General features: G+C 39.1%; 1 pseudogene; it reads right to left on the reverse strand.

The window, feature by feature from the left end:
* Positions 1-2,262: 2,262 nt before the first annotated feature.
* LOC140312459 (piggyBac transposable element-derived protein 4-like) lies at positions 2,263-43,742 on the reverse strand (annotated as a pseudogene).
* Positions 43,743-72,089: the final 28,347 nt, after the last annotated feature.

The following is a 72,089-nucleotide window of genomic DNA, read 5'->3' on the forward strand; positions in this document are numbered from 1 at the left end:
AAGCAAGCTGGTCAGGAGGGCCAGCTCTATGATGGACTGTTCCCTGGACTCCACTGAGGAGGTAGATGAGAGGAGGTTGTTGGCCAAGCTGACATCTACTATAGACAACCCCTCTCAGCCCCTGCACCACACTGTGAGGTTTTTAAGCAACTATTTCAGCAACAGACTGCTGCTTCCACAGTGCAGGAGTTAAGGCTTCCACAGATCTTTCATCCCATCAGCCATCAGGGTTTTCAACAACCACTTCTGACGCAACACCATTTTTCTCTGTGCAATACAAAATGTGCAATATGGTCATGACTAGGTCCTAAAAATGTGAAATCTGTTGTTTATTCCTTAACTTACTTTGTTTTGTAATATAGCTTAAATTGAATATCGTTACTGTTTTTAGATATTCTGCCAAGAAAATGTTCTTTATTTGATGTTATTCTATTTTTTTTTTTTTTACTTCTTACATTTTTTCAGATATATCCATCCATCCATTTTCTATATCGTCAATCCGTCGGTCGGGTAGCGGGTGGGCTGGAGCCTATCCCAGCTGTCATCGGGCGAAAGGCGGGGTACACCCTGGACAGGTCGCCAGTTTTTCAGATATAATTATAGCTAAATGATCTTTAGTGATCTTTTTTCCAGTCGCTCTCGATCTTGTATCCTGCTGCTGCTGTGACAAAGAAATTTCCCCACTGTGCAATGAATAAAGTTCTATCTTATTATATGTATGCATATGCCTTTGACAATGGCATATACATATAAAAAACAGTTGACTCTCTTTTGATAAGAGCTTGAAAAGTAATGTATTCTTCAGGGCCTGACACACAATACTGGTGTCAAGAACCAGCAGCTGGGAACAAGGTTGCACTTGATGAAAACATCACAAAGATGATGCTAATAAGAGAACATGGTGCATGAGGGGACAGAAGTCTACACACACATAAAATAAACCTCAAGACCACATAGATAAAAACAACTAAGCTTAAGTATACTTCAGTCAATACTTGATTTTGCTTGCTTGTATGTATACATAAAAACAGTGGTCCAGTTCAAAGGCCCAGTCGTGTTGTTACTGTAGAAACTAAAAATTCTGCAGTGAGCGTGACAATGTGCGTGAGCTCTTTTTCCCAATGTGTACCTGGATGAAAAGCTAATACTAGTCATTACAACGTTTTGGTGGCTCACATTTGCAATTGTAGCACTAGAACCAGAGACGGCGAAGGTGGCTGCTGTACTGGATGTATTTGGGAGTGGAAACAATGTGAGTGGCCCCACAGGGCATTTACTCAGGTTGGTACAGGGGAAGAATTTCCCTCTTTATATTACAAGCCTACATTTTTAAGAGATTGGCAGTGCTTCAAGTTGTGACCGGGAAATTACAATTAGTCATAGCAATAGTTAGCCTCTATATATCTAAGGTGAGTTGCAGCATTATTGGAGAAGCTGTAGCTCTGAGAGTCTCAGTCCCTCTAACTGGGAGTTTAGGCAAACACACACATATGAACACAACTAAATTAATTGTGTTAACTTGTCACACGATAAACAGTAAGTCTAACAAAACACTGTGCCAGTTCTCAGGATTGTGTTATTAGTTTCGTCTCTTTCTTTTTTTCTGTGCTCTGCTGCTGTTCCCTACAGTGCAATTTATTCTCATCAGATAAAAGTAAATAAAGTAAAGCCAGTACTTCAGTTATCAAGCAGTGAAATGAAGCATACATAAGAATGTGCACAAGTATTCCTTCACCAATGTTTTTTTGTTGAATGTTTAATTGTGGGTATGTCCAGTTAAAATTGAAATTATGAACAGGACAGAACATTTTGGAATGGTGCACAATGGTCCAGATCAAAGTTTATGTTTTTGTTACATTGCCCTGTCGCTGTTCTAATGAAAGACTTAATTTTGCTGCCTCTGTAATAATTTTATTGTCTCTTTAATACTATAAATGCCAGCTAAAGCACAATATTCGACGTTTGTTTTAATTTGCCAAATTAATGTCAACATCAAATGAGACCATTACTACTACAGACAACCAAGAAAGTCTAGACTGTGAGATGTTTAACAGGTCTTGGAAACTGTGTCCCAGAATTCATACATACTTGTATATGCTTATATATATAACTGTATATATTAGAGTTACTCCAATTCCATCTACACTCTACTCATGTGTTAGCAAAGTATGATTCATGGAACCCTCCCTTATCGTCTTCAGCCTTTGACCCCAGAGCTGGCATTTAAGGCAGATTCTCTTGTGCTTGCTGACCTTTCTTCATTCATAGGCTCTGATGTTCCCAAAGGCTGAGCCTCCCAAAGAGCATCACACGGTCTTGTACCCATGCTTGTTTGGTCTGCTCTGTCAAAGCTGCAATGAGTTGGTTCATAATAGCTGAGGTTCCACTTCCCTGGCTGACGTCATGATGACCACCAACTAGCATGTAACGATCTGAAAACAAAAGAGAGAAAAACTGAAGTTGTTAATTTTCCTTTGTGGGACTGCAGCTGATTTTGCTATCCAGTGTTGGGAAGTGTCTGAGTTTTGGTGTCCAGTTGAAATTTGAATCACATTAAGGTACAGAAAGCACATATCATTTTGTCTGACAAAGTGAAATTAAACCGCAGAATTCCTAAACCTATCCAAAAATAGATTTTCTGCTGGAGACTCATTCATGGCCTAACTGCTGTTTAAATAAAAATGTATGTTGTGCTAATCATTTTGATTGGTGAGTATACAGTACTTGTTAAAAGTTTTTGCACACTTCTCTTACGCAGGTTTATTTCTTTATGTTATTGAAGAAAAACACTGGAAACATTCTACAAGATTCTCTAAATGCCAAGAGAAGATGCTTCAGTGTTTCCTTTATTATCTCCTCGAGCATATGAAAAACTGGAGCAAGAAAACATATAGTGCATTAGACAGAATACCAAACGTGCTCCTCCGTGTAGGATTAAATATGTGGACAGTTGTAGTTTCTCTAGTGCAAACACACATAACAACCTAGTGTAAGTGTGCTTGGAGCTTCTTTTCATCACAGTTCTAATAAGTCCAAACAAACTGCACATAATTTCTTGATCTTATGACAAGCTTTCACTGAGGTTAAGGGATAGTCTACTGTAACAGACAGAGATGCATTTAAACACACACAGATATGGGGCGACTGCACCCACTCAATATTTTTATTGATCCTCCCACATGAGGATTTTCACTCATTTGCACACTTCTTACAAGGTCACTCAGTGTTTCAACAACCCAGTGATACATACCTGGTTTTACTAATAAAGTTGAACAAAGGTCTCCAGCAACACACACACACAAAATAATAATGTTGGAGAAATGAAAAGTGAGGAAGTTGCGTTTATATTTATTTTACAGAGGACACCATCTGTTTGTCATTTCAATTTCATCATCCTTTTGGCTTTATTTTCCTCTTCTCAGAATATATTTTACATTTTTATTGCACTTTTCTAGTCTTGCTGACCACTCAAAGTACTCACATCCTCCCACACATCAACCCAGCCTTCTCATTAAAAGTAAAATAAGCTCAAAACAAATATCAGTGTGTCAACTTTTGACTTTGAAAGTTATAACACTCATTGTGATTTTCAAAGTCATGTCTCTTAGAGTGCAGGCTCTTTTTGTTTGCGTCTGTTGCAGATGGGGTAGAGCTCAGAAAACTAGAAATAACTCTAACAAATCAACATTTTAATACCCAAACCTAACCATTGAGATTTGAAGCCCAAAAAGTAAACACATTATTTTCATCTCCTAAAACACACCATATTGTGCTTTATCCCTAACCCTAACCAAGTGAAGTGCATTCTGGCAGCTCATAATGAAAGAAAGGGGTTACAGGGGAGCATCTGTCTCTAGTTCACAGGGAACTCCCAACTAGTCACATACTAACGCTTGGTCAGGAGCCCACCTCATCTGTTTTAAACTTAGAGGATACCCCAAAGGTATCAAATTTGAACTACAGAGTTTTTCAAGCTGGCAATGTGACAGTCGTGGGACGTGTCACTATGACAATGTGGAAAATATTGGTAAAGTTTTTCCAGTGAATTGTACTCAAATGTGTATGTTAATGCCTAACCATGATGTTTCCTCACCTTTAATAGTACTCTTATTATACAGTAGAAAAGTAAGAAAAGTCTAAATGAAGACCGAAAGTCAAATAAAGACAAATGCCTTACATGAAAAACACTGACTTTGACATACAGATGTTTCATACAACCATCTGCTTCATATCTGTTTTTTTAGATACTATTGTCAGGTTCTTCATGCTATTTCTACACCAACCATTGTAATATCTGAATACTCTGCTTTGGCTTAGTACAGTCAACCATCAGACTCACTAGACTTGCAATCATATTAAAAATGTTTCATGTAACCTGTCCATTTGGATTTAGCTGTTACTTTTCCAGGCATACAGAAGTTTGTTCTGATTAAGAAACGAGTAAGCAAATGGATTTGTTTGGTGATTACTTCAGAAAATACACTGATGGAGATCCCTATGTTGTTTGAAAAAAAATCCATTCCAGGTTGCTAAGTTTTGTGTTGAAATTTTCAGACGAGCTAAAAACTAAAGTTGCAAATCTAACAGGTTCTTAGAATAATCTCAGGTGACAGATTTCTAATCATAACTAATTGTGTCATTACTTATCTCTGCTGTTATTGCTTTAATACGCACGTGGACAAAATTGTTGGTACCCCTCAGTTAAAGAAGGAAAAACCCACAATTCTCACTGAAAGCACTTGAAACCTACAAAAGTAACAATAAATAAAAATTAATTGAAAATTAAATAATCAAAATCAGCCATTACTTTTGAATTGTTGATTAACATAATTGTTGAAAAAAAACTAATGAAATAGGGCTGTATATAGAGATGTCTCAATGTTTGACTACACCAAAAACTATCAACAGTATGAACAAAGGAGTTGTAAGCAACATCCAGGCCAGCTGAAAAGAGTATCAATCAACAACCTTTAGCACGCATACTTGCTACGCAGGAATTTTCCAGATAACTTCCTGCAGTAATCAAACACTGCCTTATTTTGAAATTTTAGGAAACTCTAAGCTGTCAGGGTAGACAAGATAGGTGTGTTTAGTGCAAATCTTTGCACTCTGACATGTAGCCGTGTCTCCTTGATTTTTGGAGCAACATAGGAGAGCTATCAATATTGGTGCACACAGTAGCTTTCTGTAGGCAAAGAGAAGAACAGAAAAAACATCTGTTCTGTAGGACATAGGGACTTATAGAAACCTGCCACCTTAGCCAAAGAATGTAGATGCACATCACGCTACTTAGTGCTTTTGGGGTAAATTCTTTAAACAGTGATTACTGCAAAGTACGTAGAATTAAATTACTTGTAAAACTGCAATTTACTTTATCATTTAAGTGAATATCTTGTGTTTACGGGGATGCGTATTAAGCAGAATGGATTAAAACACACAAAGGTTTATTGTGTATAAGAAACACTAATGGCTGAAAAAGTCAAGTCATGTTTTGTTGTCCTTAGACTGGGAGAAATTAACACTTCAGCAGGCACCAGTTGTGGTTTAATGCAGTCATTGGTGGAGAATTTTCTTTTGCATCATTCTATTCAGTCAGCCATTGACCAGTGGTTTTATTATGTCCTTACAGTTGGAAGGTAGTTTGTAAGAATACTTCTCTGGTTAGTTACCAACTGTTGTTATATTTTAGGCTAACGGCAAGGAACTTTCCAACTGTAGCAATACAGCATCATTTTACAATATACTTTTCATCTTATAGGTTTCTGTTATCATTTCAGTGGGAAACTTTTTGTTATTTCAAACTTTTAGCACATAGAGACTCTTTCAGCTATTTATTCTTGCCTCCATTCTACAGTAGAAGTATGAGATGGCTAAACAAACAGGAACGCTCATTGATATAAGTAGAGAATAAAAATAACCTCTTTTTTTCTAAGAGGTATCTTACTTAAAATAAGACATCCCAGAGGAATGGCATGTAATTAAGCAATATTACCCTCGAGGGTGTGCTTTAATGTCATTTGAGCACGACAGTGATGCGGTCAAGTGCCTCGATCCGCAAGCATCCTTGAAGTGCTCAAATGACGTTAAAGCACACCCTTGAGGGTAATATTGCGATTATACAACTAATGCCAACAAAAATAAAATGTATAATCAAAATATATCCCTGCTGATGGACAGTTTGCACTCAAATTTGAATTTTTTTTGCGAGTGCGCGTCGCATTGCCTTGGAAACATATGTGGTCTGACTAATAACTGAAACAAAATCGGTCACACAAGTAGACTCCTATGTGTAATGGAGCATAGTTTACCACTGCAGCAAATAATCCGAGTAGTATTTTAGGTGATGAGTCAGGCGTGCTGTCATGCTGATTTGAGCACGTTCGAAATTTCTTCTAGACCAATCAGATTGCTTGGTCGGAACTACTTGTTGTATAATGAAAATTACAAAAGTGCAAAGACTCTTGTGGTGTTGCCTATATACAAAAGTCAACACAAGAAGTTGTGAGTAACCTAAAAAGGAAAAAAAAGCTAGGAAGAGAGAGCTACACATATACCTGACCAAATACATGACAAATACTTTTTGAACTTGTTCAGATCTGCTGCATGTGTACTGGGTGATCTGATCACAAGTACAGGAAGGAACTCACACTGTGACCACAGGTTGTGGTCATATTCTTGGAAATCTGAAAGAGAATGTGTCCTTTGGGACATTGAAGGACCACCTACTGACCAGACCATGACTTGATGCAAGTTGTCTTGTTCTATATTTTCTTGCACTTCTGATTAAACTTAGATATTTCCTGCCAGTCCTGGAAGATGCCTTTTAACAGATCTTGGCTACAATTTTGGCTTTGAGTCGAGCTGTGCATTTTTCTGCCCCTAAAAACTGGTAGAAGTTAACTGTGTTAAATGTGTTGTTGGGCATTTAAAGACGTATGAGGGGGCTGTGTTATTGTGCATATAAGCTAACAGTATTACCAGATTTATTGTTACGTTGCTTCTGTATTAATCAATGTCCAGCAATAAAGTAAAAAAGCAGGGTAGATAAGACATGCATGAATATTAATTCTGTTCAGGTTTAAGTGTAGAACATGCATATGATCAAATGCCAACAACCAGGTAAAGTGTTGCTACTTCCAGAGAACTTCCAGAGATTTGTGACTCATATTATCTGCTTTAGTGGCCCATTATGTCTGCTTAATATCACACAGTAAATCAGAAAGGTAATTTTCCACCAGTCAGTGGGCAGGACGGGTACAGTGGCATCACGCTGCTGTGAGAACAGAGGAGGAGGGTGTGTAAAGAGGAAAGCTGTGGAGGAGAGGCAAGGACAAGATGAAGGGCCTCCTCTACAGAGAGACAATTAAAAAAGGACAAGGGCAGCAACTGCTAAAGAGCCAGAATTATCCCCAAGGAGTTTCAGGAGTGTAGAATTGAGAAGAAAGGCAACGAGACAACTGACTGCATTCATAATTTAAGATGAAAAAAACATGAATGCAGCACATTAAAGCTCATGCTTGTGTGTGTTTTTGAAAACACATTATCAAGAGCTGTTGAAATGGACTGTTCTTGCGCTTTGTACAAACTATGAAGTCCATAATATGTCAATTATTGTTTTAATTAGTCAAACCAAAACAATGAAATTAATGAAAAACTGACCTTGTAAAATGTCAGAAAACTCTAAAGCTCATCAAAATTTCCCAGAGTATGGTGATAATTACTTACTATAAGATTCAAAGCCAAAGCAAATTCACTTTTGTGTGTTGTGAATAAAACATACAATTAATAATCAAAAGTCTAAATTGTTACTAGTCCCTGCATAAACAGTGCATCCAGAATGGGAAGTAACAAGTTGGAGAGAAAATGTTTTTTTTTCACCTCTGCAAATTTTACCGGATCAATGATCTTCTAATTTCAGATCACAGACGCATGGTCCATACAGCTGCAATGCTTTGTTTTTTATTTGCCCCGTTACTTATTTATTCTACTAAAGGGCTGAGGTCGTGTCCTCCGTATTTTTATTTTTTATTTTTTGCTTAAATTGTGGTGATTTTATATTTGAAAAGCCAAGAGTAGCGCGATTGTTTAATAAAACAGTGGCTCAGTTTGGGCATACGTGCTGCGCGTCATCAACAACAAGCACTGTCGCTATGGTAACTACCGCACACAAGTCGGACTTTGATGTTGTTACCATTAGTGAGTCAGTCAGTCACACCAGTCACTGGAAGAGGAGCACATCAAGCTAAAAATGTCAGTGGAGAGCAGTTTAAGTGGTAGATGAAATGAGAAAAAAATGCATTTTAATGTGGAGATATTTTTATTACAGCCCAGCGTACGACTCAGATAGCAAGGAAACATGACTTTAAGTTTAATCTTGGTTAACTCCGTCAGTACCGGTCGTCAATAAATTTCTACCGATTGAGTCAACATTCATTTTACGATTGAAATGTCAGCGATGACTTCGATTGAAAATTAAACATTTATTCAGTGTTGATTTCTTAATATTGGATGCTGAACCTGTTATATATTTCTGTCGGATACCGGAGCACAATGCAGCAACGCCGCAAAAAGCAGATCGTGCGGGACAGGAAGTCGTGCGCAGAAACAAAATTAAACACCCGGTTAATTTTCAAAATAACAATAATAAATCATTTTCTGTGGTAACTTGCCCTTACTTCATGAGTCATAATGGTCCTTCAAAAAGCCTCAGAATGCCCCATTTTTACCTCAAATTTAAAAAGCTCCGCACCGACCTCAAGGTTTTTTAAGATTTCTGACACGTCTGAAAACATGATGTTGAAATGGAGTATTGTTTTAATTTCAATCAGTTTAGTATTTGACTGTGTTTATAGATTCAAGATTCAAGAGTTTTATTAGTCAAATACATAATCATACATAGTACAATTTGCAGTTTTTTACCTGCTACCAAGAATTAAGGATAAAAATTTAAATATTAATATGTCAAATAAAAAAAACCTTGGCACAATAATTCCACACAAAATAAGAAAAACTCTTCAGTTAAAAAGTGTCGAGTGTAGAGTAATAAAATATAAGTGTAAAAATCTACAATATTAACAATATTATTGACGTTAGCATTAAGGTGCTGGTGAGTGAGATAGTTTTTTATATTCTTCACTAAAGGGAAAATAGGATAGGGAGGAAAAGGCTGAGCCAAACCAAGCTCATCTTTGGTCCAAGCAGCAAGAAGAGGAGCAGTGATAGAGGGAGAGCAGGTACTATGAAAGGAAGCGAATATGCTAGAACTGTATACGTTTTAAAAGTCAGATGTATAATGCATGATAATTTAAGTATTGTGTAAGATTATAATAGAATTGTGTTCAAAAGAGTGAACAGATTAGTCATTATCATAAACATGATAGTGTAATAAGGCTTGGGTGTCTATTTTAAATACTGAAGGAAATATGAAGCATTTGTATATATTATCCCTCTGTCCCAGGACAGTTCATTCCTTTTTATTCTTAATCCATGACTTGATGACATTTATTCTCCAGTTTTACATTGTAACTCATTTGCAAATCATTTAGGATGAGGCTGATGTTCTCTGATAACAAACAAACAAATAAGCCTAAAAGTCATTATGATGTTGTTTTTGTTCCTTTAAGACTCTGACAATGGCCAGATTTAAATAACGGAATTAAAAACATTTCCAGGGGAGCATGCCCCTGAACCCGACTAGAAGTTCTAACTCATGACCTCAGTATTTTTTGGGCCCTGCGTACGGCCCTGGCTGACGTGATTATTCACCCCAGGTTACGATGCCAGTTCAATGGCTCTGCTTACTATTGTGTGTTGTATCAGACTGAGATATAGATACAGTTTAAACCGTGTTCATTGCAGGGTTTGTAAAAAAAAAAAAAAACATAACCACATATTGCAGCTAAGTGTTCAAAATGTAAAATTCTCTTTAAGGACACTTGTACACTTACATATCCTGAATTTGAGGTGATATTTTATTCTAATACAAATTATATCACAGGAGCACCAAAGCACAGCGCAGCCAGGAATTACTATTCACGCTGTTCCTCTTAAACTATTGTAAATCAAACTTTTACCTTCCAATGCGTTTCCAGTCTCCCTTTGGATCCTGCCTGCTTACCAGCCCAAAAAATCAGGCACTCATAGGTATAAAGCTATTAAATTTTTTAAATAACATGTGTCAGCAGAAAAAACAATGAAGCAGCAGCCCTTACTGGTATGCATACTTGCATAGTTCATGTAAAAGCACAAAACAGACAAGCAGATCCCCCATTTATGACATTTGTGATAAATAAGCACTCAGCACATTGGGGAGTTGTATCGATTACCTTAACTGTCCGCAAATACAATTTATACATATATGATGCATACATATTTCAAAGTGTTACCTTTTGGCTTTATTCTTTTCTGCCATTTCCCCTTTTTGAGACAACAAGCAGAAATCGGAGAAATAACGGAATTTTTACAAACCTGGGTACTGCTTTTCTTTCAGGTATCCCACAACATTGTAAATTTTCTTGTAGGAGAACTGCTTTCCAACAGTCAGTTATCTTCGCTCTAAGGTAAAGAAAAAAATACACGAGTCCAAAAGTCCAAAAATTACAGTGGGCAAGAAACAAAAAATAAATTTCATAAAATAGGCTTCAAAATGGCCCTAAATTTGACCAGTCTGGGCCAATCTGATATTTGTTTCCAGAGTGATGAATGCTGAACTATTAGCATGTTGACATCCTGAAAAAAAAAAAACAAACATATATGTATGTTTATGTTTATGCATTTAGCAGACGCTTTTATCCAAAGCGACTTACAAATGAGGATATAACATTACAGGTAACATCAAAGCTAACAATAAGCCACATAGAAGTAAACCACTAGTCAGACTCTGTCAGAGGTCACAGGGGTGACAGTGTAGAGATAAAGTGCAGTAGAGGGGATAGGGAAGTACAGAGTAAGTGCTAGGATAGGAGATGCTCTCTGAAGAGCTGGGTCTTCAGGAGTTTCTTGAAGTTAGACAGGGTTCTTGTAGCACTTGGTGGGTGATTCCACCATCGTGGAATGACACATGAAAAGAGTTTGGATTGTCTTAGGCGTGGTGTAGGCACTGCTAGACGACAATCCTTTGACGACTGGAGTGACCGAGTTGTGACATAAGCCTTTGCAAGAGCATTCAAGTAGACGGGAGCCGTTCTATTAAGCACTTTATAGGCTAACATCAGTGACTTGAATTTGATGCGGGCGGCTAAGGGTAGCCAGTTGAGTTCAATGAACAGAGGGGTGACGTGTGTTCTTTAAGGCTGATCGAAGACCAGACGCGCCGCCTTGTTCTGGACCATCTGCAGAGGTTTCACAGCACAGGCTGGGAGACCAGTTAGGAGAGCATTGCAGTAGTCAAGCCGGAAGATGACCATAGACTGCACCAGGAGCTGGGTGGCATGTTTGGTTAGGCATGGCCTGTTATTTCTTATGTTAAGCAATGTGAAGCGGCACGATCGAGCAACAGAGGTTACATGATCTTTAAAGGTTAGTTGGTCATCAATCATGACATCCAAGTTTCTAGCTACCTTGATGGATCAAAATATAGGGATTCAGTTTTCAGGGATGCAGATGCTGTGGTGTGTGGTTGGTTTGGCTGGGAAGACAAGCAGTTCAGTTTTAAAGTTTTAGTTGGAGGTGATGGGCTGTCATCCATTTTCATAGGTCAGGGAGACAGTCTGAGATTTGTGGTGAGACCGTGTGGTTGTTAGGTGGGAATGACAGATAGAGGTGGGTATCGTCAGCATTGCATCGGTATGAGAAGCCATGTGATCGGATGATCTGGCCCAGTGAGGTGGTGTATATGGCAAAGAGAAGAGGTCCCAGTACTGAATCTTGGGGGAAAACATGCATGGTTTAATATACATCACAGCAAACTTTCATGGATGTATTATTGAAATTTGCATGCAGTTGCTCTCACAACAACACCACGTCTCAAATTCTTCAAATATAATTTATGGTTGTTTTGGCGTGCACACCAAAGACAACCTATTTGTACCTACTTGTGAGGAGGACAGTCAGTCGTGGGATATTCTTAATTTTTGACACCGTCTTTCTATATTTAGGCATAATTTTTCATGAATAAATTGCAATATGTTATGTGGTGTTTAACCTAATCTTAAGACCTGGTTAGGACCAAATGACTTTCTAAAATGTCCTGGTATCTAATAAGGGTCTGACTTACATAACTGTACTTCTTGTAGTTGGTAATGCACTTGGAGGTGGACGTCAGGAGATATAAAACTCAATGCCAGTCAGTCTGCATTGATGGAAGGGAGATAGAGACTGTTCAGACCTGCAAATACCTGGGGGTGGTGCGGGATAATAAACTGGAGTGGTCTATCAACATAGAAGCAATGTATAGGAGGGGCCTGAGACAGCTCATGGGGGGGCTATCTATTCTATTATATATATATATATATATAAAAAGAACGTATTCAAATGCATTCAAAAGATAGTTTAAACATGACATGACGTGTTTCGTAATAAATGCTGAGAACTAACGTCTCATCTTTAAATGACCTAATCAATACAGAAAGAACATTCGTGTGTAGGTGTATAATTCCGGTGGGCGCTCTCAAAGAAAAATAACATAATACTCAAATATACACACACAGGGTGCCACCTGATGCATGCATCACTGGACATTGTGTCAGCTAGCTCTGCTGCCTTGCTGGATGGCTGTGAGCTCAAGAGGGGCTGATGGCGGGATATCTGAGGGAAATACATATAAAACGCCAGTAAAGATGTAAAGCAGAGGCTCAAACTGTATGTGACAGAGGTCTCCTGCCCAAAGCACAGCACTACACCATGACAGGCCACTTTTCCAGCTTCTTTCCTGTCTGCCGTCCCTCCTAGCCTGCCTGTCTGCTTGCCCTCTTGCTCCTGTTTAATGCATTATAAAAATTCACTGCCTTCTCTTATCGGTGCCACATAACCCATTTATCACTTTTGACAATGGCACAAATGACTATGGCTAAAGAGGAGGGATGGAACATGTGGCCCTTTTGTGTATTCAGTCTGCAGACTTGCGTGAGGAGAGAGAGATTTGTCAGAGTAATTCTCCTTCATGATGAATGGGTTTACAGATAGAACTGCTTCTACAGGTAAGAGCTGACTCAGACTTGTGTTTTGAAATTTGATTAAATTGTTTAAAGGGATTACAGGGCCTCTCTCTCTTGTTTTCCCAAAATAAATTAAGTATATTGAAATAATTCACAGGCAACAAATTTAACAGGTAATAGGAACTGGTAGAATGATCCCTAATTTCAAAACATATCAAATTTGGAGCTTTTTCTGCAGGTGAATTTCAAGATACGCCAAAAAATACCCTTTTTTACACTAAGCTAATCATGTTTAGATACTGTGTTCTTAATACCAGTGCCAGCTAACACAAGTGATTGAAAGGCAATAGCATAATTACCTCAGTAAGCTGAGGACCATGCATATACATCATACTAGAACTTAAGTTGTGTCTAGCAACTACTATTTTCTCCCCAAGCACGCTCATTAAGGCTAGTACAACATGAACGGATAGCATTTTTTGTCGGTATCCACCAGGCGTTTGTGGATCACAATTGTTAATAAGCACCTATTTTTTCTGTGACTGATGAAAATGGATCCATCACTTTTCTTTTTATCCAGGGGTTGAGAATGTCAGTTTCAGAGTCTCCACATAAGAAGCAAACAGCCCACATTCAAGTGTAAATAATAATAATAAAAAAGGGAGTTATAGCCTAAGTACAGTAGCCTGCAAAAGAATGGATGGATCTGGGTGTTACGGTTGATCCAATTTGAGCCTATACATATCTCTAACTACTGCAAAAGTAATTCAATGGACTTAGTGGTAATTTAACCCAAATGTTAATTTCATTGCTGTACTGACTTAGTGGTGGATGGAAATGTGTGAGGGAATCAGATGAAGAAACAAAAGAAACATTTAAAACATACAACAGAGAACAAACAAAAGCAGCAAAAACTCCAACAGAACTGGTGGATACATAAAAAAAAACTGGTGTCGATTACAAGGTATCTGACATAACTCTACATGAAGAGATTAACTCGATTATAGCTATAGTTGGGTTCTGCTCCTTATCTGAGTAATGGTAATTATCCTTGGATATATGGCAGTGAATGAATCAAATCACTGGCACAAAGCATGTCATACCCCAGTACGATAGGTAACGCTAGACCCATTTCAACTATCGCTAATAGAGCCACTTCCTGTTGACTTCTTCACCACCAACAACAACAAAACTAAGGCATTCAAGAAAGATGGCAAAAAAAGAGCAAGATGAAGTCTGGTTATGGCACAAACGTGGTGCACAACGGCGCATTCCCCTTCACGTTGTTCTTCACGTCTTTCTGACAGTGGTAACAACAATAGTAATATCGTCTCCTTCGACTTCCGGGTGACGATCGCGGGAAAAAATCTTGAGCATGCGCAGAACGCTCGATCCGATCCAATGTCGTCTACATGGACGTTCAGTGGGCATTTGGATCGAGTTATCTCAGGGTTTTAATTCGATCGCAAGTAACCCGATCCAATTCAATTTCTTGTCAGATTAACGTGTCTACATGAGCTGAATAACTCAATCTTATTGTAATTTAGCCCTTAATCCAATCTGATGGCACACATGTAACTGCACTGACTGAGTAAATATCCACAGGGTGATGACTAACTTAATACAGATAAGATAATACAGGACACAAGTATGAAACAAAGCAAACACAGGGAGCAAAAAAAGCTAACAGAACAAAGGGAAAAACTTTGTTAATGACAGAGGATACAAGAATAACATTTCAAAACATTATGAAAATCCAATGGACAGCAGTGTTAGAAAGGCTGCTTCATGAAGACAAATGTTATCTCCCTTCACAGCCTTTCTGTAAAATAGTCTCTTAAACAAAATGCTTAATGTCTACCTGCTTAAAGAAACGCCTCCCATAACAGGTGATGAAAATAAGCTGAAAAAGAATCAAGTGTCAGTCTTGATGGTTCTACAAAATCATTAAAGTTGTGTTTGTCATGCCTTTTGTCATTCAGTTGAGGGTGGTTCGTCCAATAACCGGAAGATTGGCGGTTCGATTCCCACTCTCTCCACTCAAACAAAGATTGGTGAAACTGACAGCTGGAGGGGTGTCAGTCCACCTCTTTGTCACGGCCGAGGTGCCTTGAGCAAGGCACTGTACCCCGATGCTTCCCAGGCACTGTGAATGTCTGCCCAGCGGTTCAGTGTATGGCATCTGTCTCCATGAGTGTGTGACCCTATGCATTTGCATGTGTGTGTCAACAGGTGCCAACTTTCATGGGTTAAAAGCAGAGGACAAATTTTGTGTGTATGCATGACAATAATTCTGATCTTAATCTTAATCTGAGTTCAGCATCTTGTATGACACCTAGAAGGAGAGAAGATTGAACTACCAGCCTTTCATAGGATGATCACTCTAGCACCTAAACAATGTTGTGTGTAGATTAGGTATAGATTAGGAATGAAGTCATACTGGTCTCCATTTGGTGTTATTTTCAAATTGCTACACAGGGACAAATCCAGCCAGCTTCTGTCTAAAGTATAAAAACATGACCACCAACAACAAAATGGTTACCTGAAAGTACCTGGAAAACACCCTGGAATTACAAGGTTCCATGTGCGCCCAGAACAGTTTTGAGATAATCTATTTCTTGGTTTTTCAGATTTCAAATATCAGGAATAAATGTCGAACAAGTCTCTTTCATACATACGATTAAAAACACTTAAATTTAATCTAAGTGTTCTTGAGATCTCTGTATTTTCCTCATGCAAAACTACAGTATGTACCTTCTCATGCTCTGTATGTAACTCAAAGACGTCATATTGGCTATATTTATTAAGCTTAAATTAGCCAAACTGAATGACTATTACATTACCTATTTTTATTCTTATCACCCATTGATTTAAACTAAAATTGTCATTTAATGACGCTGATTTATTCTCATGGAGAAGCATCTCAGTTTCATTATCTGCATGGTATTTGATGCAGATTTGAGAAGAGAGAGCAGTAAGTGAAAGTGGGAAACCTGCACATCGCCATCAATATGTGTGTAACTGAAGGGCCTAGGAGGCCTTTTTATAAAGCCATTTCAAGTTGTTCTGCTTCGCTTGCCTCTCCCTGTGCGGCAATGCAGTGTAATTGCTACGGAAATTTGGTACACTTTTGGCATTTGTTCAGAGGGTGAGAAAGAGGGGAAAAAAGACCAGCAGGGGAGAAAGAACTGCATCCTTTAAAGAGTTTAGAGAGCAGAAACTCTAAGAAAAAATTCAGCTGAATTGCTGAAATCATATTTAGCAGCTACGATGTTTTTGACACCATTGACAGGCTTAAGATGACTGTGTGTTACTAAATTCTTGTTTTTCTATATTTGCTGGGTCCAAATATACTTATGGAATACAACTAACTTAAAAGGTTTTTTGACAGTGATAACTGTGGTGACAATGATTATATGAGTGAATATATTCATGTTTTAAATTGAGCAAAAATATATCATAAAACATATAATTTCCAGAAATTTTGAAAAATGTTCCAAAATACAATAAAAACTTTGTCAATTGTTTATGGATTTAAATCTTTATCTAACAGACACTAGTCTAAATAACTCATTGTAGTGTCTTCACTGACCAACAACAGTGGTCACACAAAGTTGGGAGGCAAAGCAAAACAGAAAAGCTTACAGAATCAACAACTAACAGTGGTCTGGATGATTCCACAATTAGCAGATCAACAGGTGAGGGTCTAGGTATGAAAGGAGCATCTACCAAAAGATCAGTCAATCCAAGCAAGGATGAATTGAGGCAAACTCGGTCAATGAATTATCAAAAGCTTTAAAAAACCCTTTGGGTTAGGTCTTTTGACAGCAACAGTGCATGATACCCTCAGGAAGTGTGTGGCAATTTCAGTGCATAAAACAAGACAACAAGAACCACAGTTGGAGGCAGGTGACCTCCAAGATCTCAGGTGGCATGGTTTGAGAAACCATCTTACGTGTGTGATCAATATAGCCACATGGGCTCGGGACAAAAGAGTGGTCTGTGGTCTGATGAGTCTATGTGTCAGCTGCTTTTGAGAAGAAAAAACTGTCTAGTTCTACGTGTCGCAGATGAAAAAGACCGTCCGGGCTGCTGTCAGAGAAAGACGCAAAAGCCAGTGTGATGGTATGGGGGTGCATCAGTGTCCATGGTATGCAGGACTTTAAGATGTGTGAAGCTACCACTGATGCAGATTTTTTAGAAATGCATGCTAATCTCAAGTCTTCTCTTGGGTGGTAAGTGTTTATTTTAGCAGGATAATGCCTCATTCTGCATTGTTACACCAGCTTGACTTCACAAATACAGAGTTTGTGTGCTTGACTTGCCCGCCTGCAGTCCAGATCCATTTCTAGACTATTAAAAAAGTCAAGTGTATTTTGAGGAGAAAAATCAGACAAGAACAATCACAGACTGTTGAACAACTGAACACTTGTATTTAGCAAGAATGGACAACGATTCATCTTGTAAAACCGCAACAATTTGTGTCTTTTGTTCCCAAATAAAAAATAAATGTTGATGTGGGTATACATAAGTATCAAAATTAATCTAAGAATAACATATATACATGTATTTTGTAGTTTAGTGATTTTCAAAACACAAATTGTGGTGTTATCTGCATTTTTTCCAGGCACGGGGGCCAAGAAAAGGGTCCTAGGAAAAAGAAAAGTAATAATCTGAAATACTCTAACTCCACGATACACACAATTTTACATGTAGTACAGACCAACAGTCATAACACCATTGACAATGGCTTTGTTCACACATTATATCATGCAGACAACATGCCTCTTTCATGTTTCTTTCATGATGCAACTGAACCCAAAACCTCAAGACTAGAACTTAACTACCCAGACACTCACAAACTCACCAAGAAAGAACAAACACACTAAATAATCAAAAACAACAAAAAGACTAAAAAGAAAAAGCAAAGAAGAACCTTGATCTAATAATTTATTATTTGAAGTGACATTGTTATCAGAATACAAAGGTGGGAGATAAAAAGCAGCAAGTGAATGTGGGAGACTTTGCTTGAAAAATTGCCTCGGGCACAGTTATATACGTGGAAAACTAATACCAAAAAAAAAAAAAAATGGAATTACAGTGTGTGCTTGTTTGTTGCACAGCAGGGACAGATTGCAATATTTAAAGCTGTTTAACTCAAACAACTAAAGCTAGGGTCTTTTAAAAGATTTAGTATTCACATTAGAGGTTGGCCGACAGTGAAATGGCTAATATAAAGAATAATAATAGTTTGGAGCAGGAAAAAGTCAATAGCTGATTAATCTACCATACCCTTCAACCCTTGCACCACTATTGGAAATAAAATCTTAGACTTCATTAGAAAACAGCTTTCAGCAAAACAGCAGTTATCCTCTGCCAAATGCATTAATAATTCCATATTGCAAACAAGAGGTGCTCATAATTTAAGAATGAAGGAGTCTCAGCTGACATTCACTTTCACATGTATTATCTCAGGTACACAATGGCAAGTAGAAAACACATAAGGAGGTCAGTGCCACAGTACATCATGCTGCCATATCTTCTCTTAGTAAATATGACACATGTGCACGGTTTTCCACATGATGTAAAAGAATAGGTGATTTGGCAGATCAAGGCACCTTCATCTACTGCTCCAATGCTCATGCTCTCTTGCCATTTCTGGTTTACAGGGGTTTGAAAAAGTCTTAACAGAGAAGCCTCAACCTAACCAAAAAAATGTGTTTTTACAAGTGAAATAGTAAGTAAACCAAGTTCCTTGTTTCATAGGCTATTTCATAGGCTATGAAAAAAACTGCAAGTAAAAAAGCTAATAAATGAGAGCAAGGAACTTGCCCCACCACCTCTTCTCCAGATACTGCATGACAACATTGTTGCACCCTCAGAAGTAAACACTTCAGAAGTAGATTCGCAACGTTGGCTCTCAGTATTTAATATGACCAGGGTTGGTGTTTCAGTGACCAACAACAAAAGACACATTTGTCTAGCCCACGAATGCCAGGAGCTTTGACCTAACACCAGTATTTTAAGGCCTATGACTGATACTGGGTTGGATACTCTGTAGAATTGGACCAGATGGGCTAGCCTTCACGTCCCATTATCAAGAAACCTTGTAAGTTTATGGCCATGTTGTTTGTTAAGCGCTTGTACTTTGTTAGACCACCTTATCGATATCACATTAAATATGAGCTGGAAGCATTGCTCACAACTTGATATGAAAAGATAAATAAATACATACGTACCAACAAAGCCAATCAAGTGCCTTTTTATGATTTGACGGCTGATTGAAATAACTACGTCTGACAGTAACTCTTTGATTTTATTCTGTTTTTATCAAACATAAACACTACACAAAGCTGGGAGATGGGGAAAAAAGTGTACATATTTGGTGTGCCAGCATTCAACAGCTTTTATGTGTGCACAGTCAGTCAAGCCTTGCCAGGGTAAACAGGGGCCTGCAACACCCCATTCGAGATAGTGATGGACAAGCTTGGTAATTGTCTGCTCAATAGACAGACACTCCGATAGAATCAGAGCCAAAGCACTGGGGCCTGATGGGACAGGGGGTGTTCAGTGAAATCTTCAAGGACTGAAGGCATGAAAGAAGTGGACATCTTCTGTAAAAAAAAAAAAACACACCGACACTTTTAATCATACATAGATACAAGACCACATATAAAAGGAGACAACAAAAAAGTTGTGAAGTAAACATGAAGAAAACTGAGGAAAGGGGAAAAAAGGGGGAAGTCAAGAATGATATGTGACAGATGCATTGGTAAAATCTCCCTTTCACAGTGGTAGTTCATGTGTCACCATACTGTAGCAGATGAAACAAAATGAACTGACTTTCAAAAGACACGAAGAGAGAGATGAGACAAACATTTCAACATTTCAATAAAAATTTGTCATTTTGGTTTTGTTTAGTTGCGAAATAAAATTCATAACTTTTCCCAACATTTTAGGTCCTCACTAGTCTGTCAGGACTTCATCATATAACTTTATTTTTACAATCATGATTGAGGATGTCATGCCAATTTAAAAGATCATACTTGATTTTTCAAACCCTATAATCCCAGCAATCAGTAGGGCTCCTCTTAACCACTGTCTAGCACTCTGAAAATGAAAAATTATTTATGCAAACAAAGCAGAAGGCAAATGTGTGTGTGGCCATTTTGTTAGTTCATCGTGTAATTCAGACATGGCGGTTAAAAGGAACGGTGGAGGTCAGTTTGAAGCTGGGAAGTCTTGCTTAGAGAATTGCTTGTTCGACAGCAAGAAAGTCTGCAAATTACAATTTTCAACTGACCACAAAACATCTTTAATAGATTTAGTAGACACTGGTGTTATATTCTACAGTAGCAAACAGCAAGCAAAAACAAGTAAAAAGCAATTAAAGTTTGGACTGTTGAGAATGACAGAAGATAGCCTCGAAGACAGAATTTAATAGATGAAGACCTCTATGACTGTTAACTGACTGCAAGCTGTCTCTGCAGTTGATGTCGCTGTGATCACATTATTGTTTAAGTGTAATTCATGCAAGTTTGAGCCATATGCACCTGCTGTGCTGCCAGGTTCATACCTTGAATTCTTGTATTGACGCCTAACAAGGGCTTCCACTGAAAAAGCATGCTGTTACCCAACAATATTTTAGCCCCAATAATGATCTTTTCTAAATCCTAGCTTGTTAGTTTTGATTCCTAACCCTACTCAAGTTGTTACACTGCTTAAACTTAACCTGTAAACTACGCTCCCTCATCTAGTTAAAGCGAGTAAGTGTATCCCTGTTGTTAATTCTGATTTTTCTTTTATATCATCATTGTGTAATGTAATTAGATTAGCTTGAAGTCAAAATGAAGATCTGAATGAATGAATTATAATAATATGACTATAAAGTCTAGCACAAAATGTGCATTGCACAATAAGAGGACATAACAACATAAATTTAATGAATAATGTTACCAGACTTACAAAACCCTTCACAACTGAACAGGACTGTATATGCTGTATGTGCACAGGGAGATTCACAGAGAGGAATACATATAGACAATGTGAGGTTGACCAAGTCATCTTGTTAAGGTCTGCTGATCTCCACAGAGGGCCCCTAAGCAATTAACCAGTTCCCAACAATACAGTCAGCCTTAATTGAATGGGAATTAAAAGAGAAAAAAAAATAGAAAAAGAATTAGAAAGAAAAAATGGAAAGAGGCAGGCAGATGGAAACAAATGATACAGGGATCCCAAGTGTGGTCATAAGTGCAGCCAATCGATTGGAGACAAATTACATCTCCCTCACTCTCTGTCATGCCTTTTGTCTCTCTCCCTCTCTTGGCCTCTTCCCTCCCTTTTTCAGACAGACACAGGTGGACATTAAAACTGTCCAATCGAAACCCTGTAGTACCTCTGCCACAAAAGCCAAATTAAAAGTATCTCATGAACCTTTATAATGAAGGGTATCAGCCACGATACTAAAAACCAATACTTGTACTACATGTCAAAAACACTCAAATGGGCTAAAAGCTTACAAGGAAAAACGGAACACCAAAATGATAAAGGTGGTACATACATGCCGATTCAGCCACCCTGCACCACAGAATCAATAATGGGTGGGGTGGGGGCAGGTGGGCGACGGTGGTTTGGGAATCATGGATTGTCTGTGTAACACAGTCAGACTGCACTTGTTCATAACAGTAAAAAAACTTTTTGAGTATGTTTGTGCTTGTGTGACATTTATCTGACCAACATTGGAAAAACACAGAATGCTGTTTTCTTGTCACTGACCAGCTGTTTGGGGTGGAAATGGGAACGGACAGACCGCACAGGTGCAATGGAGAAACATGCTGGCAACAACAGATGACCACTGAGAGGAGGCTTTAGTGTAAGACAAAGGAGTCAGAACAAGGGAGAGACAAAGCTGAGGGCTGCACTGTGGCAAAGAACTGCAGCGACGATGCTGAGATAGATATAATCTGATTCCTGTGCAAATCTGCCACATCAATCAGTTCCAGGGATAAAATTCCACTGCAATTTACAGAGCACATTAACCCAAAACCAGAAGTTCTGTACTGTGATAAGTCTTTAGTGAATCAGTCCATGCTTGGCAAGAGTGGGACTGCACCTTGAGATACATAAAGTCTGATTGAGATATTGTCTGGACCACAGGGATGGAAAGAGGTTTCGATGTACTGTAACATACTATCTCTTGTTATTGTTGGATACCAAACTTCAAATTTTTCCTATTTGTAGCTTCTTTTTTCTTTTTCTTAATTTAGTCATTCTATTTTTCACATTTATTTTTGTATGCCATGTCATGTGATTTCTGTACCAAGAGGACTCTTAGTTTTGATTATATCAATTATATAACATAAATTATAAAATTGATAATTTCCTAATTATGTCAATTATTTATTTTGATTATATCACATGTCATTTCACTTTAGGATAAATAAAGTGTTTTTTTTTTTTATTCAGTTAATTACACAGAAGCAAATAATTTCCTATGCCATAATTTTCCCAAATCTGGCTTCGCATTGGAAACAACATATATTTTTCATATTTCAAAATGAGAAAAAAAACATCCTCAGTTGCATCCTACAATTAAAATGATCAAAATAGGCTAAATGCTATAGACGGTGAACATTTTTAAAACACACTATCTATTTAGAGAAGTGTTGAAACAAAAATTAGATGTTATTTTATTAACGAGTGGAACATTCAGAGTTTGTGCAGCTTCTCAGTCAAGAATTATATACTGTTGCCCTCCCAGAACGATACAACTCATATCAACATTTCAGAAAATGGCTCCTTGAGACGGTGGTGGTATGATGGTTAGCGCTGTTTGCTCGAGGGTTCCTGGTTCGAATCCTGTGTAGAGTTTGCATGTTCTCCCCTGTGTATGCGTGGGTTCTCTCTAAGTACTCTGGCTTCCTCCCACTGTCCAAAAACATGCATGTTAGGTTAATTCGTGTCTCTAAATTGTCCCTTAGAGTGAGTGTGACTGCAAATGGTTGCTTGTCTTGTTTTTGTGAACCCGTGATGAACTGGCGACCTGTCCAGGGTTGCATTGCATTAAAATCTCTGTTGAAATCTTGTCCATAATGTTCTGAGACATATTACAATGACAGTCTGATCTTACCAGTGGCAAAAATAAGGAGATAATGAGAATTTAATTGAACAAAATTGTCCTTTTGCAATTATGGCCATTTGGCCAACCCAATCTCATCAGAGATTGTAAAATCGGAACATTTGTTCACCATTTTCAATATGCAGTGGTTTCACAATCCAGGCATGTTTTTAACTATTAACAGGTGGGAGCGAAGTAAAAAAGTACAATGAATCTGTTTTTTTTTGTTCTATTTTTTCATGCTTTTTGAGTTTTCTGTTACCATGGTTTTATCATTTAATCTTTCGGTATTATGTTCTTAGTTTGCTCACCTTATCCATGGTTTCAGCCCTGTGTTTGGATCTGGTCATTACTATTAGTATCCTCAGTTTCCCTGTCTGGTTCTCAGCTCCATTTCCACACCTGATTTTTTTTAGTATTTTATTCATATGCACAATGATAAAAACAAGAATTTAATTTAATAATACAAAAACAAATAATTGTGCAGGAGAGGAAAAGAAGTCCAAAGGGCTTATATAAAATCCTCCCCCTCAATACAAAATCACTAAAACAAATCAACCAATAGAAAAAAAAAAAGGAAAAGACACAAACAAACAGATAGAAAATGTCCATAAAATTCCAAATTCATTTAAATGAATTATACTAAACATAAAGTATTATTTTTTCCTAGATAGAAGATACTTCACCAAACTAGTCCTAAAGATTTTGTAGAATGTTATAAGTTCAAGAGACCTATCTAAAGAGTTCCAGAGTTGGGGGCCAGGGAATTTAATAAAATACTTATGACTGGAGGTACGACAAAGAGGTAAATGAAAGTTCAGACCTCTCACTGAGTAAGAGGGAATATCTGATGATAACAGAAAAAAACTTGTGCCTGGAATGTCTTGTTTGTAAGGAATGAACTTAAACATAAATAAATAAATGTTTGAAACATGTTAATTGAAAAAAATTATAAAAGTTTAAATTAGCTAAATAAGGGTGCAGATGGTGTTTGACTAGTAGAGTTTGAAATCATTCTCAAGAATCTTTTCTGAATTGAGATTAATTGATTAAAGTACGAAAAATATAAAGCACCCCAAACAATGTTACAGTATGTCAAATACGGATAAATTGAACTATAAAATAATGTCATAAGACAAGACTGATTAACTAAGGAAGAAACTCTTCTGATAATGCCATAGGACAATTTTTTTGCATACATACTCAATATGGTTTCCCCAGGACAATCTTTCATCAACTAGTACACTGTGGAGACATAAATTTTATTGATGAGACAGGAGACGGAGGTGAGTCGAGTCCGTTTGCTCTCCACAAATTATATATCTCAGAGCAACCGTAACTCAGAAACTGAGGTACAAGTCCTCTGGTGAATGTCTCTCCTAAATTCCTTATTGTGGGTCACTACAATACCAAGAAATTTTACGCATGTGACTTGTTCAGTTTCAATATTATTGATTTGCAGCTTTGAATCCTGCTTAGGAAATTTTATTTTTTTTTTTCTAAAAAGTATATAATTAGATTTGTTTACATTCAAGGAAATCTTGTTAATCTGAAACCATCTTGAGGCGTATTCTAGCATGGTATTGACATTCTGATTAGACATCCAAAGTCAGAGTGAGACATAAATAAAATGGGTAGAGAAGACTCAGACATTACAGTGAAATCATCAATAAAAATTAGAAACAGAAGGGGCCCAAGAATTGGCCCTTGAGGCACATCATAGTATAATTTTGCTTTCTTAGATTCAGGATCATTAATACAAACATATATTGTTCTCTGTTACAAAGATAATCTTTAAACCATTTGGTCACAACATCTTGAAGACCATATCGGTGGAGGTGTGACAGGAGAATATCATGGTCAACTGTGTCAAACGCTTCAGAGAGATCCAAAAAAAATACCAATAGCAAACATATTTTTGTCCAGAGCAGTAGAAATTTGATCAATAAGTTGCAAAAGAACCATATATGTTGAATGCTTTTTGCAAAAACCATATTGGTGTTTGTACAATATGTCATTAACATTGAGGTGTGTACTAACTCTTGTATAAACAAACGTTTCCAGGACCTTGGAAAAGCACGGTAGGATAGAAATCGGTCTATCATTGTTAAAAACACTGGGTTCTCCTTCTTTAAAAAGAGGTAAGACCTTTGCCACTTTCAGATCACTAGGGACTACCCCCATCTTCAGTGACACAGCAAAGACGTGTTCAAGGTTTTCTAATGAAGGGAAGTACTTCTTCTAGGAGCTTAGGCTTGACTTTGTCGTGACCCGCTGCTGAGTTATTAAGATTTGTAATGATGGTTGATCACTTCATTGATTGTGGCTGGTTCGAAGTTTTGCAGAGCAGGGAACACACCAGTAATATTATCTATAGGGCAGTTATTAGATGGCTACCAACACTTACAAAGAAATTATTAAATTAATTGGCTATGTCAGAAATATTGGAGAATGTGGACTTGCCATCAGTAAATTGGGATGGAAATTTTGCAGGTGCTTTTTTTTTATTTGATAGTTCACTAATAATATTCCATGTATTTTTTATGTTGTTAGTCAATTCTTTAAATTTATCAGAATAATATTTCCTCTGTCCCCTACGAAGTAAATAAGTGAACTTCTTTCTATATTTTTTTAATGTATTATAGTTCTGTGGAGTTGGATTAGAAATAAACCTTTTATGTAATCTCTTTTTCTTCCTTGAGGATTTTTAGAATCCAGTAGTGAACCAGGGTTTATTAAAACCATGTCTTTTATTGATTTTAAGTCTCACAAGTGGAAAGCACTCATTAAATACGGTCTTGAACAGATGAATAAAAAATTGATAAGCTTTGTTGGCATCCTGCTGATCATAAACATCATCCCAATTTACTTTTTGAAGCATTTCTCTAAAGCGTTTGATGTTATCTTCATTAAATTTGAGGAAACCTGTTCTAACATTTGGGCCCTTGTGTTTGAGACTATTACTTTTAGTGATATGGAATACAGGAAAGTGGTCAGAAATATTAGAATATAATATTCCTGAATTAACTGGATAATCAAATGTGTTAGTTATAATGTTATCAATAAGAGTGGCTGTCTTACATGTCACTCTGGTTGGCTTATCAATAAGAGGAAGAAAATAGGTTGAATATCCATCCATTTTCTATACCGTCAATCCGTTATTCGGGTAGCGGGTGGGCTGGAGCCTATCCCAGCAGTCATCGGGCGAAAGGCAGGGTACACCCTGGACAGGTCGCCAGTCCATCACAGGGCCACACAGAGACAAACGAGACAAACAAACATGCACACTTACACTCACTCCTAAGGACAATTTAGAGTCACCAATTAACCTATGCATGTTTGTGGACGGTGGGAGGAAGCCGGAGAACCCGGAGAGAACCCATGCATACACGGGGAGAACATGTTAGGATGAATATAATACATTTTAAAAATTAACAGTAAAGGAATGGTTCTCAGTACTGATAAGATTGATGTTAAAATATCCAAGTAAATAACAAACTTTACCACAAGCTGATAATCAATCAATCACAGCTGCAGTCATTTACTCATCAGTTCCCTCAATATATATTACCCTTGTTTTCTTTTAGTCTTTGCCAGATCCTCGTCATTATTTCTGCCATCCGAGCTCCTGTTCATGTTCTTAGTTTGCTGTCAGATATTAGAATTTTTTATTACACAGTTGGTTTTTGGTGTTCCCGCTAGTTTGTACTTTTTATTATAGTTTTCAATAAGCCAGTTTAGTTTTTACTCAACCTCCTGCCTCATCCAAGTCTGCTTTTTGGGTCCTTCTCATCCTCTACCACTTGTGACAGTACTATGTTCAAGATTGTGTTTCAACAGCAGAGGATTTGAACAAGCAATCACTTTCTTGAAGGCAAACTTCTATTCTTTTCCCTTTTCATGGAGTTTTATATTCTAGTCATCACCGTCGTCGATGCTGTCTTTTTAAAAAATGCCATGTTACCTTTTTTAAATTTTTCTTTGAACACAATGTGACATAGCTGAGTCCCACACTCCAGGGGAGCCCTACAAAGCTTGTAGTGATTTTTTTATTTCTATTTTCTTTAAACACGTCATTTTTAGGACAGATGATAATTTACCGGAGACCGCTCAACACTTTTTAATGGAATATTTAATCCGTGCAGCATGAACTTAACCGCTGACACAAAAGGACATAATGCATGTCGAAATACTTTTGTTACATCAACAGTTTAGACAAAACTGTTACAGCCCGGCTCAAGTACTGTAACCATGAACGGGAGAGGAGACGAGGTTGCAACAAAAGTAATACATTTATTAATAAAAAGAAGACAAAAGATCAGTATCAGTAGTCAGTAGTGTAGGCGTGTATGGTTGTGCCTGTGTGTGCGTGCAAAATGAAAACGACACAAAAAAGCAAAGCCGCGGCGTGGCATCCCCCTCAGGCGGCGTGCATGGAAAAAAGGGGGCCTCAGGAGTCAGCCAGCATCAGAATAAATACGCTCCACCAGGCCCAGGTGTAGGGCATTCATTTACGATGGTCCCGCCTCCACTGAACCTGGAAGACACACGGAGACCAGCCAACAACCAGCCGGAAACACCCTGACATGGAGGGCGGGGCCGTCACACAAGTAAAATGCAAATAAGTCTTGGAGAACTCAAAGGTATTATATGCAGTTTGCACAGATATGTATGCATTTCTCCTCATATTTAATATCAAAATATATTCGCACAGAAGCATTCTAAGAACTGATCCCTTGTAACCAACTAAATGACTAAATAACTGTCTCTATAGGTTCAGTGCAAGAAAAGAGACGTTAAACCCAAAAGCTTACCCCAGATCTGTGGACCCCCTTTAGCTTTAATGTGTCCACCCTTTGATGGAAGGCTATTCAAGTTTATATAAGAATAAATATAACTTAGATGATCTTGTAAACCAAGGCCATTGTCTTTCTTTCTTCTTTTATCAGTATCATACTCTTTTGACACTGCATTGGTTCAAATACAACAGAAATTGCCAATTCTATATACAGATATGCACTACTATTCAATCAAGATTTTTCACATGTTGACTTGGGTTAAGTACTATTATTATGGTTAGATTCTGAAAATGACACTGATAAATGACATCTCAGCAGCAGCTCTTTCAAGGGGAATTTTGAGTGCTCACCTGTGTTGAGAGGCATGGCTAGAGGAGCGCAGGCATCTCCCTGCCCCATGGAAGAAGAGGACAACAACATTTTGGCTAGGAAAGCAGAGATGGGCTGAACAAGCAAAGATGTCAGATTTGCTCCAGTCACACATGAGGAGCAAAAAAACAGAAAAAGAGTGAGGGCTGGGCATATTAACGCATTATTTTTGCATTATCTAATGAATTAATTATTGCCAACAATTATTTGTGTCCCATTAACGCAGTTTTTATTATTTATTATTTTTATTGTAAACGTCTGTTGCTTACTGGCTTTTATTTAGACAAAGTCCATCGTGAGCGAGCCAAGTATGTCGCTTACTGCTCCGGTGCTCACAGGAAACAGTCAGAAAAGAAAAGAATAGTGGCTGAAGCGGGCTAAACAAACATGGAGAAGGTTATGGAACTTTTACATAGCCATTTTCAAGTTCTTCCGGACGGCTCAGTCGACAGAGCCAAAGTTATTTGTAAGCACTGCAACGTTGAATTGTCTTATCACCGTACATTTGACTGTACAGTTCCAAAAAAAAAGTGTGTTATATGCTACTTTTCAATTCATTATTGGATTTTGCGTATAACAATGCGATTAACCCTGATTAATCACAGGAATTCATGTGATTAAAGAATTTAATATTTGCCTAGCCCTAATATGTATATTACATATACATACATACATACATACACACACACATATATGCTATGGCAGCCCCTAGAACACTATGGTTCTAGGGGCTGCCATAATCAAGTGTAGCGGAAACAGATCAATTTGCTGCTAGGCCCCTAAAAAAGCCCACAAAGGTATGGTGTCATTCTCCAGGCCCCACAAACCTGAGAATGTGTCTTCTAAAAACCCTGTGTTGAACATCAGGTTAACTTGATAAGCCACTAATCCTGTTTCATCGTACTATCTTTGGGTCTGAAGGGGAGAAACATACTGTACATATTTTGTATCCACTCTGAATGGGCTATGGGTACGAAGATATAAGGATGCTATTCTTATATCTTGTGATAAATTTCAATGGGTATGCTTCAAGACATGCACATCCATGTATAAACATGTACAGCTCATGCGTGAAGGTGGACTGCAGTATGTCCACCTCAGTTGTATTGACGGTGATATTGTTATTTTCTTTTTTTTTAAATCTAGTCTTGTCACATTAGCAGAAGTCAAAATTGACACATTGCTAAATAGAAGCTTGCTAAAACTTTAAGGCCAGATTTTAGTACCACACTGGATCACACAAGTTTGTTTTTTGGCCTCACCTTGGACATCGAGCAATGTGTGGCATTTTTAAAAATGTTTGCTCTTTTTTAGAATAGGAACAATGGAAATGCAAAAAGCAGTTATCTCAAGAAATAGTGAAGTTGTTGAGTAGATGGACAAGAGACTCAGTACAGGGAACTAGGTTGACCAGTTTGTAACATGGAATGGGAAAAATCACCTCATCTGTCAAAGTGCGTGGTGTGAAGGGAGGACCCAGATGCAGAACTCAAAAAGCAGACTTGATTTATTAACAAAAAGACAAAGAGGCAGGAACAAAGGACGCGGCTGAGCCAGATATCGAAATCTTAGAACTGTGAAAAAACAAAACAAGACTATGAAACAAGACTAAGACAATGGTAACAAGACAAGATGAGACTATGGCAAAACAAGAGGCAAAAACCTGACCTGACAAGATTTGGGAAAACGTGACTTGGACCATGAAAGGTAATGTGAGGATTCTGCTATGACATGAGGGAACCTGGAAACTAAGTACTGTGGGGAGTTGATTCGTGATGAGGTGCAGATGTGGAACAGAAACAGGTGACTTGAGTGAAACTTAAAATGACAGGGCAAAAAACATGACAGAAATAAACCAAGAAACCTGAAAACAAGACAAAACATAATCAAAACGTGACATCATCTTGAACAGAAATAATTGTTATGTGTATAATTAAGAGATGAATTTTAGTCCTCATGCCGATGGACCATTCAAATGTCTTCTCAATCAAAATATGCTTAGTTGGTAATGTCTTTTTCCATGTAAATATTGTTATCTTTGGATGTACTGTATTTTTTTCTACTTCTACCTCTACTATCAGACATGCTCTTTTCTCCCTCAGATGTCTGGGGGAACCTGTCCGTTTTTTATGAAAGGAAGCAAACAGACTACCAGCATGTCAGCATAATGTTGAATGGAACAACGGGCAATGAAAAACAGCAATTGCCTTGTAATATGTATTGGTCACACAAAGAATTGTTGAAGAAAAAGAACTACACATGCTACACTCTGAAAATCTCCCTAACTAGCACATATCAGTGGATCCTTCATTGAATGTGCAGGCGTTATTTCTCTGAAAGCAGATGGATTCATAATGACATATGGCAAAAGCAAAATGGCATAATGGGAATCCCAAACTATGATATCTTATACATAATTTCATAAGCCTATCCATGCATTTTGTAACATCTAAACTCAATGACGTACCTATTTTCAAAACCTAAATAACTATTTGTGGGGGAGGGGATTATGAAAAGTAAAAGCTCTGAAGGGAAAAAAGCATAGAATGGGACTCATCTCAAAAATTGACAGATTAACATCTCAATCTAGCTCTTTTGAAGTGTTTTTGGCCAAAATATAGAGCATCTACATCATCACAAACGGTGATGTCAAATGTGGACATGATGACAGATGCAGTGTCACATAGTGAGATGTGAACAAAAAACCATTCATGCTCACAGTCACTCCCAGGGACAATTTAGAATCACAGATTAACCCAACTTCCATGTTTTTAGATTCAATTTTTATTTATATAGCGCCAGATTACAACAACTGTCATCTCAAGGCACTTAAGTAATATAGTCCAATTCATTGTAATCATAATTACATTATGCCCGGGAGCATTATCCTGCTTATACCTTGGTCTCTTACGAAAAAAATAAATATTCAATCAATCACTAATACTGTAATGGGTTTTAGAGTTAAAATCGTGAGTTTTTTTTTTTTTTTTTACAAGTCACAGCTGAGCGGACTATTTAATATCCATGCAAGCGTTGCCAATGATGTGAGGAATCCCAGAGAGAACCCACGCATATACGAGGAGAACATGCTAACTCAACACTGCTGGGATTGGAACCAGGACAGAGATATGGGACTCGAGGTTTGGGACTCATAAACAATCTTTATTTTATGAAATTATTGTTTCTGATCTTTATTTAATTAATTCCGATGTATGACAAGGCTGATGGCAGGCTGAGCACAACATAGCCTCAAGCATTCATGCAACATAGCCTCACGCATGCGAGCAACATAGCCTCACGCACACGTGCAGGCTCAAAACTACTGTAACTATGGCAATATCAAACTCATCTGGAACTGTGCCATGTGTTGTCACATTTGGTTATGTAAGGTATAGTGCCAGAAGAGGTGTCCATTATCAGAAATGAAGGAACGATGCGGAGGGAAGTCCTCCGCGGGCATTATCCCGCTTATACCTTGGTCACTTACGAAAAAAATAAATATTCAATCAATCACTAATACTGTAATGGGTTTTACAGTTAAAATCGTGAGTTGTTTTTTTTTTTACAAGTCACAGCTGAGCGGACTATTTAATATCTATGCAGGCGTTGCCAAGCAACGTGGCCAGAGCGACTCAACCGCAGGAGTTGATCAGTGAAGGGAAATTAGATGATGGCTTAACGTTACGTTTCATGATACAAAGTATAATTTCAGAAGGCCAGTGCACTCCTTACCGCTTGTGTGTGTCCAGAGGATAGTGCAAAATTTTGTTTCAAAGAATCAAAGTCCACAGATACTATTAACTATTAACGCACTATGTAAAATTAAATGCTACATTTCCATTCATTGTAAAATTTGAAAGCAATATTGGCATGTCCATCGTGAGGAGAAACGAGAGGAGAAGTCAATATTTCAAAATAAAACAGGAAGTGACAAGACAATACATGAAACAAAACCTAAATCCTGGCAAGTACAGTCAATCAAATAGTGGTTACGGCCAATTTTCATCAATATGTGTTGCAGCTGGCACATGATCATTTATGGTCTGGTCATTTAGGTATAACTAAAACATGACCGCATCTTGCAGCCTTTTTTTTGGCCAGCAATGAAGGCGGATGTAATGCAATTTTGTAGCACTTGTCACACTTGCCAGTTTGTGGGAAAGCCAAAAAAAGTTGTGTCCCCTGCCCCACTATGTCCTATCCCTGGTATTGGTGAACCATTTGATCATGTCCTTGTAGATTGTGTTGGTCCTCTGCCAAAAACAAAAGAGGGTAATCAGTTTTTGGTGACCATAATGTGTGTGTCCACTAGGTGATGTGAAGTGATACCCCTACGGAGAACTACCACAGCAAACATTACCAAAGCGCTAATCAAGTGTTTCACTACTTTTGGTCTCCCTAAAACTGTACAGACAGACCAGGGGACATTTTTTTTGTCCAGAGATTTTAAACGGACTTTACAATTCTTTGGAATCTCCCATTATGCGTCAAGTGCTTACCACCCAGAGTCACAAGGTGCACTTGAGCATTGGCATCAAACACTCAAGTCAATGCTAAACAAGTATTTCCATGACACAGGAAAAAACTGGGATGAAGGTATCCCTTTTGTTTTATTTGCAATTCGCGATGCAGGAATCCTTCGGTTTCAGTCCAGCCAGCCTTGTGTTTGGCCATGATTTTCGAGGTCCACTAAAAGTGCTCAAGGAGAGTTTTTTGAGTAGCTGTGCTCCAAAAACTGACGTGGTGAGTTTTGTGTCAATGTGTTAGACTCAGTGGCAACATGCTACATCATTAGCAAAAGAGGCTATCTGTGTGTCTCAGGCCAAAATGAAAAAATTGTTTGATAGAAAAGCTGTGAGACAGAAATTCCAGCCTCGGGACAAAGTCCTTGTGTTGCTACCCCTCCCAGGCTCTGCCCTCTCCGCCTGTTTTACAGGCCCCTATGTTGTAGCAAAGAAAGTGTCTAAAACCAACTATGTTCTGCATACACCAGAACGTAGAAGGAATACTCGCCTATGTCACATTAATATGCTTAAACGCTACCATACCAGATAAGTCCCCCAGGGAGAACAAGTGCATACTGTGAGGACAGCTGTTATTTGTTCTGTCTCTGCTAGTAAGCTAAGTGATTCCAAAGTTGATTATGGTTTGTGTGGCCCTTATCATGAACAGCAGTGTGGGTAGTTATCAAATTCAGATTTTTTAGCAAAGGCTTATCTTATCTTCCTTCTCGTCATTGTGGAGATATACTTCACTTGTTACACTCCTACTCATCTCTATTCGGTGATGTACCTTCCTGTACCAGTGTCTGTGAGCATGACATCGATGTTGCCGATGCAGCACCAATCAAGCAGCATGCTTACTGTTGCCCTATCGTGAAACGGGATTTGATGAAAAAAGAAGTTGAGTACTTGGTAGATAATAGTTTAGCTCGACCCAGTTGTAGCCCCTGGAGCTCACCGTGTTTACGCACTCCTAAATCTGATGGTATACCCCGTTTCTGCACAGACTATTGGAAGGTTAATACTGTCTCTGTCTCTTTTACTCTTCCTCGTCTGGAGGATTTGTATTGTACGTTTTTTTTTTTTTTTTTTTTCCCCTTGTCCTGTTCAGCATTATGGCAGCAGAATTGTAGTCTGAATACCTTTGATGCCAAACAGATTTGCTTTGCCAAGGGAAGTTTTATAAATGTAAAGCTCCCCTTGATGCCCATTTATTTATTTCTGTTTACAATATATGACATGTAATAGAACTGAACCGGACCGGGGGACAAGGAAAGAAGAAGAGGAAAGAAGGGAAAACAGAACAAAAATAGAAACAAAACCAGACAACCAGCTGCTACACCTGTAAAAAACAAAACAGATAACAATCCATGGCCTCTAAGGGGAATCCAGCCTTAGCGCCACCAGGAGCACCTGAAAGCAGACAAGCAGAGAAAAAACAAACAAACAAAAACAAGCACAAGAAGCGGTAATCGCATACAACACAGCTGTGAATATAGATGACCTGAGACGACATGATAATACATCAACTGCTTAGCGAGCATGCTACTGGGCTAATAAATGTCTGTGTGTGTGTGAGAACATGCAACACCCATGGCACAGGACCTACATGATAACCGTGCTTAGTTATGAGTGTATAAGCGTACAGGGCCACAATCCACAGCCCCCCCCCCCCCCAAGCAATCAGAAGCAGGCAGAGAGGGCCACAAGACCCAGGCCACCAGCAGCCCCCACGGAGCACAGAACCCAGGAAGCCCACCACAGGGACAACCACGCATCCACCCAGAAGACTGCAGAGGAAGCCCCCGGACAGAGCCCCCATAAGCATAGGGCAGAGGCCCTCCGGGAGCCAGGGGCAACAGCCCACCGACCCCGCCAGGCCCCAGCCGCCCAGACATGGGCCGTGCACTGGACCCGGGCCCCGGGAGCCCGAGCGCCCCCAAACCCCCCGGCAGAGGCCCCACCCAATACCCAGGAGGGCCAAGCGCCCCAGACAGCCACACAGTGGGTCAGCGCCTGCCCCAGCGCCCCTGGCCAAGTGCTCTGGGAGTCAAGACGTGCCCACAGGTGGGTGAAGTCGCGAGCAGCGGGGAGAGGCAACGCCGCCCCCCCATCGGGAGAAGCACAAGCAGGCCAGGCGACAGCAAGTCCCAGATCCAGGCCCAATCATTACCACACACACTTTCACGTCCCATACGTCACGTCCTCCCTCCCTCGACTCCGCTGGGGTGTAGCGCAGCGGGCACACCAGGGGGCCAGCAGCCCCCCAGCCACCACAGACCCCGAACCAGCAGAACAATTAATTAATCCTCTTGGCCCCTCCCACCCCGAGCAGCAACCAGGAAGCAGGGGTGTGGGAAGAAGACCCCTCCCCTCACCCTTCTGGCTCTTCAATATTTTCTAATAGTGAGCGATTAAAATTGAGGGGCAGCCAAACCTGTAGAACTGGGAGCGCGGCCCTCTGGGCAGCCTACATACCCAAAGAGCCCCGCCCACCAGATGCCACTCAGTGTAACCACCCCCCAAGACCTAATGTGTGTGTGAGTGTGTTTGATAAGTAGTAATGTCTAAGGTGTAATTAAAACAGGGGCGAGGAACTGCAGAGTGCAACCAAAGGGGACCACCTACGTGGCCCCATCCACTACACCCCACCGAACACACATGCCCCCAAAACCCTTCATGTGTGAGTGTGTGCTGTGTACAGGAGCCAGAAGGGAGAGGGGTATGTGGATATACACCGGGGGAGCTACTCTCCCCCAGAGAGGGCAGCCAGGGACTGGCTGCAATAGGCATCCCCGCTACCTGGGAGCCAACCCAGGGCAGGAGGGGCTGATGTCCACCAGGCTCGGGGCCTGCAACGACCATATTCCGGGAGCTACTGTATCTCCAGAAGGTACCCATCCCGCCCCACCCCACCCCGGAGGACCTCTACAAAAAACAAACAAGCAACAACAAAAAACAAACAAACAAACCACCCGGTCACACCAGTCGCAGCAGCCCCCCCCCCCCCGACAGGGGAAAAGCACCGTAAGTATTGTACGTTTTTAAGCCTGATGTATCATACTTAAGTGCATTTTGAGACCATGGATGTAAATTGCTGTATATGAACATACGTTGATAAAAAAGAAACACAAAGGCATATCAGAAGTATTTTAAATTTAATTCAGAATAATTCAGAATTAATTCAGAACAATACCAAAAACTAACTCACTCACTCACTCACTCACTCGAACAAACAATCTTTTGAACAATCTACTGAATGAACAAAGTGAATTTTGGACAGGCTATTTACAAACTATTTACACACTCTACACCCAGGTGCTGAACATTATATTTTTCTGGGCTTTTCAAAGAACAGCTCCAGAGTTCTGACATAATTAAAATCTCCAGGGCTGGGTCCATTAATGGAGATCCTCAAGCAGGCAGCGAGGTGTTCCCCCTGAAGTTGATTACGGAGGTCTGATTTCACCTAAAAATTAGGATAACTGCAATTAATCAAAAGTAATGAAAGCAGGATGTGCCTTTGGAACGCACATTTTGTACCCTAGTCTGGTTGTGTATACAGTTCCCTGTAAATGGATGAAATATTAGGCACACCACTCTAGTCATTCCATTTTGCCATACTCGATTCATTGTGGAGAAGTTTCTCTCACAGTTTACACTGGGAACTGGGATGACAGAGCGCAACTGCTGCCAAGTGGCTCAGCAAGGGGGAGATTTGTCCCCATTCATGACACTCACCTGCCGGGAGAGACAGAAATTTAGATTGGTTCTTGTCCCAGAAAAAAACATTTTAGAGAGATTATTTATATTGCACAAGTTTTGTCTTGATCTTGAATTGAATAATTAAGTATTTTAAAGTTGGAGTTATATCAAAAGAGTTTTTATTTAAATCAGGAGAGGAGAATATAAATTAAAAAGCCATGTCAGCTCGTTGGTACAGGGCGCTCACAACCCGCCGTGACCAAGTGACCAAAGAGGCCGAAGCAGGCATATTTAATAATCCATCTATATATCGGTTTCTGTAATAAGTTTGTTTTTGTTTTTACTCTCGCTCTGCCCTATTCTGCCTTTTTTCCACCTTCAGAATCCAGATCGGCTGTGTCGCATCGCTATTGATTTGCATAAAGTTGAGCCTCTCTCAACTTTCAAAGCTCACGACGCTCATGAAACTCACAACGCGCCGCTCACAACGCCGGCTGCTCATCGACGCTGGCCACTCATAGACGCCAGCTTACATTGAAAATGAATGGCAGCTGGCCGCCTCGGCCGCCCAAGACGCATTTGGTGTGAGCGCCCGGTAACTGGTGATTGTGCTGTGTGCCTGCCCGAACTCTGAATGTGCAGTGATAGTGAAGCAGCGTAGCCGCCTACGTTACTGAAACTCTGAAACCAAGACGTGCGCGGTGCATCCGGTGGAAAGCGACCAATGCCGGTGGCCATGGAGTAGCTATTCCGCAGCGTGGGTGGATCCGGTAGAAATAGACTGCCCCTGCGTTTTAATTCCCAACTCTGAAACTTCCAAAAACTGCTGAGTTGGTGTCTGCTGAGTTGCTGTCTTTGACACGCAAGCCACGGTAACCTCACGTCATAAGTTAGGAAATCAGTCAGTGGGTCCGGATCAAAAGCAGCTAACAGCACTGGCGTAGAGGGATGAGATAAATGGCGCGAGAGGCAGAGGGAGAAATAGCGGGAAATCAGCACCATGGAGGGCAGACAGTTGGACTCTTCTCATCAGCATTCAAGACAATCCACCCACACATTTTAGCAAACAGACTTAGGGACAACTTCCAGCTGAACTCTACACTAATTAATTGGATCTTGGACTTCCTGAGTGGGCGGCCACAAAGAGTGAGGGTGGGGAACACATTATCTTGGGTCCGCTTCACTTCAGTTGGGACACCACAGGGTAGTGTCTTGTCGCCATTACTATACATTCTGTACACGGACTGTTGTCGCAGTAGGTACCCTGGACATTATATCATTAAATTTGCAGATGACACTGCTGTGATCAGCTTATTGGAGCGAAACGAAACTGAACATGGTCCAGTGCTGCAAGAATTTGTTGAGTGGTGTGAAGCCTCCCAGTTGCAACTGAATATCTCCAAGACCAAAGAGTTGATCTTTGATTTTAGACGTGGGGCTCCCTCACCTACTCTGTCTCTGATAAATGGAGAGGAGATAGAGACGGTGGTGGAGTATAAATATCTTGGTGTTATTATTGACCACAAGCTATCATGGGATCAGTGTGCTGATGCTGTTTTTAAGAAGGGCCAATGGCGCTTGTATTTTCTTAAAAAACTGAATTATTTTAATGTTGATAACAAAATTCTGACCATGTTTTACAAGTCCTTTATTGAGAGGATTCTATCCTACTGTATTGCATGCTGGTATGGGCATTCCAAAATCACCCATAGGAACAAATTGGGGAAGATTGTTAAAACCTGTGGAAAAATAATTGGCAAGCAACAGGTAGACATGTACCAACTATATCTGACCAGATTACAACAGAAGGCAGACAGGGTTTGCATGGACACAACCCATCCACTTTCAGTGGAATTTATGCCACTCCCTTCTGGTCGTAGATACAGATACCCTAACGTCAGGACCAACCGAGCAAAAAACTCTTTCATTCCAATGGCAATAACCCAATTAAATAAGAAGCGGGGGGGAAGTACGACTAGAACAATATTAGTAGCACTGCATAGTAGTTTAATTGATTTATTTATGACACATAGGCTTCTAGGGAAGTGAAATATACTTCTTACTGTATTTGATTACTGCTGTGTGTATGTTTACGTATTGCATAAATAGTGCTGTTGATTTAGACAAATATTTGTAGCACTGCACAGTAGTTATTACCTATTTATGTTTTTAGGTCTTCTAGGGAAGTGCAATATTCTTCTTACTGTACTTGACTTGACAATACTTCTTACTGTATGTTATGTATTGCATGAATAGTGCTGTTGACTTAGACAAATATTTGTAGCACTGCGCAGTAGTTCTTACCTATGTATGTTTTTAGGCCTTCTAGGGAAGTGTAATATCCTGCAATAACATGCATGTTATTAAATAAATAGTGCGGTAGATTTATTTATGACATTAGGCTTGGTAGGGAAGGGCAATATGCTCTATTTTAGTGTACTATATTTATTGACGTGTGTATGTTATGTGTATGTTTATGTGTTAGACATATAGTGCTGTAAATGTCTGGTTCAATGTCTCTTTATAGATTATATGTCAATGACTGTACTGTAAAACAAATTGCCTCTCTTGGACACTAAAGTTTTCTATCTCTAAGTCTAAGGACTCGGTTTGGTATGTTTGAAGTTGACTGGTTTGATGAGATCAACAACATAGCCTACTGCTCCATATTCCATCTTGATAGCTTACTCTCTGCATGGGCGTTATTGCCCAAAAAAGAAGTTGCACTTGCCTCGGAGTCAGATGTCCCGCTCCTCAGTCCCACTCCGATGTCGCTGGAATCTGGGTCGAGCAAAATGCGTCAATAAAAAAGTGACGTTATTGAGCGTGACAAGTGCGGTTGTAAACGTGCATTCTTCCTCTCGCTTGATAACGGGCGGTAAGAAAGTATAGCTGTGGAATGGTCTGATAGACTGACAAATCTTTTTTGTTGTAATTGGTTTCTCTATCTCTCTCTCTCTCTCTCTCTCCCTCCCTCCCTCCCTCCCTCTCTCTCTCCGTATAAGACTGTGACGGGCCCAAACAAGACTGTGGCGTTTGGGCATGTCCTGAGTCCTGAGCTTAATATCAATTAATTGAGAAGAAAATCACTCGATGACAGATATCCTGCAAAAAACTGCAAGAAAACAAAAAAAGCAGAGGTGAAGTACCTCCCTCCACTCCAAGTTGAGAAACCGATGACAGTCTTGAAATTCTCAGACAGGAACTTATTGACGATGTTAAAATGAAGAGCAACACCAAAGTGATACAAGACAAGATGGTATCGAAGGCCTGAGCTGCAGATGATTTCAGGAAGAGATTACCTGCTTTGTTTAATGAGGCTGAGGTAAGTTCATTTTCAAAGTATATTATTAAATATGGTTTCAGATTATCAAACGTGCATGTACCATTGACATGTAAAATAATGAATGTATGACGTGCATACTGCACTAATCTTTTAAAAAAAAATTGTTTTTTTTTAAATTCTGTTACAATAACAACAATATCCCTGGAGCAGAACTTTTTGTACAAACTAGACCAGTACACACCAAAACTCATTGGTCTGATGGAGGCAAAGGGAGGCGTAATGGGCACCAAACTTTCTGGCCAGTTCTGCACAAGCTTTGTCAGGTGGGCTTGCAACCACATCCTAAAGGACCTTCAATTGCAGATGGGTACAAAACAATTAAATGTGCTGTGTGAACTCCATTTGCTTCTACTCTCCCACAGTGGCTTACTATTATTTTGTTTGTTTTTTGTATCCAACTTTAGTTCTCAACAAACTGACTGCCTTAAATTCTGATTCTCCAAAAGTTGATGTTGTCAAATATTGCCATGACTCCCTAATACTGGAAACTGTGAATGCTGTTAAATAATGTTATGTGTGGTAATGTTAATCTGTGTATATGATAAAATCCATGGACCCGAACCACTAAAGGCACTTAACAAACAAATTGTGCTTAACATAAACATAAACATAAAGAAGTTTACTTTGATTTAAACTGATAACTTTCCTGATAACTTCCACAACTGTGATGACAAAGTGGTAAGTTTTCTGTTTTAGTATTTTCCATGTTTTGCCATTTAATTTGTTGTTTGAGATGAACAGACAGGAAAGTTAACATTTCTGATTTTTACATAGAATGTTTTTGTGCATCATGGTTTTGATTGTTCAATAGTTCAAACAGCCAGTTTACATATTTTGAAAAAGCTATTCTCCATGTAACATTTTAGTTGATTTTATAAGTTGCAAACGTACAAAAACAATTGTGGAAGAATGTTTAAACAAAACAAACAAAAAAGACATCTAAGAAAAAACGGTTTGGTCTTTGTAACAAATTTCAGTTATAACTGGTACAAACGAGCCAGTTAATGTTCTTCAGTCAGATTTAAGTAAAAAATCCACTAGAAAAGGTAATGCATTTGTTTTCTGAATTATTCATTTTATTTTGCAAACTTAAATTCATTACATTGACTCTATAATGTTTTATGCTTAAATGACTCTCCTGATGTGTTATATGCTTTTGCTATGTTTCATGGAATGTTAACATTGAAGCAATGAAAGCGTTGTATAGTTGTAGCAGTGCTACTGTTTATATTCATGGCTGTTTATCAGATACTGTATATTAATGGTTGTGTATGTCTATATACAAGGCACAAGTGTTTGCCATTTGTTCACAAAAGTTGTATGAATGCAGGTTTTCATTGTATAAATTTTAAATGTGGAGAAAAGATTAGTAGGGTTTATCAAAAAAATGGGTAACATTTAATTAACTATGGTAAAACATATGTCAAATGTATGTCAAATGTACCTATTAAAATCCTGTTTAGAATAGCCAAGATTTACTTAATATTTTCATAACACATCTGCACCTGTCTCGAAAACAATACAATAGATGTAACTTAAATAATCTAAGTAATTAACTTTTTAATTGAAAATGAAGCAAGTAATGTTTACATAAGAACTTGAAACTGGGAATTGTAGAAATTAGGTACATTTTACTAGGCCATTGCCACTAAGTTGTATTTGATATTAGATTAGTAAAGTTTACTTAAACATTTCTTGTGCAAATTGTTATGAGTTATTTTTTTCAGTGTAATATCATTAATATCTCACTGATTGACCTAAAATTGAAAATAGATATATTTTTGGTGTTTAAATGGCTTTATATTATGTCTAAGTACATATTTTATATATCTATATTATTTGAAATGAAACAAAATTATTATGTTCGGGGTCAATTTGATCCCAGGAAAAACAAACACAATTTCAGAAATTTAGAAGGATTTTATTTATAAAACAGAATCTCATCATCATCAGACCATCACTAAGGAACACATAACAGGTATTTATTTCCACAAATATTTTTTTAAAGTGCATTTGAGATTGGTCTATGCTACACTAAGTGCTATGTATGCAAATATTTTTGCGTGAAATTGTAAAAAAAACAAAGTCACTAAAATCAGTTTGACAGAATATGAACAGCATATTATCTTTCCTTCAGGCCACCAGAATGTACATTCCAGCCTTTGGTCTGCACTACGGTACACATGATGTAGAGAGTGCATGTATGTTCCTTGCAGATGTAATTCTTGCATTTCACACAGGTGTTGCTAGTCTTGGAGTCATTTCTGTTTTTTGACAGACCTGGCACCTACCATGTTTCCTGTCTGTAGTTTGAACCACTGGAGGAGCTACACAGTGTGCCTCTGTTCGGATGTCCTTCACAACAGTTGCAGCAGCAGTTGATGCTCTAGGAAGGCACCGTCTTCTCTCGATATGAGATTTCACCAACGCGTAACCCAGCTGCTCCAGGAAAATCCTCCTTCGAGTCAATATTCCGCTGTTCCAGTCCTTGTTTATCTCACTCCATATTACAAAGGCATTGTAGGCACTCACATCAATGATGTTGAAGAAAATTACAAGGGACCAACGGGCAGTCATGCATCAGCAGCTGTATGTGGCTGTGACCATGTCCAGGTTAACTACCCCTCCCTTTGTCTTGTTGTAGTCCAAGACCATTTGTGGTTTTCTGTCTTCTCTGGTGCTCAGGACAGCATCTTTGTGCATCATGCTCATCAGCAGGACAATTTTCCCTTTCTTGGGGCAATGGGAGACGACAGTGGCTCTGTCACTGAAGGCAAACATTGAAGATGTTACCGCCTTGTTCTTCATCACAAACAGCTCAGTGGGAAGCTCTGACTTGTTTTTTCTCACTGTAACCTTCAATGGTAACCCTCCTTTTCAGCAGTTCTTCACCGAGGACATACGATGTGAAAAAATTATTACATGTAGTGTTATGACCATTCAGTCCTTCAGTCATGACAAGTACCACCCTCATGCCCTGATTTTTTTCAAGTGCTTGCCATGGGGATTTATCAGTGTACACCTGCATATTTCAGGCATAGCTGGACTGTGTATCACATGCTGCCCATATTTTGAGACCGCATTTGGCCGGTTTGCTCGGTATGTATTGTCTGAAGGGACAGCGCCCACGAAATTCAACCAGACATTCATCCACAGTCACATGGGGGCCCTGGATTGTCGAGAAAGGGTAATCGCTGGACCCACTTGTCCCATACATTTCGTTTCGCTGCAAGTTTGTCACGCTCTTGTCGGCCCTGCCTAGTTTCTCTGTCATCAAAGTGTACGACACGGGACAAAACATGGAATGTGTTTAGAGACATCGTGGCTGAAAATATTGCTCTTCCAATTTCAGCAGCCCAAAGGTTTGCTGTTGCTTCACCTTTTGACTTGTACACTCCGGCCAAAATGAGCAACCTAATGTAGGCTTGCAAGTGGGTCACATCCAAGTCTTTCCAACTCTCCACATACACACAATTCCCCTCTAAATTTGTCATCTCAAGTACATCCTTTTCGATAGATGGTGTAATGAATGGCTCAAATGCTGATTTTATGTCTTGGACATGGCCGGCAGCGTATCTGGTGGGGCCTGGAACCATTTTGATTACATTAGCAGCACTAAGTCTACCCCTGTTGTTCAAGAAGTGGGGAGACAGACCATCCTAATTTTCCATTTTTGGAAGGCAGTATGTTTGTTAGTGGTTGAGAGACAGGAGGGTCAACACTGAGGGTATCATTCTCATCAGAAGAGGATGCCTCATAATCAGGGTCCTCCTCAACATCATCCTCTGTGTCCGACACATTCTTATCCATGTCACTGTCCTGGTCAAAGAGTTGTGACGACACATCACTGACACAAAACCTTTTCTGAGAAGACGTGTAGTTTGTGCAGAGAGCAGAAAGAGAGCACACAGAAAACCAAGAAGACTGCTGTGCAAGCTTTTATAAGTTTTCTCCACCCCTCATGTTTTGTGGACTATCAATGTCTTCATAGGAACCATAAGTTCCCGCCCCCACCATTTGCAGCTGGGATAGAGTCTGAGCAAATCAAGATTGGTTTCCGCAAGACAGAGGCTAAAATATGCGGGAACGTGAGAGTAGACAGGTGTCGGTGCTTGAATTCATCAACATTGCATCCTTGTACGGGAAAAGGCAGAGGCATAAAAACCTGCATGCACACACACACCACAAGGGTTATGTAAGGTTAGGTCCCTAAAACTTTCTGAAGATGATGCAATTGTTTGTTATAGTGACCTCAATATCATCCAAAACAACCAGAACCCGTGTGTGTAACATGTTGATATTTCTTATTTGTTTTACACGGTGAAAAACAGCTTGGGGTCAAATTGACCCAGAAGAACACCGATGCGTACAAGTTGTGTACAGGCAATTGAAAACATATCTTCTTGTTAATTTTATGTTTACCCAGTTGTCCCCAATAAATTAGGAAAAGTCATGAAATATGAAGCAAAAAAAATTATGTCAATAATTTATTTAGAGACCCCAAAGGTAATAGGAGGGTTAAAGCTCAACACTTCTCTAAACCTTTAATTGTAGGATGCAACTAAAGATGTTTTTTTTTTTTTAAGTTAAACTAGCACCTGAGGAGTGGAGGCATTGGCTTGAGGGGGCTGAACGTGTGTTTATAGTCTGGACAGATCACAAAGCCTGACGCCCTTTCTCTTCACACTGAGGATAAGGACAGGACAGACCCCGGTTCAGAGGATTTCATTCTTCCCTCCAACATCAGGCTAGCAGTCACTCAACTGGAATTGGAGAAGGAGATAACCCACCACCTGCTTATTATCCTCACAATCAACTGTTTATTCCAGACCACCTTATTCCAAGGTTATGAACTTTTGCCACGATTCTGAACTGTTCTGCCACCCAGGTGTCTGCTTTGCCATATCTGCACTCTCTAAACAGCCTTATCCAGCCCACCTGGGTGTTGTCTAATTGCTTACCTGTTTTCACCTGTTCATAGCTCTACTTAAGCTCTCTCCAGTCTCTGCTTCCCTGCCAGATTATCATCAGCCTTGTGCCAAGTGAAATCCAGCATTCTATCCACGATAAACTCTGTTGCAGACCATGTTCACGTCCCCGGATTATTCTTCCTGCCTTGCCCATGAAGGACTTTCATTTCCTCTCTGGAATTCTGGATATCGACCCACGCTCTGTCTTTGGACCACCAACCCTCGCCTAGCCCTCTTGTTAGGTACCTGACATCTGCCAACCTGTGTTTTGACCATTTCTTGCTCTTTGACCCTGCCTCTGGATTGTGGACTTATAATATTCTCTCCTTCCCTGAAGTAGTGGCTGCTACCCTGTGTCTCTCTACCTACAACTAATCGGTCAGCCTCTGTACAAAATAAACTGTTGTCTCTGGACCTACTGTGTGTGGCTGAATTTCTGGGTCCTCACTGTTACCCCCTTACACCAGGTATCACTAAGACACTGTCAGTAGTAAATGGTAAATGGACTTGTACTTGTATAGCGCTTTTCTAGTCTAACTGACCACTCAAAGCGCTTCACTACATGCCGCATTCACCCCACTCACACACACTCATACAGCACGTCTTAAGATACATAATCATTCACACACATTAATACCCTCAATGATACACTGGGTTCAGTGTCTTGCCCAAGGACGCTTCGACATGTATCCTGGGGAAGCCAGAGTCGAACCACCGACCTTCCGATTGGTGGGCTCTTCCTCCTGAGCTACAGCCGTAGTCCAGGGATTGTTCTGGTGGTCTACTTTACGGAAGGACATCAAGGTTTACATTGCTGCCTGCCAGACTTGTGCCCAGGACAAGTCTTCATGTAAAACTCCTGGTGAGCTCCTACAACCTCTGCCAACTCCTCATCGTTTTTGGGTCCACCTCTCTATGGATTTCATCACAGGTTTCCCCGTCTCTAACAATCATTCTGTCATACTCACCATTGTTGACAGGTTTTACAAGATGACTCACCTGATACCTCTGAAGAAACTACCATCTGCTAAGGAACTAAGAGAGGTTCTTGCCAAAAAAAGTCATCCACCTCCATGGTTTACCCTCTGAAATAATTTTGGATCTCAGTTTGTCTCATGCTTCTGGGGTTAGTTACCTACTTAAGCTCAATGTCAGTTTTTCATCCGGCTTCCATCCTCAGACCCCAATGGCCAGACAGAAAGGACAAACCATGAGGTGGACACCATGCTCTGGGCGCTGTGTGTGAGTGACCCCTCCAAGCGGTCTCAGAACCTGCCATGGATAGATTACGCCCTGAATTCACTCCCCTTCAGTGCTACAGGTCTGTCACTGTTTTATGTGGTCTATCAATACCAGCCACCGGTGATTTCCCTTCCGTAGAGAGAGTCCAGTGTTCCTTCTGCCCACGCATCTGCTGTCCGGTACTATCGGACGAAAAGCCCTCATCAGGACCACTGTAGTCTACGCTCAGGAGGCCAATCGAAGACGCCTTGCCCCTCTTGGATTTTTTTCAAACCTCTGGTGGAAATATTGACCACTGTTTTTGGACTACCTGGTTGCCAGCCCTGCAGTCTGGAAAGATTTACAGAAAGCAACCTTACCGCAAGCCTTTCCAAGCTTGTCAACTCTTCTGATACCCACCTCATTCCCCACATTTCCAACATTGGAAATAATTGCCTCAGGAGTTACATTCACAGCTCTGGGTTTACCATGGAGCGATAGGATGAGACTCAGGAAACCATCTTGCAAGTTGTCCCTTGCTGGAAATAAAATTGTTAAGACTTTTCATTCAGTGTGTGGTGTAATTTGAGTCAGAGGTCACTGGTCATTACAAATAGTTCATTTTTAGGAGTTTGAATACACTGTCAAAGACCCCAGCCAGGATTCAAACCAGGAACCCTCTTGCTGTATGAGGGTTTCACTTTCTACATATGGGGACGGATGCAGCCCTGTCCCCATATGTAGAAAGTGAAATTATTCAGTTTTTTAAAAAGAATTTTAAATAATTATTTTTATGATTTTTATTGTAAAACTGGAACATTTTGCACTATGGACCAATGCAGATGTAACATATTGTGGGAAGAGATTGGGATGTTACATGACATCTCATGATATCTTAATATCATGTCATTGTCTGGATTATGGAATAAGGAAAATGAAGTTAAAAGATAGAGTTTTGAATTTTTCAATCTTCGTCATAGTTAAACTAAAGTATCTGTGAAAACAAATAGAATCATAATCAGCCAAAACCAAATCTAAAGTCAATGACTTTCTGCAACAGTTCTCAAGTTGCAGCAGCACTCCAGCCCCACCAGAAGATTAATCATCCATTAACGACACAGACGACAAGACGAGAGGGAGTAGGGGATGAGAACGAAACAAGGGGGAAAAATTAAAAAATGTGGGAGGAAGGGAAGCAAAAAGTAAAGATAAAAATGAAAGACTGGAGAGAAAGAAGCTCTTAGAGAAGGAAAGATGAGTGGCTGGATGAGAAGAGATGGGATAAGGCAAGGAGTGAATAGGAGATGAAGTAATAAGAGAGGAAGAAGTTTAGATAAAATGAGCAGAACGGAAAGAGATGAAGGAGGATATTAAAATTCATGGTAGGTTGGAGGGAGAGAACGATGTCATACTAAGGTAAGAAGCACAGAGGGGAGGGTAGAGAGCTAAGTCTGAAAATGGTGTAGGTGAAGTGTGATAGTAGAGCAGGGAATAAGGTTAAGGAATGTGTCATAGTGTTTGAATCACCCAAGTCTTACATATAACACATTATAAAACACACAACAAGTACATTTTTCATGTCCAAAACACAGTAGCATCACAATTCAGGATAAGAATTGTTGAATGGAAACACGTGTAGGCTGTTGTTTTGTGTGGAGAGGGTCTTCGCATGACATTACCATAAGAGCAATCAAAAATTCTTAAGGCATGTCCCATGTTTTAAGTTAATGTTTTTCTAACCCTGACCTTTTTTAAAAAACCTTCTTACCCCTAAATATTCACAAGTGAAAACAAAGCATAAAAGTGAGAAATCACAAGAAATGGTGGAGTTAGAGATGTATTGAAAACATTGTCTGGGATGGTTCTTAATACTGTGGTTTTTTATACGAGATTCAGCAGCTTAATGGCATCCTCCATGCCTTCACCTTAATCACCAAATCTGAGCAACATGTGTACGTTGTCATATGACAGGCTATCACAAGTGAACAACATCATGCAGTAACATGTACCCGCTAAATATCATCATGTAGCAAGCAAGTGGTTGTACACTGTGTGTACATGTCATCACATAACCTGAACCTCCATGTAGACATAGAATTGGAAAAATGAAGATGGAAAATGTAGGCATGATAGTTTTTGACTCCTTATTGTGAAACTAACTTTAATGGTAATATCTTTGTTATTGTCATTACTTTACATACTGTGATACCAATATCATAAAGCATATTTCTGTCAAATTGGCCAGCAGCTTCGGAACAGATTCTAAACCTTTAATCAAAATACATTTTCCAGTGCCACACCACAGGATGCTTAAAATAGACTTCTTTATAGACTTAAAATTAATTGCTTGTGTAACTGAGAAGAACAGAATTTTTTACTTTCTGATAACTCTGCCTCTACCCTCCTCCTTCCCCTTCCTGTCTTTCTATAGTCATCTTTTCAAAGAGATAACTATAGAAGTATAGAAGTGTTGTGCCTCTCTTGTCATCTCTCTTCTTTATTTTTCATTCTTCTCCTATTTAAAAAAAAAAAAAAATTCTCAGAAATAAACCTATTACATTTTCTCTTCTCTTTTCTCCATCCTCACAATGTTCTGTATGGCGACGACTCAACAAATCAATAGCTGGGTAGCATCCGAGCTCTGTAAATCAGTCTTTCCATTACTTGACACTGATATTGACAGATACCTGGATTGACAGACTGACTCTATTGGGCAGTGTTGCTTTGTGTGTGTGTGTGTGTGTGCAGACTACTTGAGTAGTCTGACATGTTGACATATTCACAGAAGCAGGACCATCCCCTGCCTCGATAATGTGGAGGGGAGGAAGAAATCATCAAACCACTTAGATGAAAAACTGTCAAGAAGGAAGTGTTTGAGGAACTGAAAGAAAATGCTTGATTTCCCCACTGATGTCTACGTATCATTGGCAATGTACTGGCTGATATACTGCGAGAGGCCCACAGCACAACTTTGACCCAAACTGTTATAATTTGTAATAAGTTGAAAAAAAAGAGTTACTGTCCTGTACAACACTATATCTGTGTGTTGTCCCATGCAACAACACTCAGATATAGTTTTATAGTTGGTCACAGTAGTTTAATCAAATGTTTCTCATCAGAATGAGTTGGTGCATTTACAGGAAAAGTGCTTTTAAAAACAGATCAGTATGTATTTGGTGTAGTTTCAGTGCGCTGGATGCTGTATATGAGCATGACTAAAAAGTAATTATGAAAATAAATCAATATATATATATATTTTTAAAGTCTTTTGACTGGATTTGCTGGCTACTAAAATTAAAGCTGAATCTCACCCGCGTTACTCTTCAAAGTAGCTAAGAATATTCTAGATGTCTTAAATTTGATCATAAACAAATCAAATGGAAGTTTTTATGTATAAAAGTTGCTTTAAAATGCAAGTGTTAAATACCTTGAAAAATTGAAAAATGTCATCAGCTTGTAGTTGAGTCAATTATTACCAAAGTCAATAGCCACAGATAAGTGAGGAAACATAGACAACATGTTAAATCAAGAGCCTTGCCTTATGACTCAAATACTTCATCAACACAATTGTATGGTACAGTGACTGCATCACTGTAGAGGGTGGACATGGAAGGTGCTTTTTATTTATTTACAATGTTTAAAAATGTATCGGGACAACTGTTAATAATATAATATTATATAATATAATTAATTAAATAGTCAGTTAAAAAGATTACAGTTCATCACCTGATATAGCAGGAAGTAATAACTAAACAGTGGTATCAATCTCGAATCACTGTATGTATAAGTCTGGGACAAATGTGCACTCACAGAGCAAATACTGAAGGGTGGATCTGAGCACTGACCTCAACAACAATCAATTATCAACACACATTAAGGCTAATTTATACTCCCGTTACATACGTAAATGGGTACATCTGTTTAAAATGTTGTCAAGCATCACTGCCCACATACTCCCATGCATGCTTTACGTTGGCATAGTGGTTAGCCAAATCATCAACCAGAGGGCAGTGCAGAGTTCAGAGTTAATTTCTGTGATGGTACATTTTATGTCTCAGGACTGACATATTCTCCAATCCACATTAACCATTTGTATCACCCAGACACGCTAATTGTTTTAAACTATTTACCTCTTAATTAACACCCAGACAAGATAATTGTTTTAACCTCCTGTTTCTTATTATCAAGACCACATCCTGCCACCCCCTTGGAGGTGTGATTACACACCCAAAGAACAAAGCCCCCTCCTCAGGTATAAATGCTTTTTGTTTGTATCTTTTCATACCATTGCCGCTGAATGGTGTGGACTGATCTTTTTCCATGCAACGAAGAATAAAAACTTAGCCGGCCGGCAGTAATAGGAAAGTACTCTATTTCATAGCTCATCAGAGGTATTATAGGAAGTAAGTGATTGAAAACTTCCATAACACTTCCGAGTTCCAACATCAGAAAATAAAAAAAATGGCGATGGTGGAGGAGATCGTGATAATGCATCTTCTATGAAAAAGACATAAAAGGGTGATTCTCACGAAACTGTCACATGCGTAAAAAACGTGGGTACTAGCAAACCTGGCAACCACTCCTAGCTGGTTAAAGAGCTACTTACCCCAAAACATGACTCCTATTTATGTATGTATGAATCATTTAGATTTTACATCTTGAATGTGTTAGCAAATCACTTTTCACATCACATCGACTGGTTGTCGACTTAAGCCGACATAAACATAGAAGTATACATATGTCTACCTGGTTCTATATGTATAAAGCTAAAAAGCTGTTCCTGCAAAACAACAGTGAGAATGCTGAAAAGCTGAATGGGGAAGTTCCTTTGCAAGAAACAAATTTAGGTAAATTTTGCTATTTTTTTCTCTTATTAGTATTAAGCAGGGTCTCAATTTACTGGCTCAATTAAAATTAGTGATCAATACACGTTCTTTAATACATTTTCCGAATGTTTTATTGAGTCGTTGACCAAATAAATTCATTACCGTAACACATTTTCAATTGATGATAACTGAATATGTATGAAAGGTAGACCTTTTATTTTTTCCATGCATGTTCTGTTAATAGTTCAGAATAGTCACATAGTGTAAACATTCAGAAATGTTTTTATTGATACAGTAATTTTAGTTATTATGTTCATTACCGTAACAAAATTGCATTTTTTTACACTAACTCTTTCCTGTAGTGTAAATTTCACAAGTAATTAAAAAATGTCAATTCAGTAATCTGAAAAGACTTGACAAATAGTTTCTGTACAAAAATAAAATTTGAAGGTATCACTCATTCCCATCCAAATATTTACATATACAGTACAGTAATGAAAAGCTGTTACGGTAATGAAAAGTTTTGTTACTGTAATGACCTCAAACGGCATTCATACATAGAAGCCATGTTTTTAGTATTCACAAAGTAGGCTATATGGTCCAATCTTTTTCACTGTTTATCATGCAAGGCTACATTAGAATTACTGAATGATTAGGTTGTCTTAGGTAATGAGAAATTAAGCTTGACTTTACAATAAAACAATGAATCAAGAGCAATTCATAAGGTTTAGTGTAACCACAATCAATACGAATAAGAATCAATACAATACAATACAATAATCAAATACAATAATCAAACAATCAATAACTTTTCAACCCTCCTTTATACATGTTTTGTCCAAATCTCTAACCCTAACCCTTATACAACATTATAGAATACCGCTGGTCTTGACACAAGTATATTTCTAATAAGGTAACACTTTACCGGGGGCTCACACCAAAAGCGTCGTGAGCGGCTGTGGTTGCCCGCCGCTTCTGCTTCTTCTTCTGCCAGAATCGGTCAGAGAAGCCGGAAGCGGCCAAAGGGGCGTGGCTTATATGTATAGCAACTAGCAGATAATAAGCCATCCATACATTGGTTCCCTCTTTCACCATGGATCGTACTCTGGGCAGCCTTCTTAGTGTTTCTTTGTTCTTGCGCTCTGCCGTTTTCCACTTTTTTTCCACCTTCGGAATCCAGATAGGTCCCAATTGGCTGTCATCTCGTCGCGTCGCTGCTCATTTGCATAAAGTTGAGCCCTTCTCAACTTTTGAAGCTCACGAAGCTCACAACGTGCCGCTCACAACGTGTCGCTCACAACGCCGGCCGCTCATCGACGCCAGCTTACATTGAAAATGAATGGCAGCTGGACGCTCACGCTGCTTTTGGTGTGAGCCCCCGGTTACAATAAGGGTCCCTTGTGTTTCTTAAGTAATACAGAATAATTGCTAATATTTAGTATTAGTAATTGCTAATAGGAGTTCGCCCAACCAGTCTACATGTGTTTTGTGGACTTGGAGAAGGCGTTCGACCATGTCCCTCGGGGAGTCCTGTGGGGGGTGCTCCGGGAATATGGAGTGCCGGACCCCTTGATAGGGGCCGTTCGGTCTCTGTATGACCGGTGCCAGAGTTTGAACCACATTGCCAGCAGTAAGTCGGATACGTTTCCAGTGAAGGTTGGACTCCGTCAGGGCTGCCCTTTGTCACCGATTCTGTTCCTAACTTATGGACAGAATTTCTAGGCGCAGCCAGGGTGTTGAGGGTGTCCGATTTGGCAACCTCAGAATCGGGTCTCTGCTTTTTGCGGATGATGTGGTTCTGTTAGCGTCGTCGGGCCGTGACCTTGAGCTCTCACTGGAGCGATTCGCAGCCGAGTGTGAAGGGGCTGGGATGAGAATCAGCGCCTCCAAATCCGAGACTATGGTTCTCAGCCGGAAAAGGGTGGAATGCTCTCTACAGGTCGGGAATGAGATCCTTCCCCAAGTGGAGGAGTTCAAGTATGTCGGGGTCTTGTTCACGTATGAGGGACGAATGGAACGTGAGATTGACGGGCGGATCGGTGCGGCGTCTGCAGTGTTGCGGGCTCTGCACCGACCCGTCCTTGTGAAGAAGGAGCTGAGCCAGAAGCTCTCTATTTACTGGTTAATCTACGTTCCCATCCTCACCTATGGTCATGAGCTGTGGGTAATGACTGAAAGAACGAGATCGCGAATACAAGCAGCCGAAATGGGTTTCCTCCGCAGGGTGTCTGGGCTCTCCCTTAGAGATAGGGTGAGAAGCTCAGTCATCCGGGAGGGGCTCGGAGTAGAACCGCTGCTCCTCCGCATTGAGAGGAGTCAGATGAGGTGGCTCGGGCATCTGGTTAGGATGCCTCCTGTATGCCTCCCTGGTGAGGTGTTCCGGGCACTTCCGGGAAGACCCAGGACACGTTGGAGAGACTAGGTCTCTCGGCTGGCCTGGGAGCGCCTCGGGTCCCCCCGGAAGAGCTGGAGGAAGTGGCCGGGGACAAAGACGTCTGGGTTTCTCCGTTAAAGCTGCTGCCCCCGTGACCCGACCCCCGGATAAGCGGTAGATGATGGATGAATGGAATTGCTAATATATCTGTAAACAGTTAATTAATGCTTCATAATGTACTAACTAATGTCAAGGAAAAAAAATTTTATTAGCTAAAATGGCTACAGCTAGCTAGGTAGTTTGTAGATATGAGAAGGAATGCTGCTACAGTACAGTATAACCCCTAAATAACGAACCACACAATTTGTCACCCTGATTATACATACATAATTCATTACCGTAACACTTCATTTCATTACCGTAATGAATGGCAGTTCCATGTTGATAGCATTAATTAGCATAGCTAGCATGACAGGGCAGAAATATTTTCACTAACAGTTTGGCTCTATATAAGTTACTTTACCACAGAATATAAAATAATTGTCTACAAAACTATTTTAAATATACCCTGTTATGATAATGAACAGTAGTAGTGTGCCAAAGCGTGTATATAATTACAATTTTTAAAATATCTACTGGAAGAACTTGAAAGATGATCTTAACTAGTAGCCATTTTGAAACTTCTCTTCAACACAAGGCATCATGGGATAAAAAAAAAAACAATTTAATCGAATACAGGGATTTTAATGGAGCCAAATATCATTGTTACGGAAATTAATTGTTCATGCTCCGGACACATGTATTTTGTCCAGAAAATAATTATTCACAAATACGTGGCCCAAAATGATAACACTGCTAGTTAAAGGGTATAACCCCAACCATTTTTTCTATTTATATGTATATTAAATTATGGGGATGTATTGTGATAATTTTGGGTTTAAGATAAAAAATTAAAGTCCGGACACATTACGGTAATGAATTTTAAGGTTGAAATGTTGTCATAAAATATAGAGTAATCCATCAAATGCAATGACAATAGTAGTCCTACAATTAGTACATACCATAGTTTTATATATAATATAAAAGTTTGATTGTTTTAGTCGTTTAGGCTATCAAATCCTTACAGACACGTCAAAATGCAATTTCGTGAGAATCACCCAAAAAGAGGACGCAGTAAACGGCAGTAGTCTGTGTGGCCACTACATACATCACGGCATGTGGACTGAGTTCTGCCATTATGTTTTAGTGTTGTCTTTGGTTGTTATTTTTGTTGCTAGCACTTGAACTATACTGCGCAACACTGCCCCCACAATCTGCAGTGGTACTGTTCCGTTTGCTGTGTTTGGGTACACATCCTCAAGGTCCCTGAAAGGTCTACCAAAATACCCTTGAAATGAATGCAGGGGACAGGCAGAAGGCCTTGGTATGCGTCCCTTAGTACGAGCCCTTAGTGGCTACATCATGCACCATGAAAATAATGACTGCAAGTGCAAAATTTCAACAGGAAAGGAGGGATAAATTATCAGCCATGTTTGTACTTGTAATAAGCAGGTTGGTATTATGAAACTGGGTTATGTTACCATACCATCTGTCATTGTGAAGTGTTTGTGGATGCTCAACAGCAGATACGTAACTATAGAACAGGAAACAATAACAACAAACTTCAAAGAAAACAAGGAATTAGTCTTCCGATTAAAGTAAAATGGTTCCATTCTTGGTTGTGTGCACATTTCTATGCTACTCGTGTATGTTGGTTTTCCACAGTCTCTGAGATTTTATTGTGTCAGAAAAATTCTCTCAAAATTAGGCTCAGAGTCGCTGGATACGATTAACACAAAACATTTATTTCTTGCAAGAAAGAGACAAGTCCGCACAAATCCACACAACCTGTCGGGAAGATCGCTCAAAATTGTCTCCCCGACAAAATGGTGCTCCAGCTATTTATGTTGTTTATGCTTGCTGATCACACAATGTTATGAGAAAAGGCGCTTTTCTCACCATTCATTATTATGGGAAGGAACATTCAATGTTATGGGAAAAGGTGCTTCTCTCCCCATTCCTTGTCATGGGAAGGAACATTCAATGTTATGGGAAAAAGGCATTTCTCACCAGTTAATATTATTTGAAAGACTAGTACAAGAGTCAAAACACTTTTGCTTGAATCATAGAAGAGGAAAAGATAGAGGGACTCTTCTGTCATAGTATAACTATATAATTTTTCCAATAATTGAAATGTTTCAATGATGCTTTCATAAGTTGTTCCAACATAATCCTACAGCCAGTCTCACAGTCCATTTCCATAACTTGGAAAATAGAATGTGACATTGACCCAGACCCAAACTCCACAGCATATGAGTGGCAGGAGGTTCAACACCCACACTGCACAGGTCCATGCCAAGCATGTGAGTGTAGCTCCCATTGAGTATTTCTGAGTATACAGGGACTTAACACCTACAGAAGTACTCTTCAAATTTGAAAACAGATGTAGACAAAATTTGCCAACTCCCACTGAGCCTCAGTAATTTATATGAAAGTTAAAAGTTGTCCCTCTGGCCTTCCTTCCAGTGAGCAAGTACAATGAGACTGAGGAGTGTAATATCCCAGTAATTGACACACACCCTCTTTCTTAACTCCCACTTGAACAGGGTCCCTTTGGACTTCAAGTGCCCCACTTCATCTGGAAAATGATAAAACATCTTTTAGCAGTTAGAATTTAAATAAATCTGGGTAGCCCAGTCTTTCTCAAGAGAGCCCCACTACTTGTTTCAATCTACCAGAACTGACAAAACAGTCCATCCCACCAACTGATTCAAATCATGTCTAGATGATGATAAGTTGGCAAGTCTGCTCACCCTAACCTTTCACCCAAATGTCAAAGAAATTCAGCTTTAAACCAGACCGTATCAAACACGCTTATGAAACGTGAGTTTTGTTGTGGACAGATAATGCTTAAGATAGAAGTCCAACAATACTTCACAGTTTTGAATTAGACAAGAGGCTCATACTCCGCTCCATGTTTTCTATCTTTACTAAAATGTCTCCCAGTAAAACAGGATGGTCCATTGGATAAAACCTTGAATTTCAAAATATTTCAGTGAGTGCCTTTAAAGTGTTAATAGTCATCCAGCGATCTCAATAACAGAGCTTTTAATTTGTGGTTCGTTCGTTCGTTCTTCGTTCTTCGTTCTTCATTCATTCATTCATTCATTCATTCATTCATTCATTCATTCATTCATTCGTTCATTCATTCATCAATACCTGGCTACCTGGTGTTAAGCATATTTTGTATATGTTTTGGCTTCAAAACTGAGTGGCTTCAGTGGCTGCCCCTGTACATTGGGGGTACACAGCTGATCACGGCTGATCTCTTCCTGAGGCCTTTCCATAGTAGGACATGTCTAAAACACCTCCCCTGGGATCTGTCCTGAAGGCTTCCTAACCAGATCTCCAAATCACCTCAACTGGCGGAGGAGCAGAAACTCTACTCTGAGAGGAAGCTGGACCTGGGTAAGGTTTACCTGAGGGGCTTGTGCATTGTATGTAAGATAACAAGAATCCCATAATATCTAAAAAATAAAACACCTCAAAACATGTACTTTGATGAAGCACATCATCATGCCCCCCCCCCCCCAATTCTGTATGCTGATATCTATTCAAATATATTTAGTATTATTTCATGTGTAAAATGTTATACTGCTTATAGGCTTCATTATGAATTATGATATAAGTGTAAATTTAAACTCCATGGCATCTCATTCCATTCCATATTATGCCATACCATGATTTGTTCACCAAACTGTAATGTAATATATGTCCCAAACGATAGCACATTAAACGTGTACTCAGAGCCACTGCCTCTGATGCATGCCCTGGTTTCAGGATAGCTCCAAAAAGGTTATATAAATAGAAAAAAAAACGTCAGCCCTCCTGAAAGCATGCTGTACATCACATATTAATGCATGTAATACCTAGATTAATACATCTAATTTGGGGACATTGGGGACAATCTCAACCCTCAGTTATTTTTCCATTGAGGCCTTAAGTCTACAGTGTATTTGTCAGAATGGATGTGCATGCGCATAATTCTGGGTGAGAGCGAGAAAGAGACCGTGCCAGATGGAGATGGAGAAATGTGAACCCAGGATGCATTACAACGATCAAAGCATTGGTAAAAAAAAACATTACAGTTAATCACCAGGAGATACATCAGTATTAAACACTTCACTCCAGTAAGCCCACATCAGCAGAGATAGGGATGAGAACAATCTGGTCTGCTGTAAATCCTTGATTTTTTTTGTCTTTGCCAATGCCTCTGGTTGCCTAATTTAGTCAGTGTAAAAATATTGCTGTATATTTTTGTATGAATTTTCCCCACTGTGCCTGTGGTGGCCTCAAAATAACTCGAGGTGGCATTATTTTTGACAAGTCATTCCACTATCTTTCAGATTCCACAAATAGGTAAGTCTTACCTCATTGCACCTCAGTTATAGCCTGACTTTTGCCCTTCCTCTGTGTCCACTTTGTCAATCAAAGATCATTGCATAGTTATATTTGTTCCACTCCAACTAATAAAGTGATTGGGCAGATGGTGTTTTTTTTCTAAAACTGCTGATGTACCTAAATTCAACATGTACAGAGTGATACTGTGTCTGTGCACCAATCATAGTCCAATTCAAGCCAATTGGAATTCAATTCATTGTAATCATAATCCAATTAATTCATATTAAACTTAAACTTATTAAACTAATTCATATTCTGGGGAGAAGTGTAATTTTTTTATTTCGCTCAGGCTGAAACAAGCCCTGGAGGAGGCACTGTTTACAGGACTTGTGGGCTACTTCTATAAATCTGAAGTTGCATAACGTTTCTAGTGGCCCCAAAGAGCTAAAAAAAATCTTGTCAATTTCACGTTTTAATCATTCATTATGAGTTCAACAATATTTCTGTGGTACAATGCTGACGTGACGAAGGAAATACAATGAAAGCCCATTATGCAGGTGACACAAACCCTAAGAATTTGACTTAATTGTTGAAAGTAAATAAAGGCTACTTGGTATCTCCATTCACTTTCAGTTTAGAAAAATAAGGTGTTAAAGCAGCTCCTACAAGAGATTCAAGATTCAAGTAGCTTTATTTATCCCAAGGGATATTGCTGAAATTTGGTTGACATAAATTTATTAACCAGTAACAAAAGTAAAATTATTTTCCTCTTTTTTACTTCCTGCAGTCAGCTGTTTATTGTAAGACTCATCACAAATGAAAATACTATGTATGTCACAATTTAGTGAATGCAACTGCTTGCAACTGAAAGTTATTTCACTCATCTGGTTTTTGAGATTTCTATTTTTTATTCAGAATTAATAAAAAGAAATAAAATAAAAATGATATTAAATAAGAGAAATGTGGAAATAAAGTAGTGCTTCTCAGTGGGGTGGTAACACTGTTGTTTTAATACACTTTGATTGTGTTTTGATATTCCTAAACTGATGAAGTGGTGGATCAAGGGACTATATAATCCCTCTCTAATGATGATCGTGTTTTAATGAAAGCTTAATGACACTCCTAGCACCCTGGTGTACTAACTGTCAGAGTTTGCCAAAAACAGAGAGGGATGAAGGGAGACAGAAGACATGAAGCAGTGGGCAGGGACAAAGGGGAGAATAGGAGACACAAGACCATTATGTGTTGGGCTAAAGAGCGCTGAAGTCCACCTACCCTTCAGAGAGTTTGCTGCTAGCCTTGTGTTTGGCTCATTATGTGCCAGACAGCTGGCCAAATGACACTGACTTTCAAAATGAGATGGTAAACAACAATTTAATGGGAACTATTACTGCACTGGATGTTCTCTCACACGTAGTTAGAGCTTTTGACAAAACTTGTATGAAAGAGAACATCCAATACTGTGTAAAGCATTCTTGGCTAATTATCTCTTAAAGCATATTATATGAGTGTATGATTGAAGAATGCTCTGATAGTGAGATGTTAATGTTACCTAAGCCTTGTTTGGCAGTTATCAATCAGCTGATACTGTTCAAGGATCAGCCCTGAGAGAGAGACTCATTGGCCTCTTCTTTTAGATGTGACACCTGCTTGCACTCAGTAAGTCTTCAACAAAACTCAGGCACCAGGCAGAGGATTTTGGGTGGCTGGGTAGCAGTGTGTTCGGTGAGAGACAACATAAACACATCTAAAGAAGGAAAGATTTGATTTGATTTTAAAAAGCCTTTTATTAATACTACAATACGAAATAAAAAAACAAAATACATACCAATTCAAAACAGCAATTCTAACAAATCACATTCCTCTGTTATTAAAAGCTACAACCAAGCAGGAGTATTCTCAAAAATGTAAAATCAAGGAGTTCTGTATGACTGAACACAGCACATTTTGCTCCCCCCAGTTGTCCACAAACACTTCAGTTTTATCAGTCAATCTGTAAAACTCAAAATCTATTCTGAGCCGAGCCGTCAGCATCCCAGTCAGCATCAACACCATGTCCTTCTTCCCTAACACGGTTTTTCCTGGTTTTCCACACAGTCCATTTAGCCTCTCCAGTACTTTCTCGATGCCGTCTGCGTGCACTTCCGCTCGGCCGAGAAGATTGAGCATCCTTCGGCTTTCTGGCGATGTCTGGGATGAGTCGGAGATTGGCGATAAAACTGTCTGAGTTTTGAGTAGAGATGTCCAGAAGCTCTTGTGTGTTGTAGAACAGCAACGCCTAACAATTCGGGATGAACAGTAGGTGGAAAAAGTAGGTCAAAAGTAGGTGGAAAACCGCTAAATAGCGAATTCTGGAGAGATGCTGAGCCTCGCATTGTTCACACACCACCATCTTGGTCGCAAGAACTTGATTGCTCACAAGTTAGTGTGTTGCATTCTGTCACCGTTTAGCACCTATAACTAGGTTAAAATAACAAAAACACCCTGCGGAGCACGGGGTACATGCCTAGAATCTCCCTGAAAAAAAAATTGTGAAAAAAAAAATATCATCCAAAGAAATTTGAAAAAAACTGTTTGTTAGGCCAATATTTTGATTTTGTTTCTGGCATTTTTGTAATTCGGCCTTTCACCAGGTAAACACCCATTGCAGAGCAAAATTAAACAAAATTGCGAGAAAAAAAAAACGTCAGAAAAAATAGGAAAAAAATATTTTACATGAAAAATTCGGGTCTTTTAGCTAGCATTTTGCAAACAAGCTAAAGTTGCAAAAAGCCCGCTGCCAGCGGGTGTATAGCATGGTCCCGCTCTGATATATATATTATAAAAAAATAACACGGCCGAAAAAAGGTGGAAAAACATGAAAAAAGAAGGCGATTTATTAGTATCTAGAAAAGTTTCCCTTTTCTTTTTATTATTATTATTCCACACGCTTATTGTGCGTTAATGCGGCCCGAACCGTAATGTGCAGCCACGCATGTCATACATCAATATGCCTCCATCTCCACGATGCCTCAATGGGCATTACTTTTATTGTTCAAAAGTGTTACTGCGGCAACGCTAGGTGGCGAAAACTGGAAAAAAGGTTGAATATTTTCGCGCTGATCGCTCGGATATACTTCATCGTAGAGACATCATTCAAACTTTCAAAGACTCAGGCTGATGGGTACTAAGCGCCCGTACAACCTCATAATGCGAATTGTTACACTTTTTGAGATTTTGAACTTTGAATTTGGACGCTTGTTGCTAGGCAACAGGTTGTCGTAGAGACATCATTCATATATTCCACAACTCGCCCCACTGTGGACTACAACATATCTAGATGTCATGAAGCTGTGATTAATTTTTTTTTTTTTTGAGTCATCCCAATGCAGGACTATGAGGATTCTGAACATTTTGTTACCATGAAAATTAAAAAAATCAATCTGTTAATTCGGCCCAAACCGCAACTCGCAACTCACGCAATGCATACATCAGTACATGCGTCTCCATCGTGTCTCAATGGGCCTTACTTTTCTCAATCAAAAGCGTTACCATGGTAATGGTAGATGCCAGGAAGCGAAGAAGTTTGGACGCTTATTGCCTGGCCGAACTTTATCGTAGAGACATCATTCATGTGTTCAAATACCTGGGTCACTTCGTACTAAATGGTCATTAAGCCTCATTACGCTAGGTGATACGGTTTTTGCGATAGTTAACTTTAAATAAAAAAAAAAGTGTAAAATTGATTTTGGATGCTTGTTTCTAGGCAACAGGTCATTGTAGAAAAATCATTAAAATGTTCCCCAACCCGGGACGCGTTATTCTACAACATATTTCAGTGTCATTAAGCTCAAATGTCACAACCAAGGTGAGGACTACAGAAGCGATCAACACCACACAAAATAGATTAGATACCATTCTAATTGGGGACTGTGTAACACAGCTTGTCAGAATGGCAAAGACAGAAAATATAACTTTTTCTTATACATCAGTCAGGGAACTGATATATATCCTGCCAACCATTCTGTCCACACATCTAGATGGCATGAAGATCATTATCCACAGAGGTCTTTTGATATTCTGAGAAGGAAGACTAGCTCTGAGATCCTGAAGAAAGACTTTTCTCTGCTGTTGGAGACTGTGTCACAATGGGGTACACTGTGTCTACATTTCAGGCCCCATTCTTACTGTGGGTAAAGAATCTGAACTTTTCAGCAGAATTGGCCTGAACACATGGTTATCAAATGCATGCATCGCCCATGGGATTAAGTTGATTGATAACTTCAATATCTTTTGGAACTGCAAGGAGCGTTTCAAACGTGATGGTGTGCATCCGAATCGAACTGGATGCAATTACTTGGTGCACACTTACGTTATACTGTTGGGACGGCAAACCCAAACATGACTGTTCAGATTGAAGGACACAGCAGCGAGGCGTCATAGAAAACAAACTAGGTCACCTTGAGCGCTGCCATCAACTTTACTCAAAAGTGCGGATTTGAAACTATCTCCTAGTTTTTATTTGACTTTGATACACCATGTAAAACCATGTAAAACCGGAGATATGACAGTTTCAATTCAATGTCATTGGATGTCAATCAGGCACTCAGGCTGTTGTATGCCGAGGACGACAATGGTGGTGTCATTTCCTTTTCATGTCTGAGGAGGAGGAGAGCAGCGATGAGGATGATGAGGTGACAGACCCCTCTTTTGTCAACAGCGACATCGTCGGTGATGAGAGGTAAGTCATACTAATCATGAATATTTGTAGCTTTTGTTTTGTTTACTGCTGTATTGTAAACGTTATAAAACTGTCTGATATGTATTTAACGTTACATATTTAGGTACGTTTATGTGTACAGAAGAGCAGGGCTGAAATAATAAATACACAGCTGGGTAAATGTCCGGCATTTTGTTGTCCTCTCTATCTGAATTTTCATACTTATTTCAAGGAGATGAATATTCAGATTTTACTAGTGTGTATTTTGAGTTATATGTAATGTTATCTATGTTTATTTCTATTTGTACGTATTTATTTATTAGCCTGAAAGCCACACAAGGCTGCAGAAGTTGCCTACATTGCCACCAGGTTGACAAAAAAAGAAATCTCACTCCCTGGAAGTGCCAGTCTTGTGATGTGGCGCTGTGTCTTGTTGTGGACAGAAACTGATTTGCAGAGTGGCACAAATAAAAATATAAAAAACTTTGTCCCATTGTATATTGTTTGAAATATTTGTATATAGTCTGATTACATCTCAATTGTACCTCTAATATGACATTTCCACTATTTGGAACTCTGGGAGTAGCTATTTGAGACTCTGGGAATACAAAGCACTGATGTACCTTACTGTATTATTTTGCACTTACTTTGTTTTGAAGACTTGAAGGTGAAAAGGTAAAAAACACCTGTAATTATACATGCTTTTTATGGTAAATATTTGTATCATGTTTTACTTTATTTAAATTTTACATTTATTTGTTCATATTTGCAACCTATATTACCCTTTTCAACTTCCAAAATAGTTCATTGAGCATGTTTGTTTTTTATTGTAAGAAATAGTATGTTTTTTAAATTCGGATTTGATAATTTCTGTGTATGTTTGGGCTCAATGTGTTAATAAAGTAAGTCAAAGTGATAAAATAACTATTAGATCATATAGATGAAGTTGTGCTGAAAAAAAAAGATACCAAGCATGGGCATGGCAAACAATTTTTTTTTTTGTGGAATATAAAGGCAAAAGCAAAAGCATTCAAAAACGACCAAAATGCGCTCAGAGGGTTAAAGGGGAACTCCGGTATTTCTAAACCTAGACCTTATTTCTGGCATGTATTGGTATTAGTAATCCATGCCAGAAATAAGGTCTAGGTTTAAAAATACCGGGTTTCCCATGTAATAACTGATTTTGATCAGCTTATTTTTGTTAAATTTAGCCGGTCTTTCAATAACTTTCAATAGGTGAGTTTCTCCTATTTTTCTCTTGAGTTAACACTGTTTTTTCTTCAATTTAATTTTTTCTGTTTCACAATCAAATCAAAGTGGACCACAATCATTTTCAGGTCACATTCAAAATCCTGAACACAGTATTCAAATAAAAGCATGACACTTTCAATCGGTTCAAGTTCAGATGTGGTTCACCCGTGTTCAGCCTAACGAAATGTCTCAGTCCGATTCAGTACAATAAATAAAATATCAGTTCCCAGTTCAGTTAAATCCTGACACTCCTACCACTCCGACAGCGAATAAGATTTCCTCACTGAAGCAATTGAAAAGATAAGATGAAAGTCCTGATCTGGCTCGACATCTTTAATCCTGTCCTTGGATACGTGTATGTGCACGCCTGCACACACTGCAGATCGATCCTAATCCCGACAAGCTTCCAACCGTTCAAAAAATCTGACCTGTTCAACTGGTCATAAACAAAATTATGTCTCTGGAGTAGCTATGTTGTTAGCATTAGCACTCCGCTAACAGTTAAAAATGTAACAAAGTAAACATAAACTCACCAACACCAGTGTAGCTTAATTCTTATCGTAATTTATCACTGTTCGTTCGCTCATCTCTCATCTGCTCTTTTTTTTCTAAAGTGATCTTTATTGACAATTGTTCATTACAAAACAAAATAGAACATGAATATGATAGGATAGGATAGAACAGTGCCGTGATAGGGGGTCAGAGAATTAACAGATGTGAGTAAGCATTTCAGTAAATGTTAAAGAGCAGACATAGATCAGTGGTTTTTACAGCTTTCTTATTTTGAGAGTGTTGTATTGTCATAAAATACCGTTTGAGTTCCTTTACAAAGATCAAGAATGAGGGCTTTTGACTAGGGATCTCGCTTCTGCTTTCTCCCTCCGGTCTCTGCCCCTGCAACGTCACTGAGGCGCTGGACTAGGCCCTTGAAGGGGCAGCGACATGACTTTACACAGGCACACGTTTAATCTTTTATTAACTCGAATGAACATTAAAAAAATTTCAACATGCTTATGCAACTTTCAAAGTTATTTATTCTTATTTACATCATGTTTTAATGTGGGTTACGTATATGTGTGGAGATTTCATGGGACTTAGTTATGTCTGTTTTAATTTAGAACTTAACATGTTCCATTCCTATACTTTTTATGGTATACTTAAACATTAACAATAACTTTACTACATTAAAGAAACACTGCCACCATGACTCTGTATAATCCACTCAAGGGTTGTTTTTTTCAAATAATTCTAATGAGTACCACACTGTTACCCAGAGGCTGCACCCACTGGTGGCTGCATGCTGCTTTGGATGTGCCTCTTGTGCTTCAGGTGGGCTAAAAGAGAATTCCTTTGTTTGTAGAAGCACGCCAGAAAATATGTATTTTTCCTATCGTGTGCATTAAGATACAGTTGCACTCATGAAATATTGCAACCACAAACGATGGATTAATTTGCAGACAGTTCTGTCTTTTGAAAGGGATGATTTCACTTGTATTAAATCAAAACATCAACAAATAACCTATTATTCTGCTTCTCGTGATGGCACCATTGCATGAAAATCATGAGTGGAGATGTATGGAGTATTTGCAGTATAAACAAGCTCTCTGTTAAAGAGTCTGACCCACTGCAGCTGGTATGTAAGCCTGAGGAAAGACAAGCTCTGCTTGTAGTTTCAACTCAGAGAGGTGCCTCTAAAGCTGCTCATTGGGAGAGAGAAAGGTTGAGAGATATAAAAAGACATAATGACAATGACAGCCAAGGGGAAATGAGTCGGAGACGGATGAATACAAACTATTTGATTTGTCAGACTTTGTTCAACTTCAACAGGGAGAGATCTCCTTTTTTTGTTTGGGGTCTGAGGTTAAGTGTCCAACACAAGCATAAATCAGCCCCCCCCCCCCCCCCCCCCCCCCCCCCCTCTATTTGTGTGTGTCTGCAACAGCTCCAACTCAAGCCTAACTGCAGGTTTAAAGCTATAGCTTTCCTGCAAAGAAGCTACAGGCCACAAACTACCTTTAGCAATCACAACTCACAAAGGTGCTTTATTTTGGCTTATGTTACAATTGACTAATATTTTGTAAGAAAGTAAAAATTTAGATATAAAAGTACAAAAACACTGAGAGAATCATGAAAAACAAATTGAAAACTAAGGAAACAATATTCTAAGTATATGACATTTTGTAACATTGTATAAGGAACTTACTTGATGTATCCAGGATTTTAACTTTCCTTATTTGGTCATTTTTCATATTCCTTTGCCAATGAATGCAAACATCATGGTCTCACGATATATTATATCAATATTATGCCTGATCACGTTGCATGTCCTGGCACACCATGCACTGTGAAAGGATGATACCGTGCCCTGTACATTTATTCTAACCCAACCAATTTGGTGAGTTATTTGAACAACGTAAAATGACACATGACAAGTTTCAAATGTGTAAAAATGGCATGCAAAAAGTGCCAGAAATGGCAGGCTTTTTATATTCATATATTGGTGCAACACAAGTAATGTCTGATCCTAAAAATATATTATTCTGACCTGTTTTTGACACAATCACACAACTTGAACTCAACTTGTGAACTAGTCTCTGCAAGTCTCTTAGACTTTTCCACTGGACTTGATATTTTGCCGATGATCTAAATGAAAGTCAACCACAGTGTAGTTTGACAGCTGCAAACACACAGAAGACAGGTTCAGTGGTTAGAGTGGGTCGTCCAATAATTAGAAGGTTGGCAGTTTGATTCTCACTCTCGCTACTCGAAAAGATTGGTGAAACTGACAACTGGAGGAGTGTCACCTCCTTGCTCCCCGGGTGCTGTGAATGGTCCAGTGTATGCCAGCTGTATCTATGAGTGTGATCCTGTTGAAACTGTACATGTGTGTGTCAACAGGTGCCTAAAGGGGTTAAAACACAAATTTTGTGTGTATACATGACAATAAATCTGATCTTAATCTTAGAGACCCCTGTTAGTAATCCTCCTCTTCCCTGTTGCATATTCTAATAGGAATTAATTTGTTTACTGGAATTGGGAAAAGCTGCACAGTCGTGGGCACAGCAAATTCTTCTTGGGTAAAAGACTTGGCCAGACTTAAATGTTGGTTTTATACCAAACGAGCTACAGGAAGCAAGGGCCAGAAAGGATTGAGGCAAAGAGAGAAATGGAAATAGAATACTGCTTAATTGGCTCGAGGAGAAAGCCACAGCTAAGGTAGAGGTTTTGGTTACTAATTCTGCCCCAGTGCTTATTGCCATTCAGTCTAGCTTACTTTCTGGGGTGAAAAAAAGAAAACACCATGAAGGAAAGAAAGCCTTGTTATAGTGTGCTGAGCAAGAAAAAAAAAAAAGAGAACAGTGGCTCCAAAGAGAAACTCAGAATATCAAATTGAAAATTCCATCCACTGTTTATGAATGTATGTCATCTCCACTTGCCTAATGCTGCCTACTTATAGTTACCTTTTAATTACAAAAAATATAGACCAGATTTTTTTTTTTTTATTCATTTTTTGGATTGATTAACTCTTTATAACAAACTCTACTTAGTGGGAAAGCATGACTGTCACGGCCTCAGGACACAGGACACAGATGCAGGGTCAGTTCAGAGTCAAAGTGTTTATTTAGGAATAAACAAGTTGGTTGGAGGATCTCCAGGCAGAGCACATGAAGAGGCTGTAAAACTCCTGAGCACTCTCCTCAATAACTATGGATGAGGAGAGTGCAGCTATGAAAATAATCAAACCAAACCTCTCCACTCGAGGAGGAAAACAAAGGGATAGGAAACGATAACAAATAAAACTCACGCTCTCTCACTGAGGTGGACTTAAGCTCTCTCAAAAACAGAGGCACTATAAATCTTAAACAATTAACTTAAGGCACACCTTTAACGGCGGCGCAAAGACCTTAAAGAACGAAACACAAATCGCTCCACTAACGGAGGTTTCTATGAAACATTAGCAAATCAAAATCTCTCCAAACGGGAGGGACAAAACCAGGCTGTGAAACTTACCGTGAAAAAACTAAAGCTATGGCTGAAGAATAAAGTACAACAAAGCATACGCTCTGCAGGAGAGTCGCTCGACTGCAGGCTCAAGGAATCAAAGGCTGTGAAAATTGGGGACGTGGAAACTATGGAATCAAGACGCTAGGAATGAAACTCTGGACAGAAACAACACACTGGCACAAGACAAGGGAGACACAGACTATTTGAGCACATGAGGAGCCATGGGGAACAGGTGGAAACACTTTGGGAATCAGCAAAGACAATCAGACACTTGACACAGGAGGAAGGGCAAGGGACCTGAAACGAGAGTCAGTTAGCGGAGTCAGCGGGCTACAAACAGACCACGGGCATTATTTGATTTCGTCTTGCATCTTGCGTTTTAGAAACTCCCAGAGTTTCTAAAAGTAGAATGGGAGGCAGAGCCTTCAGTTATCAGGCCCCTCTCTTGTGGAATAAACTGCCAGTAAATGTCCGGGAAGCATTAGGCTTAAAACTTTCCCTTTTGAAAAAGCTTATAGTTAGGGATGGCTCAGGTGAAACATCCCATAGTTAAGCTGCTATAGGCTTAGACTGCTGGGAGACCTCATCTGTCACACCTTTCCTCACTTTGCTCTCTTTTCCCCCTGTTTAATTTCTCAAATGATATTATGTACATGTGACATTATTGTGGTTATTAACTTGTGTTTCCCTGTTCCAACAGGTATCCTTTGAATGGCGTTATGGTGTTTTTTCCCCCTCTTTTCTGTCTTCTCAAACCCCAGCTGGTCGAGGCGGATGGCCACCCTTCCTGAGTCTGGTTCTGCCAGAGGTTTCTTTCTGTTAAAAGGGAGTCGTTCCTTTCCACAGTCGCCACAGGCACGCTCAGGACGGGAGATTGGACTGAAGACAAGTTTTGGTACAATCTGTTGGTTTCTTAGCTAGGATATTAATTTTTGAATTGGTTCTATATGAATTCATTGGATTATGATTACAATGAATTGAATTCCAATTGGCTTGAATTGGACTATATTACTTAAGTGCCTTGAGATGACAATTGTTGTAATCTGGCGCTATATAAATAAAATTGAATTGAATTGAATTAACGGAGGGATTTCTACAGAGTACAGAATAATTTTCTCCTAATGCTACTAACTGCTGCTTGGGCAACACTGGGAAAAATAGCTCAGGATCATTTAGAAGCTAAAAAACAAACAAAAAACTACAAAGAAACAGGGAGTTTCAAATACTGCTATAGATGCTGGAGTTTCACATATCCCATACAATTTATTCATGTGTTTAATTATGGTCTAAGCTAAACCAAGTAAAAATTTTAAAGAAAAGTATATTTAGCGCTTAGTTACAATGAATCATCTAACACTTTAAATTTCTGTTTTCATTTTGTGATCATGTGAGAAGTGCAGTGTCCAACATTATAGAATTACAACAAGTTTGATGAATGTTTTTTTAAGATAACTAAATATGTACATGTTCTACACATTGTAATAAACACAAAAAAATAATTATTTAAGGAATTTTACTTACTTTAATCCTGACAAATCCAGTCAAAAAAGAAGATGAGCTCAACGGGATATTTGCAGATAGAGTGAGTTCAAAGTCAGATGGCCGGACCTATAAACACTTTTTCTATCCAATAGAATTGTGAGGACAAACAATGGGACCCATTACCTATGTAAATGTGGTCTTGAGAAAAAAAAAAACATTTTCAGGCCTTTTTTTAGAATTGTTAAAAGTGATGTTATAAATTTGCAACCGTGGGTCTTACAGGGTTAAGATATGTAATGTCTTTTTTCCACCTTCTTTTGATATTCTACCTGCTGATGCAGAATCCTTATAGGCAAACAATCTATTTTCAGTTCCCTACTGGGCATACCGAGGCAGTGAAACACAGATGTTCAAATTCCCCACTGAACTCTATTCTTACTCACTCACACATTGAAATGGCACACAAACACCTTCTTCTGGAGTAGAAATTGGCTTGAGAACAGCGATAATTATGCCAGTGCAATTAAGCAAACATGCTCCACATCTCAATCTATCTGCCGGTTACATCTTCAAGATCAACAGGACTGAGGTTACGCTCTGTAAACACCATCCTTTAGGGTGAGCCTGTAATTGTGCATTAGAAGAGCATGCATGACTGACTGAGAAGTAAAATGGCATACAGAAATCTTCATTATATATGCATGAAGTGGATTCACACAATGTTATGGTGTTAGTTTTATGAAGCTACTAAACTTGACCAATTTTGACAGCAGAACAAGGGAGGACAGGCAATATATTTGCACAAGTTTCCTTTGGTAAATGCTGTAAATATGAAAAGGAGTGTAGAACTTACTTTTGTGTGTTTTAATTTGTCTTCAGTACATCTTTCTCTTTGTATCTCTCTGTCTTGCCATACATACTGTGTGTGACAACAAACACCTCATTCCGTCATTGTCAGTGTCTAAAAGCTCATTGGACTGCCTTGTTATCCAACTCAAACAGTGAGACCCCAAGAAACCTCAGTACATTTACATAATATTATTGACTGAGTGCTGAGACGCGACAGTGCCGGAATATGCACACTTATATATTTGCACACCGTATATTTGCAAGTCTATTACCTCAGAAAACTGCAGTCCCTGACATGAGCCAAGGAGAGCCAATTTGAAGCTCTGCTGCACAGTCAACCTCCCTCAACCACCCACATGCAAAGTCTAGCACACCAGAATCCCAGTAAAAACTGGAAAGGAAAGCCTTTCGGGACACAGAAAGTAGTGTAATGAAGGCCAACTGTGTCCGTTAGTGGGTTAAACACACACTTGACATGCATGATAGATCAGCTGTGAAATAGGCTGGAAAGCAAAGTTCAGCAAATTTATTGTGACAGGAATTTTAAACAGGATGTACCTGTCTATCTTTCTAACATGATGTCAGGTGCCAGCAGTGGAGTTTAGATTGTTAAAGGAAGATAGGACCATGTCGGTGGCAGATTTAGCTGTTGTGACAGCATGAGAGGATTATATGAGGTTGATCCTTATATAAAAAACATGAAAATGCCGTCATACTGCTTGGCTATCGTAATCCAAAAGTTCAGCCATGCCAGGTTGACCTGAACAGTCGTAATTTGTACCATGTGTTTAGCTTCACTGAAGCTTTTTTAAACTGGAAGCTGCGTTGATCTGTACGTGTTGGTTCGCTTTACTGCAGTGAAGAGCTAAGAACCTGAGGATTCTTCAGTTGTTTTCTGCATTTAAAACAGTCACTATTTACTGCAGTTGTTTGGGAAAATGCTACAACACTGATTTCCTGTGGAACTACAGTGTTTTGTGGACCAAAAAAAACTTCACCTGACCTTTCATCGACACAAGAGTGAGTAGATAATGACTGAATTTTCTTTTTTTTTTACTTAATATATTGTATAGTTAGGATACTTAAATAAAACACTGTAATACTTGTCCTCAAATGTAATTTGAACTACCTTATTTAGAGCCCCCAAGGGTTAGGAGAATATTGTAGAAACAATATAAAACTTAACAGAAAGCACAAGTGCTACTGTTTTTAATGAAACAGCACCCCCAAATTTCAGTTTCATGGTTAAATGCCGAAATGGGAGGAAAGGTGGGAGAGAAGCTGCCTTATTCAAAGATATATTCCAGTGTAAAGAGATCTCATTTGGTGATTTCACTTCTTTTGAATATCTTGTTTTATTTTAAAGGGTGTTCCTAAAATTCTGTTCTTAATCATTTACAGATCTCCAGGATACTGTGCAAGTTTTATTGATAAATTTTCTGAATTATTGTCTGTTATCTCGATCGATTCTAACCATTTTATCTTGACCGGTGATTTTAACATTCACATGGATAATGTGACAGATGGTAATGCCAAAAAATTTTCTTCTGTGCTGGACATGTTTGGTTTGTGGCAGCATGTAACAGAACCGACCCACCTTCGAGATAACACTCTGGACCTGGTCATTTCTAAAGGTATTGATATTTCTCCTGTTGTGTTTTATTATTTGGCCTTGTCTGACCATTTCTGTATTTTATTTGATTTATTGATTACTCAGAATGTTCAAACAACCAGCTTCTCAGTTAAGAAGAGGTAAATTAATGAGAAAACAAGTTCTCAGTTTAGGGAGGCCATAGCTATGTCACCAACAGTGAGAACAGTCAGTTGACGGACAGCTGGATCATTTCAAATTAAGAATTTGGAATGTAATGGAAGCTGTTGTACTGATAAGAATCAAGAACACCTTGAGCAAACAGAAAACACCATGGAGAAACACCACAACGGTCAAAAATCAGAAAAGAGAATGCAGGAAAGCTGAACATAAGTGGAGGAAAACAAAGCCTCAGATTCAGTATGAGCTGTACAAACAAAGTCAGCGTA

Source organism: Leuresthes tenuis, unplaced genomic scaffold, assembly GCF_036924035.1.
Source record: "Leuresthes tenuis unplaced genomic scaffold, fLeuTen1.0.hap1 SCAF_7, whole genome shotgun sequence".
Taxonomy (NCBI): Eukaryota; Metazoa; Chordata; class Actinopteri; order Atheriniformes; family Atherinopsidae; genus Leuresthes; species Leuresthes tenuis.